We start from the raw sequence: 72089 nt of genomic DNA, 5'->3' as shown, positions 1-72089 counted from the left end.
CTCGATAAAAATTGGAATCCAGTTATTAAAATCAAGCGGTCTCAACATGCTCAGTCGATACCCAGCGATTAGATTTTCTTACTTCACCACTCAGGGCAGTACACACAACTTGGCTGCCTCGCGCATGTCACCTCCTAACGCATGCGCCGTAAACCGCCAGTACGATTCACGTGCGCGGAATTAGCTATAAACAACGTGACTGCATCAGGTCTCTTCAGTACTTTGTCTACTCACCTGAGGATGGCCGGACGTCTCTGGACCGAAATATCGTGGCAGGATGTTGATGGGATCCCGCTGCTAACCCGAAAATTACTGGAAGAAGAAGTGAAAATATTTTAAGAGTTACCAGTATAGGCTAATTCGAGCAAACCATGCCTTGTACCATGTGTTCAACTTCCATTAATTACAGATATACAGCTAGCTGCAGATATAAGTCTTCATTCTGCGATTTGGTGCTCCAGTTGCTGTCGAGTTATTTATCGATTGTCATTTTCGTGACGAATTTGATATTGTGATGTGCTTGAGTTTATGGAATTGAATTTATCAACTGTAAAATTTTAGGAAACATTATCAGCGATCTTACATTAATATGATAATTAAAAAACAGTCTTGATCGCAAATTTCTTTTAATCGCAATGACCGGTTTCTATCCTTAAGGATCATCTTCAGACTCCAGAGCGGCAGGTGAATTCCAATGGAGCAGGCCGCGCCGATCCACGACGCTAAACTGACCGCTCCACAGTATAAATTTTGACTGGAAGTTTCTACTTTTATTTAAAATCATATTCTTGATCCCGCAAAGAAATAGGAGAAGAGAAAATTTTCTTTCAGTGGGCTGGACCAGAATGTGGCCATGCAAACTGGAAACTAAGGTCAGTTTACCTTCGCTTTCTGTCTGACCACTCACCGCCCCACACACTGTTGAAAAGCAATTCGGGGGTGGCAATTGCGTCTTTAAACACGATCGAGAACCTGTTCATAATATACGGCCTATGGCGGAATGGTTACACGACAGTAACATTCCTGTAATGGAGTGGCCAGCACAGAGTCTTGACCAGAATCCTATAGAACGCCTTCGGGATGTTTTGGAACGTTGACTTCGTGCCAGGCCTCACCGACCGATATCGATACCTCTCCTCAGTGCAGCACCCCTTGAAGAATGGGCTGCCATTCCCCAAGGAACCTTCCAGCACCTGATTGAAACTATGCGTGTGAGAAGGAAGCTAAGGGTGGGTCAACACCATATTGAATTCCAGCTTAAGCGATGGAGGGCGCCATGAACTTGTAGTCACTTTCAGCCAGGTGTCCGGATACTTCTTATCACATAATGTAGATCATTTTCTTGTTCCTCTCCTCGTGCTGTAATATCTTGTCATCTGGTTTATGGTGTCCTCACCTCCCTTTGTAGAATTATAAAATAGATTTATTTTAGTGTTTTGAGTCTTCACTAATAACCCCTTCTGAGTGATAAGTCGAAAGCATCAACAGCGGTCGCTTCGCTTTCTCACGGACTAGACTCGATATGAGAGTAACTGGTGGCCTCTGTATCTGAGGGTTTGTATCTGCAAAAATGGATGAGCGTACACTGTGGTCAGTTGTAGTCTTCAGCTCTTTAGGTATGTGTCGTCTGTTCGACTGCTAGATGCCAACAACTCTAAAGTGAAAATCATTCCACAGAGTTTCAACAAGCTCCACTGAAGTGTAGTAACTATCCGTGGTAACACAGCAGTCTGATTTCTCATTGGGCTTTAGTAGTCGCTTTATAATATCCATTGGCCCATTTAGAAGCTGCGCATTTCCAGACTTTTCTGAATAGACGTCCATGCTGATCACATATATAGTTTCAGAATCAGACAGCTCTCTAATTCGAATGCCGCATTTTAAAAGATTTTTCTTTTAGAAATAACTTGAATGGGTAGCGACCATGTAACAAAAACATCTCATCCACTGTGGTGTGTAGACCTCGCACGAACTACAATGGAAATGAAGAGTTCAAACTTTAAAAAACGTGCCTCATTGGAGTAAACATGTCGGTCTGGCGACGAATTTCTATTGCATTCTTGTGATTAAAGCTCAGTTTTTTAGTCAATTGAAAGAAAATACACTTTTGGTCCTGAAGCATAATCCACAGCATTAGTCTGATTATGTTCCTAGCTAGGGACACTTGCTAGAGGCTGGAACGTGGTTTATTTCATTTTTTGACTTCAGCATATCCGCTCTCAAATCTGACTATTGCTTTCTCGCAAAGTAATTTTACGGTTTCTCAAAATTTTGTTTGGTGAAGACATCCATGGAGGTATCGAAACCTAGGTCACGGCACCAAACATTTATTTGCAATCGGTTGTCTGCATAATCCTACGTTGCAACTAATATACGTTGATATAACATGTAAATATTGAGTCAGTGGGCCAACGAAGCCCCCCCCCCCCCCCCCAGTTTCAGACCCCACTGGTAATTCTAGAGTTAATACTAACAAGTAAAAAAAAATGCAAATATGTCAAGATGTTTTGATTTAAATGTTTTGAAGCTGCTAGATAAGTCTAAAAGCTCGTTCCCTTTCTTTACATCCCTAGCTCCGTTCAACATGGTCCCTTTTTTGTGTTACGATAGGAGCATTTTTCATTCATGATACCTGTGTACGGATTTTCTTATGGAAACGTTGTTCCTGCTTTTAGAATATACGCTACATCATTTCCTAACCGCACAGTACAAGAATGAAAAGTGTCTTTTTGTGTTTTCACTAAACTGCGTGACACTTATGCAGTGACGAGCCGTCAGATTAAATCTGAACGTACAAATGAACAAATGCAGATGGAACTATATGCAGCTCATAGACCCTACTTTTTTAACAAATACAAGCAGAAATTCTGCACGCATCGGTATTCCTTATGCCCGGCTTCAGCTCTTATCATCTGCAAAGCAGTCAACAGCTTCTAGGAGGAGATGAAAGTAGACGATTTTGATGTTGACTGATCGCAAATCGCCGAGTGTTCTCATTAAAACTGTTTATTGGTGGAGCCACTTACATCGTGACGGTATCAGTGACATACGCCACTCACATCGGTAGTCGGACGAAAACCCTTGTTTCTTTGCAGAGATACATTTTCAAGAAAGATTTGCGGTAAATGTGTGGTGTGATATGATGGACAATCGGATAGCTGGGCCTCTGGTGTTACGGCATCGGCTTATGGAGTACCATAGCGTAGACTTTCTAGGAAATGAGCTTAGAACATTTTTCGAACAGGGTGGGTATATTCTTCCACCATGACGGTGCCGTTGCCCATTCTAGCCGTCAGATGACACATAATAGAAAAATGGTTCAAATGGCTCTGAGCACTGTGGGACTTAACATCTTAGGTCATCAGTCCCCTAGAACTTAGAACTACTTAAACCTAACTAACCTAAGGACATCACACACATCCATGCCCCAGGCAGGATTCGAACCTGCGACCGTAGCAGTCCCGCGGTTCCGGACTGCAGCGCCTAGAACCGCACGGCCACAGCGGCCGGCACATAATAGAAACCTCTCCGCACCCCCCGGAATATGTATCAGCAGAAACTGTCACGTTTCTTGACCACCAATGTCCCACGGCCTTACCCTTTTAGCGTTTCCCTGTAGGGACAGCTGAAAATTGAAGTCTACAAAGAAAAATGAAACTTTAAAGAAGAATTGATCTTCCAAATTACAGATAGCTCCACTCTCATAAAAGAACGCCTACATCGTAAAAGCTGCAAGTGGAATTATCAACAAAATTCAAAACTACATACATGTCGGTGGCGGGGATTATGAAAATGAACTTCGAACTTAGTCATTTGTGTTTGCTTGGCAGCTTATGTGACTATTTGGTTTGGATTAAAAATGGGACACACATAGAATATTTTATTAGAAGTAGTACATACTACAACCTGCAAAAAGATTTGCTGTTCCTCCTATAAATCCAGTACAGTTCACCTCAAAATAATACTGCTGGGATATCAGTTGTCTTGACCGAGAGAGGTAGTGCAGTTAACACACTGGACGACTTGTATTCGGGAGGGCGAAAGTTCAAATCGCCGTCGGGTCATCTAGATAAAGCATTTCGGTTATTTCCTTAAATCCTTCCAGGAAAGTATCGGAACGATTCCTTGAAAAGGGCACGGCCGATTTCCGTCTCCATCCTTTCGTAATATCTCTACGGACGCCGCTGTCGGTGGGACATTAAGTTGTAATCTTCTTTCCTTCTTCCGTCGCCTCTGGATATTTTCAGCATTTATCACTCCGATCCCACAAAAATGCACACACTCGACACGCAACCTTAACCCAAGTACTGATGCCACATGTCTCTTACAAATGCTCCACGGGGCTGTACTAAGATTTTATAGGTACTGTGCTCTGGTGTGGGGTGTACGTCAACCTAGACTCTTGCTATAGGGCTCTATTTTAGGAATGTTGAAAGTGTTATACGTGTAATGGTTTCCCTTTCCTTCTTTTTAAGGCTGCCTTTTTTAAAGCCCCTTTCCAATATCTGATTGCCGTGTGAACCATACTTAACGAATTCTTTTTAGTTCATGCATTCCATAGCTATTTGCACCACGTCATTATTGTAAGTATTATTACCAGATTTAAGGAATAAAAGTAGTCTCGGTTGCAAAATTGTTTTTATTAACGTCAGTTACGCGTATCATCCTTGTAAGGCATCATCAGATTATGTAAACTGTAGCACCAGAATCTTCATTTGCCAGTTGACACAATAGGGCATACAATAAGAACAAAAATCATCTGGATAAGGCATCCTCTCGTCAAAAGTCTTATCGGAACTGTAAAGAATCTTCCCTAAGACCAGATCATCATGGTGTACACAGCACAGAAACACGTGTGCATATATGCCGTAAGGTTCAAATGGCTCTGATCACTATGGGACTTAACATCTGAGGTCATCAGTCCCCTAGAACTTAGAACTAGTTAAAGCTAACAAATCTAAGAACATCACACACATCCATGCCCGAGGCAGGACTCGAACCTGCGAGTAGCGGTCGCGCGCTTCCAGATTGAAGCGCCTAGAACCGCTCGGCTACTCCGGTCTATGCCGTAAGGTTAAGGGCGTTTAGGTGCAGCAGGTCTGCTAAGCACTACACGAAAATGTTTTTGCCTGTTGGACACTATGAACCGGCAGTACACACGTGATAATAATCGATGGATTCACGAAAATCGACACGCTACAGTGTAAACAAGTTTCAAATTCGTTTTTAGATCAATGTTTGGTGCGGAAATATATGAAACATGTTGATACATCCAGTCATTTTGGAAGAGCGAATGACGGGATATAATTACTTGCAAATCTTTTTTGGAAAATTTGTTAGCTGAACACCTTGAGGACGTTCCTTTGGTCATGCCGGCTGCGATGTACTTTCAACGCGACGAGTCTCTCCACAATTTACCAGATATGTGACGGAATGTCTCAATCGCACTTACCCTAACTTCTGGATTGATCATGGAAGTACAATTAACTGGTCACCAAGATCACCAGACCTTACGCCATTAGATTTCTGCCTATGGCGTTTGTTGAAGTATAAGGTAGAAAAATTGAAGAGGAATTCGGAAGCTGAACTGCTTGGTCGTTTCCTGGACGATGCAGTCCTCATAAGCAACGTGCAGAGGCAATTTATACAAACAGCATTATACGTTGTCACAAGACTGTGCAAATGCATTGAAATTGGTATTGCGAGCCGGCCTGAGTGGCCGAGCGGTTCTAGGCGCTACAGTCTGGAGCCGCGCGACCGCTACGCTTGCAGGTTCGAATCCCGCCTCGGGCATGGATGAGTGTGATGTCCTTAGGTTAGTTAGGTTTAAGTAGTTCTAAGTTCTAGGGGACTGATAACCCCAGAAGTTAAGTCCCATAGTGCTCAGAGCCATTTGATACTGGCATATTTTATCATCTATTGTGAAAAGTACAGCAGCTGTGATTCGACATGTATGATAACCTTTAGAGGTTAATGTGTTTTCCCACTAAATTGATACTTCGTAAAAACCATGTTGTAATGTTTACTAACTGTTGTGCATGTATACCTACGTAAACCGAATAATGTATTCAATAACGCAGAAAAGAAATTACAATATACATTAAACATGCTCTGTCTCGGAAATCATACTTCATAGGATAGTTCATGTCGTATCCCTCAGTATTGACCATTTCTACTTGGACACCCTGTACAGCACGTTGATACTGAAATGTTCAATTTCAAATCGCCTTGTTGAACGTCAACAGTACACAGTGTCCATTATTGTAACGACCACTGTGGACATGTTCATAAATAATTTACAGAGGGTGTTGTTAATAATGCTGGAGGAACCTTCTAGGACGGTAACATTATGTACTGGTCAACATTGTAACAACCAGCCATGACTAACAGATAAACACTTTCCCTAAGCCACTCGAATTTTCTCCCATATATACTGCACGTATGCTCGCTTATTGATGCGAAAAAATCAAACAGAACAGAGCCTTTCTGAGCAGCCATCCGCGATGCACAATGAAACACTCAGAAGCGGCCGCTGCGGTTGCGGTTTGGGCAGTTGCGAGTTGAGGGCCCGTGATGGCATCTAATGAATGGCGCCGTTCACGTCGTTTAATGGGGAATTAGCGCTGACGCATGGCGCCGTAAACGGTTAGCGTGCCGCAAAGTTCCCGCATCGGCGGACCGCGACCGAACGGCGCGTCCCAAATCTGGCAGAGTGCGCTTCGCGCACATCTGAAGGGTAGCATCGGTAGCGGCGGTGCGGCCAACATCGGTGCAGTAGCGTCTCCTGAAAGCTGCGCACATCATCTTAGCGTTCGTCATTCAAAACTGTTACCATAGAAACCTATCAGGGCTGGTAGCTGAGTGGCAGCTCGTAAACGATTTTTCGAATTCTTGAAGCCATAGCCTGAGCCTAGGTTATACAGTTGTCTCTTCCTTCAACATCCAAAACTTATTTTCTTTATCGACATTTTATTAATGCTGGATCATGTTGAACTCTGCGGTTGTTAAGGATTGTTGGTAAAGATCGAAACCAGCACGGATACAATGGTAAAACTTCATTTTGCGCGATTACCGGTTCCGGGGTATAACGCCCATCCTGAGTCGTTCATCTTCTCCTGTTACAGTAATGTATTCGCCAGCGGCATGCAATCAGAGCTTGAAGTGTCTACCAATGTACAGCTTTTTTTTCTATCGCCCCTATCCTTTTTAAGACGATGCATAAAGGCGTAAGGGCCTAAGTAAACAGATAGGCCGTTCACAGAAATGGTCTGTAAGAGCTGATGGTATTGTACTGTTGAATACAGTACAGCAACTGAAAAAGTTAGACTTCTGAAGAAGGATATGATAACTATAAAACGATAATGGAATGATGCAGTGCCTTTTGAAACACGAAAAGAAAAGCCAAGGACCAATGAGGGCAATTAAAACAAGTCACGGAAAGAAGAAGACGACAACACATCGATCTAGAAGGCAAAGAGCCAACGCTGATATTCCTAAGCACACAAGATGTAGGAAGTGCTGTCTGTTTTGGGGAGCAACAGCGAGCATAAGCGTTAGTCGTCAGTGAAGCCACGCCGAGTCCACATCGCTCGATTCTCTGATTCGCAGAGGGTTACTTACAGTGCATGATGTGAGTACTGCCGGTGAACTCTTATTTCCATGGTTGACTACTGTACATAGATCATGCTCCATAATTATGCAGCCATTATAAGTTTCGTGGACAAAATGTAAAATGTTCAGTATAAGTACTCACAAATCAAGACCTCGGGAAGCTGTTCGTCACCCTACTCGCCCTTCCTCTATCGCGACACTGGTGGCGTAAACGTGAATGGTTCAAATGGCTCTGAGCACTATGGGACTCAACTGCTGAGGTCATTAGTTCCCTAGAACTTAGAACTAGTTAAACCTAACTAACCTAAGGACATCACACACATCCATGCCCGAGGCAGGATTCGAACCTGCGACCGTAGCGGTCTCGCGGTTCCAGACTGCAGCGCCAGAACCGCGCGGCCACTTCGGCCGGCCGTAAACGTGAACCTCCCCCCAAGTGCGACATCAGACTGAAAGTGGCCTGTGGCTGTTTCATATCAGTCACCCATAAGACGTTATCTAGCGTGAAAGTAAAAGAATCTCATCATTTCACTTTGTACTAAAAACATGAAACATTTGTTCCAAGAGTCACCAGTGAGAAGATGGTGGCCACAACACGAAATTTCCTTGAGCATTCAGTATTACGACTCACAACGATTATCAAAATTATCAGCTGAAGTGTTCGATACATTTCCAGTGTAGGAGTGACGTACATTTCCAAAAAATCGGTGGAATGCAGTTAGACCTGTTTCCGAAATTGTCTTGTTTCATAGTTGCTTCCAACCACTGTTCTGGTTAACTGTTTCTGTTTTATACCGGCGATTCCTCAAATCCTAAATACCTACCCTCTTGCCTCCCGTAAACGCCACGTCACTGCCCATATCCGCTCGCCATTTCATCAACCACACATAATACCAGCGATTATATTCCTAAAAAATAGATCTCCTGTTTTTGCCACTACAGAAGTGATGCATGTAATTTCACAATATTACAACGAACATTAACGAGCAAGATGACTCGGTCGTTGGAACACCGCTGTTGGGGTCCGATCATCTGGGTACAGATTTTCCGTGGTTTCCCTGAATCATTAAAAGCGTACACATGAATGGTTCCATATAAAAGGACACTAGCTTTCCAACCCTGCCACACCCCAGATTATACTCTGTCCCTAATGACGTCATCATCATGGAGACGTCAAACAGTAACACTCTTATATCCTTTCACTGTTCCAGAAGTCATAGAATCATCAGTTCAAGGTAGACAGGATGAGATGTTATCCGGGATTATGTTATTTGAAATATGCAGATGTTAATGATTGTCAGTCACAAGCGAGCTAGCAGTCAATTAACAGTTCCCATGTTTCCTGCAGCCAATAATCTGTGCAGGACTGTAGCAGTGTTGTTTATTTGTGTGTACATCTATCACTTACACAACTCACGATTGATCTGGGCCAAAGGACCAAAAGGTGTTAAACTGTCGCGGTATTTCCCACTGCCAAATGGCGTCACTTGGATGCGGTATCGTGAGCCATGTGGTCAGCACACCAATTTTACAGCTATTGTTAGCATTCCAGTATTTGCCGTAGCTACTTCGAATTCTACTGATCCAACTTCGAAAATGGTTACCACAGCTTGTTGAGATTAGAACCACATACACTCTGTGAAGAAATATCTAAGAGCAGAGCCACTGCGCAACATGAGCAAAATGCTGATAGTATTCATACCAGCTACGAGAAAAGAAAAGACCATATATATAGCATATGAAAGGAAACTATAAATAAAACTGAAATCTGAAATAAGAAATATCAGCACAATCACAAGAGATATATTAGGTGAAGGAAAATAGATTACTGTATTTAGACACTCACAGGTCAGTGTAACAGACTGACAGAGTGTTATAGAACTGCTCTACGTTCTGTTTAAGGCACTGCTATGATCACAGCCAGTCACGCGCCCCTCATTGTTGCCGGAACAAGGCACCTTTGCCGGAATGGGAAAGCATGAATCTGTTTTGCCCCGAGTGGACAGATTTTGGCCAGCTCCGGCTAATGGGAACAATAGATCGTAGACTTCGATTCTGTTCCTCCAAACGTTGTCTCACAAACACACCGATTCTTCGTTTCTCGTCGTCCGGGACAGCCCATTGTAGTAAGCAGTTTTGCAGACATTTGTGTAGTTTGATTAGATTAGAGATTAGATTAGATTAGATTAGTACTTGTTCCATAGATCTTGAATACCACACTTCGCAATGATGTGGAACGTGTCAGAATAATAAGAGGTGTCCATAAAAGATATTACATTACTATTTCCAAAAATTCATCTAATGAGTAGAAGGAGTTAGCATTAAGAAATTCTTTTAATTTCCTTTTTAATGCTATATGGCTATCTGTCAGACTTGAGATGCTATTAGGTAAGTGACCAAAGACTTTAGTGGCAGCATAATTTACCCCCTTCTGAGCCAAAGTTAGGTTTAATCTTGAGTAGTGAAGACCATCCTTTCTTCTCGTGTTGTAGCCATGTACACTGCTATTGCTTTTGAATTCGGATTGTTAATAACAAATTTAATTAGTGAATATATATATATATATATATATATATATATATATATATATATTGTGAGGCCACAGTGAAGATCTCTGGATCTTTAAATAAGTGTCTGCAGGATGATCTTGGATGAGCTACCGCAATTAGTCTGATTACACGCTTTTGTGCAATGAAAACTCTTTCCCTCAATGATGCGTTACCCCAGGATATGATGCCATAGGAAAGCAGAGAATGAAAATAGGCGCGGTAGTCTAATCTACTGAGATGCATACCGCCAAAATTTGCAATCCCCTAAATAGCATAAGTAGCTGAACTCAAACGTTTCAGCAGATCTTCAGTGGTTTTTTTTCCCAGTTCAACCCCTCATCAATGCATACACCTATAAATTTTGAATATTCTACTGTAGCCACTGATTTCTGATCGAAGTCTATATTTATTAATGGTGTCATTCTATTTCCTGAGTGGAACATTATGTACTGTGTTTTGTCAACGTTTAATGAGAGCCCATTTGCAGAGAACCACTTAATGATTTTCTGAAAAACATCGTTTACAATTTCACCAGTTAATTCTTGTCTGTTGGGTGTGATAGCTATACTTGTATAATCGGCAAAAAGTACGAGCTTTGCATCTTCGTGAATATAGAACGGCAAGTCATTAATATAAATTAAGAACAGAAGAGGACCCAAGACCGAACCTTTGGCACCCCATTCTTGATTGTTCCCCAGTTTGAGAAATCACCAGTTTCTTGCGTATTATGTGAACTGCTTATTTCACCTTTCTGCACTCTTCCAGTTAGGTATGATTTAAACCATTTGAGCGCTGTCCCATTCATGCCACAGTATTTGAGCTTATCTAGAAATATTCCATGATTTACACAGTCAAAAGCCTTTGAGAGATCACAAAAAATCCCAACGGGTGACTTCTGGTTACTCAGAGCATTTAATATTTCATTTGTGAAAGTATATGTAGCATTTTCCGTTGAAAAACCTTTCTGGAAACCCAACTGACTTTTTTTAAAACTTTATTTTTACAAAGATGTGAAGCTTCAGTACACAATTTTTTCAAGAATTTTGGGTAAGGCAGTCAGAAGAGAGATTGGGTGGTAGTTGTTGACATCAGACGTATCCCCTTTCTTATGCAGTGGTTTAACAATGGCATACTTGATTCTATCTGGGAAAATACCCTGCTTCAGAGAGCTATTACATACCGGTATGTGGCTAAGAATCCCACTTATCTCTTTGAATATGAACGCATTCGGTCAGGAAACAACAGTATTATGTTAATACAGGAGCCAGCCAGGAATTCAAGCAGAGATAATATTAGGGAAAGCCGTAGATTTTCTGATTTTCTGTGTGCAGTTATGTTGAAGTTGAAGCAGTAAGTCTTTGATTTTCTGCTGCTGCGACTAAGCGCGGACCATTTCATTCGCTACGCAGACTATGTGGAGTGCAAGAAAGATAACTGTATACCCTTTAATAGGTTCCCAGTTCACTCAATATTTATTATTGCAATAGTGCATAAGGAATACACGAAATGATTACATTTATAGATCAATAGCACAAGCGGTTCTGTGGTACCAGGCACCGACTCATGCTGAAACACCCACGTTGCGTAGCCTCCACAGACGGCAATGTAGGCACTTGCTCTGGCATTCAGTTGATCGTACAGATGGCGAACACTGTCCTGTGATACGTTAAGTCACACCCGCTCGACCCGTTCACGTAGTTCTGTAACAGCTGTTGGTTGACGAGTAGCACGAATCACTTCTCGTCCCATAACATTCCGCACGTCCTCGATTTGAGACAAGTCTGGAGAACGTCATGAGCAGGGAAATTGCTGCACGTCTTACAGAGCACATTGAGTTTCTCAGGTAATGTGTGGGCGAGCGTTATCCTGTTGGAACAACACATCATCTTCCTGTTGCAAGAACGACAAGAGAATGTGTCTAACAACATTCTGCACGTACCGAGCGCTGGTTAGCGTCCTCTCCAGAAACTCGAAAGGTGAACGAGAGTTTTAGCTTATCGCAACCCCTGGTCTTAAGTGCTGAAGTGGGGTCAGTATGTCTTGGATAAATTCACTCGACAAGACAGCGCTCACCAGCAATACGTCTACGAGCAAACCATCATCACTTAAAACTTTGAACATAGCTGCTAAGGTTCATTAGAACAAATAAGCCCTCGATCACAAATATTAAGTCAAAACTGACCAGGTTTCGACGCTACTATGAGCGTCGTCTTCAGAATTAAATTAACTGTTCTAATACATATTAGGTATATAATACATTAATAAAATTAAAGCTTGTACTGACTGGAAAGAGATGCTGTACTTACAAGTAACATTTAAAAAAAAATCTAAGCCGGAAAGGCGACGTCATGAATAGTTGTAAATAAAATGGCGAGCCGCTAAGGGCTGCTCGTACTTGAGTGAACAAGGGTTGCAACTTGTAAGTACTGCATCTCTTTCCTTTCAGTACAAACTTTAATTTTATTAATGTATTATATACCTAATGTATTTGTAAGTAGGCTGTTTATGTTTTCTCTATGTAAGTAGGCTGTTTATGTTTTCTTATTGGCAACGTTACGTAGCGCTCAATATGAAAATCACTGGCTGTGCTGTGTGCAGTCTGTGGTTGCTTTGCATTGTTGTAATACTCGCCATTGTAGTGTTAGGCAGCTGGCTGTGAACAGCGCGTAGCGTTGCGCAGTTGGAGGTGAGCCGCCAGCAGTGGTGGATGTGGGGAGAGAGATGGCGGAGATTTGTAATTTGTCATGAACTGATATATATATTATGACTTGTGATGATATTAAGGTAAATACATTGTTTGCTCTCTATTAATATCTTTCATTTGCTAACTACCCCTATCAGTAGTTAGTGCCTTCAGTAGTTTGAATCTTTTATTTAGCTGGCAGTAGTGGCGCTCGCTGTATTGCAGTAGCTTGAGTAGCGAAGATTTTTGTGAGGTAAGTGATTTGTGAAAGGTATAGTTTAATGTTAGTCAGGGCCATTGTTTTGTAGGGAATTTTGAAAGTCAGATTGCGTTGCGCTAACAAAATATTGTGTGTCAGTTTAAGCACAGTCATGTAAAATTGTTGAAAGGGGATGTTTCATATGTCGACCCTTAGCCTAGGATACCTCACTGGAATCTTCTGATTTTTTCTTGTAGTTTGTGTATTTAGTGTAGATTTTGTTTATTGCTAGCGCGTAATTATAGAGAGAATTTCCTTTGTAGTTGTAGTTTTTCATTGTTGTACAGTATAACAGTTGTGGCATGCATGTAGATTTGCAGCAAGTATTTCGCAGCTGCGCTTGCAATTAACTAGATATTATTTTCAGTGCTATGTTAATGTGTTCTCTTATTTTTGATCTTCAAATTGTGTTTTTCTGTGTTGTCGTGTGAAATACTGTGACAATAATGGCGTGTGAAAAACGTAACACTAGGCTCCAAACTAAACTGAGAAATAATAGTGATGACGAGCGTAGCTTATCAGCGCCGCCGAGTAATGAATTTACTAATGTTCAAAGTAGTAATTTGGTAACTGTGCACAGGGAAATGGAGCGGGCGTCAAACAATGGCGTGGACAGTGAAACAATTAGTGAAGAGGGAAGCATTATCGATCGACCGGTCGGCAATAGCTCGCCTCAGGAATCCGAAATGACAGGACACAATTTCGCAAATACTGTAGATTCAGGTTTTGGGTCATCACCGTTTTCTCAAATAAGTCAAGACACATTTTCTGTTTGTCAAAATGTGAATGTTGCCGGTGCAAATGCACTGCCGAAAAGCGTAGAGAAACAGATTCCAGACACTAATACATTATTATTGCAATTAATGCAACAAATGGAACAAAATCAGAGACAAACACAGCAAAAGCTTGAAAAGTTAGACACAATGGAACAAAATCAAAGACAAACACAGCAACAGCTTCAAAAGTTAGACTCATTGGAACAAACTCTTGAACAAACGCGTGAAGATTTAACTACTGAGTTACATCACATTGAATCGAAATGTCAAAAAGTCTGTAATGACGTAAAAACACAAATTTGTGAGCATTTCCAACCTATTTTTTTGCGTCATGAAAATGTATTAGAGAATCACGAAGCAGCCATAAAAGAACTGCAAATTATTGTTCATGAAAATCATGAGACCTTGCAAGCTAAAATTGACTCAGTTGCATCTACCGATTCGGTTACGCAACTTGCAAGAACTCAGGAAAACTTAAAGAACACAGTAGATACCCTGAAAATTGGTTCAGTAAGACACATGGAGGAAATAAGTACACTATTGGAGAAAGTAGCCGAACTTTCGGATCAGGTCACTAACTTATCTACAAAGGTAGATGATGATCTGAATGACACAAGACCCGTAGCCTTCACTGACACAGAAGAGTATGAACAAATCAGAAAATTCAAACAAAATCAGAATCAAATTAATACACAACACCAAAGAGAAATCCGGGAAGTACAAGATCAGCTGACACAGGTAATACAAGAATTACGTATTTCAGAAGACACTCGCGCTCCAATACGGGAAGAGGGACACAGAAATACGGAACGGCCACAAAATAATAACACAGGGCATTTCGGTAATTATGAAAGAAATTGGCAAGGTACACCGAATTTTGAGATAGAACCGCCGACACGACGTAACTATGACCGAGATGCTACTCGCCGACACGATGATTTTGACTATAAGTTGTTCATTACTACACGTAAATTCAAAACGTTTAAGAATTCTGCCAACGACATTCATCCACAAGCGTGGCTCCATCAATTCTCTCATTGTTTCCCTCCCAACTGGTCATTGGAGCACAGGTTAGAATTTATGTGTGGCTACTTAGAGAATGAACCAGGTGTAAGAATGCGATCGGTCATTCACGATTGTCACAGTGAAGGAGATTTTTATCATGCCTTCCTCTCAGCGTATTGGTCTCAAGCTACACAAGACCGTGTAAAACATAACATCATAATGATGAAACACTTCGAACAATCTGAATTTTCCAGTCTTGTGAAATATTTTGAAGACATGTTGCACAAGAATCAATACCTGTCTAACCCATACAGCCCCTCAGAACTCATCCGCATTTGCTTAATCAAATTACCTGAACATTTACGACATATTATTTTGGCAGGACGTTGCAAAGACGACATTGAAGCTTTTCACGGACTGTTACAAGAACTGGAAAGTGACACTGACAATCCCGGAACACAGGAGCACAACAATTACAGATCACATCAGTCGCAATTCCGCGATGAAAGAAATAATAACTGGACGCGACAAGGCTATTCTCACAACACAAATCGTGACCGAAATAGACACCACCCGTATTACAACCATTGGCAGAGTAGTAATAATCACAGGGAAAGATCACCTCTCCGCAATAATGACTATCACAGAGACAATCAGAGAAACAGACAATATGGGAACCAAAACAATTATTATCAAGGGAGACAGAATAACTTTAGACGCAACGGTCCAACGCGCAGTTACGATTCAGGGAGAAATTCTCCACCACTTAACCGACAAGAAAGGAACTACAGGAACTACCGACATGACGACAGACGATGTGATCGTAACGACAGACCTGAATTGCATCAGAACTGGCGGGATTCAAACAGAGCAGGGCACTTTCGACAAGGTGAATTTCTAGAAGCTAGGTCTCCTAATTCCAATAACGACGCGCGCCAACAAAGGAACAGACAATGACTCGCACCGCAGGCAGCTGCGTGCGGCCGCTGGCTCAGGGAAAAATAACAAAGACGCTAGCCTTGAGAAAAGATTTAGCATTCTTTACCGATGTAAACAACATGATAATTGCTTTGAAGCTGAAAGTCTGCGTACTAGGAAGAGTAAAGGATTGCACCACACTTCACATGTAAAACCGCTTACTGAGAGATAATCTGTTTTTTAACTTTGTCTTTGCCATAAAACTTTTCACTTCACATTTCTAGTATGCTTAAGAAACTGTTAACATACAACAATGTTTGAAGTACAATATCCAGTCTAGAACCTAGGGAAATTTTTAAACAGAAATTACGAATGCATTGTTATAGTGAAAGACGACACAGTGTTGTATTTGTACATTCTTGCTTGTTAGTTGCACGATTACGTAACGACTATCAGGCTCACATACTTAGAACATTTACCAGTACTGCTAATGAGATTTTAATGCAACATTTTGGTTACCTGAAAATACATTCTGTATTTAAAGTGCTTTCTGAGAGATACCAGATGACACAGAGGTTAGTTTATGTGACAGCTACACGATTTTTATCACGACGCTACTAATGAGTGACAATTTACAATGTTGCTTTTGCGGTGTATCTGTTTTATATCTGCACAGTTTTCTGAATTCTTCTGGAAAGTAAAACATATTTTAGTAGTAACTTTTGTGGTATAGCTACAAGGAGACAGCCTTTTCTGTAGCACAACAATACGTTACAGCACAGTACTTTCTTCATCACGGCAATAAGCGTAATAAGTATGATATCTATACGCAAAGCATTTCACTTTGTTTATCATGAGGTCAGTACATTGACTTCTGCAGAACTTAGCTTTGGGGGACGATAACTACGACACTTCCACAGAGATTATCTTACAACAATATGCACATTTAGCGCTACAGGACACGCATTTCAGTGATTAATTTTGTACTTAAAACATTTATTTTTAAAGATTTTTGAATTACAAAGAAAGTTTTCAGTGATACATTTCATTTCATTGCTGTAATCTGTAACACCTGAGGGTATAATTACATTAATCCTCAGGGGGGTACACGCTTACTTTGTGTACCATGTGTTTGGCAAGCACAAGGAGCCCTAGCTAATATGGTATTTGCTTATACAACTTTACACATCGGTACCATATTTCTCTAACACACAAATTACACAGCTATCTGATCATTTAACTGAGAGATAAACATGTTTTTTACTACATCAGTGACAGATGTTTACGCAATTACACCGTTGGATAACTTCACACTTATGAAACTGTATTTTGTCTGTACTTTGTAAACTGTTCATATTTTTTCGGAATCATTGTGATACTATGAGAGCTTTGAATGATGTATTTGGTATGAGATCATGATTTTTAAAGTACGTTTGAGGCAGCTGACACTTTTGACATGAGCGGAGAATTCTTTTAGGCTTAGAAATTATTGGAGGAAGTTACGACGATTTTGAGATTTGACTGAGGTGTTATGATGTTATTATTACGACGACGATGTGTATTATGTTGTTGAGGAATGTTTATTATGCTACGTATTTCTCATGATGAAATATTGAAGAAGTGTCGACGAATATGTATATGTATAATGAGGTAAGGAATAATGAGTAGTGTTTAGGGACTCTGATTTATGAAAAGGATGTTGGAAACCAAGAAACGTACTTTAAGAGTTATGAAATGTGTGACTGTATCACAATGCTGACGAATATTTTTTTTGGACACTTATATTTATAGGATTTTGTTTCTACAGATTTGCAACGCTAATTCTTGACCTGTGAAATATTTTTATATGAGACTGCAACGGTAGCAGAAACTGCTGTCGTAAATATTTCCGTACGAAAGTTAAGTGACCACTTGCACGTAATGCGTCGCGGGCACCCAGCTGTGTCAGACGCCTGGAGAAAAAGCCATTATTGCGAGCCCTTTTCAGCGGCACAGGTAGAACAAAAAAAAAAGGGAGGCCATTATCCTGGCCATTGCCATTCCTTTAGAGAAAGCATCGCAAATCCGACACGCTGATTACTTGGAAACATATCGTACTTTCTGATATTTACTGAAATGCCTAATAAAATGACAAGAAATATTTTTACATCTGCACACCTGATTATGACAAGCGTCTTTCTATGAGAGTTGAGAGAATTTCTACTGACTTATGAAATGTCACATGACAGCTGAATGATATTTTTATGCTTTGCTTTTCATAGTTGCTTATTTCATTTGATATCTGGTTTCCAGCTGTGTTGCAGCATTGCTTTTATAAAATGAAATGCATTTGCTAATGTGAACACTTTCTGTCAACAGATCTATTAAATAATTATTTTATAATCCACATTCTTTAAAAAAGGAGCACTTGGAAAGGAAAGAACAATAAGAAGGAACTAGTAACAGTAACACATAATTTTCTTTTCAAGTACATGGTAATATTTCTTTTACAATCAGTTGTTGTGGTGCACCACTTTAATTACATAGACATTAAGATGTGAATATACATTTCCCTTATCTGCATTGTTATCTTTAGTGTACTATTTTTTCTGCTTGGGCTATGTCATGTTTAGATATAAGCTGCTGTTTGCCAGGCATAGTGCTACTGAACTTTAATTTGTGTTACTCTGCTAAGCCAGATTTATTTTTTGTTTGCTGCATTGCCTCATATTAGTTGTAATGTTGAATTGCTTGGTAATTTAGATTTACTGTAGCTTGCTTTGCGATTTTCCATTCTTTTTATTGCCTTTTATATTAATTGTTTTATGTGCTGCTGCATTGCCTCGTCCCTTAGTTTAGCATCTGAGCTCAGTAGATTTAAGTTAGCTTAAGAGGGGGTAGCCTCTAAGAGAATGAGTTGCGATGAATTGGAAGAAATGCATTGAGAAAACAGGTTTAGGTAGGATTTTCTTGGAAATAAATGTTGAGGTAAGAAATGTATGAACATATAAATACAGAAAGCATGCTTAGATAGAATTTTTTTGGTGGAAACGAAGGATGAAATAAGAGGAAAGATATATGAAGTTTTGGGTTGGACTGCAGTACCACATGTTACACTGAAAACGAACCCTGTCCTTTCCCATTGGTGTTATCCCACTATGTGTTTGTGTACCCTTGAGTATTTGTTTTCTTCCTGTTTCTGTGTACTGTTTCATAGAATTTTTTTTTCTTCTAATACTAAGCTATATTCACTATGAGGAGGAATACTGTTATCCTCAAATATAAGTTGCATTAATAATATGTTATTTTCTTTGTAAAGTTGTTTACAATTCTGTTCTGTTTCAATGTTCATGTGTGAAATTAATGTTTCGAAAACTATTCTCATTATTTTATGTATGTACTTATGTCACTATTTTTGTAACACTGATGTATATGTTTATTTCTATTCTTTTGTAAAGCCTGTACTACAAATGTTATCTGTATTATTATGTTTTAATGATGTTTTCTGTATCTTTGTAATTGTATTCTCATGTTATAAAATTGTACTTGTCACCAGTTCATGATATTATTAACTTGTTAGTTACATTTCACTGCACACGTTTCTGTTGGTCATAGTACATGGACAATATGTGAGAAGTAGGGACTGATAGTGTTTGCACGTGTGTTAATAATTCAGCAAGGGACTGGATAACAGCATTGCTGGTTCTAAGGACAATTCCAAAAACGTTGTGAGTGCACAAGTGGTGGTTTATGGACTTGCTATATTCTCTGCAAGACTCTTCGATGGTGATTGTGCACCTGCACATTTGCAACAGATGGCTGCTGGCCGTCTCTACAAGGACTACAGTGGGTCTACATCTTTGATGGCCCACCAATACCGTAATCTCTACCAGGACTACAGTGGGTCTGCTCTGTGATGACCTACCTACCAGTATTCATCAAAACTTCGACTGACTCTGCTGTGGGTTTGCTTTGTTGTGGACCAATACTTGTCTGCATGTCGAGAGTCAGCACTGTCTTTCCGTTGGAAGGACAACAGTACTTCTTCAAGACTGCATGGAAATCCACTACTTCTGTGTGCATTTTCTTTTACTGCTCAGACTTTGAGAAAAACTCTGCATTTTTACTGTGATGAATCAGGACTGTCTTTATGGACTATGAAAAAATTTTAGCTTTTGACCAACGTTGTATCAAGAAGTGTGTGCATTTGATTTCTTTGTTATTGTAATTATGAAAAATTTTTTTCAAATCTGTATTGGCCAGTGCCCAACACCATTTGTAAAAAATTTTTGTGGGGAGCATGGGGGCTATGTAAGTAGGCTGTTTATGTTTTCTCTATGTAAGTAGGCTGTTTATGTTTTCTTATTGGCAACGTTACGTAGCGCTCAATATGAAAATCACTGGCTGTGCTGTGTGCAGTCTGTGGTTGCTTTGCATTGTTGTAATACTCGCCATTGTAGTGTTAGGCAGCTGGCTGTGAACAGCGCGTAGCGTTGCGCAGTTGGAGGTGAGCCGCCAGCAGTGGTGGATGTGGGGAGAGAGATGGCGGAGATTTGTAATTTGTCATGAACTGATATATATATTATGACTTGTGATGATATTAAGGTAAATACATTGTTTGCTCTCTATTAATATCTTTCATTTGCTAACTACCCCTATCAGTAGTTAGTGCCTTCAGTAGTTTGAATCTTTTATTTAGCTGGCAGTAGTGGCGCTCGCTGTATTGCAGTAGCTTGAGTAGCGAAGATTTTTGTGAGGTAAGTGATTTGTGAAAGGTATAGTTTAATGTTAGTCAGGGCCATTGTTTTGTAGGGAATTTTGAAAGTCAGATTGCGTTGCGCTAACAAAATATTGTGTGTCAGTTTAAGCACAGTCATGTAAAATTGTTGAAAGGGGACGTTTCATATTTTAGAACAGTTAATTTTATTCTGAAGACGACGCTCATAGTAGCGTCGAAACCTCGTCAATTTTTACTTAATATTTGTGACCGAGGGCTTATTTGTTCTAATATACATCATCACTTGCTAGAAGAAAGAATCTGCTTCTGTCGCTAAAAACTAAGCCTCATACCATTTCATCTGATCCTCAGACGGCACCAGTCGAGCCGTGTATGTCGATGCTGTGTCGTGATAGGAAGACGGGGAAGAGGTGCGTGTGCCCATACTCTCACTGCTGATAACCGATTCGCAACTGATCGTGTTGACACTTTCGAGCTCACAGGCCCTCTTATCTGTGTTATGGTAGCTGTACGATCAGCTATTTTTTTCCTTACCGTACGAACTTCCTGGCGTGAGTTTATGCTGTGTGGACGTCCGGAATCTCGTCTGCAGGCTTGATAATGTTCACGTAACCACTGATGCAGCACGTCCAATTTGTGTGGAAATTCTCCGAAAGGACCATTCCCGCCACTCCGATGGTCACATTCTGACACCTTCCGAACTCGCTACAGATAGCAAGTGTGCCTCTCCGTTGCACAGTTGCGTACTCACTTCACAGAATTGCATCACAATGAGTCTTCTGGTGTGAGCATTCCCTATCAGACGGTAGACACAGATGGCGCCCTGGTAGCTATACCACTGCATTATGTGTTGAAACCATTATCAGTATATCTAGTATAGCACATGTGATTTACGCCGTCATCGAATCAAAATCGACGTCGTCTTTCCACGTGTACTAATTTTTCTTCGGAAGTCTACTTTTAAGTTAATAGACAGATTAGCTAATACACGATAAAGTAATGTATCCCATCCATATCGGACCTGCAAGGTGTGATTAATATCTCTTGGAGGTTGTGCTGTGTGTGGTTGTTTTGGGCATGTTTTCAGTATTCTGCAGTGTTACTTACGACTAACTTTCATTTCCGTTCGCTTTGTGTGAGCTCTGCATTTCCTATAGCAGTAAAACTGTTTGATCGCATTATCGTAGTGTCACATTTATATTCTGCCAGTAAATTTTAGAGCATAAAGTTTTTTCATCATTTTTAGTGAACACTCGCTATTACTCGGTACAGGAGGGCGGCTTAGAAGTGGAAGGTTTGAAGCTTTAGGGAACAAAAAGCTTTTGGTTGTTGCTACACGTCAGATACATTTACATATATAATGTACATAATAGGAAATTAATGTTAAGTGACAACTATAATACTTAAGTAAAAAAACACATGAAGGTACAGGAAATTTTCTAATTTAATACTTCCTTTGTTATTAACTACGGGGAAGAGGGATTTTACTCTGTCAGCAGTCAGCAGCTTTCAAGACTATTGGAGAATAATGTGTTCGTCATGATAGCAGCTGAAGGAGAGCTAACTGCCCAAAGTGCACACTAGCTGTGTCATTATGTATTCACAGAGACGCCAGTGGATGGCTTTGATCTCAACTCTGAGCTTCCACTACCTGTCTTGTTCTTTCTGGTCACGCAACGCATTTATCTCCGGAGTTTTAATTTCGCCACTAACTTCCCTTTGCTAAAAATGACGATATTATAAAGGAAAATTTCACAATGTATTAAGCTAGAGAAGAGTTTAATATCAAGTATAAGGAGGAGATACGGGTCTGTTATTAAATTTAATCCGACTCTCCTTTATCATCCCATCTTGCTCATTCTCATTCCCGAAATGTATGCGAGAGTATGCGGTTTTCTGCTTCAACTTTTTAATTTCACAGCACATTATTTCACGTGGCGTTGTACATTATCCCCGCAAAGAAGTGACCGATGTATTTCTGTCTGTGGTACGAAGATGAACAAACCTAGGTACAGCATTCGATAGCGTTGCATGATGTACGTGTAAAAAAATTATCCATATAACCCTACCACAACAAACATGTCGGATGGGTTACAGGTTGTCTCTTAAGTTCCACAGATTGTAAGCAGTAACCGATTTGCCTCATGCCATTCTTATTAGAATGTAATAGGCAGTAACGCATTCACGAGTAAGTGAGGGGGATTCTAAATGTGAACAGATAAATAACAATATGTTACACATTTTACAGAAAATTTTCCCAAGACTGAATCACCCATATATATTATTTCTTTCATATCCTTACTCCTCCTGACATCAACCACCTGAGCGAATTGTTTTAGACACAATTTTCTGCTTAACTTTGTGTGCACATTGATGAATTTCTTCTTATTTGTTGGATTAAACATACACCTCTGCCACATTGTGGACATATTTGCCATAGAAGGATATAGGGACACAAGTTTCATATTGCTTTACGGGCCTTTACCGAGGGAGGTGGCGCGGTGGTTAGCACACTGGACTCGCATTCGGGAGGACGGCGGTTCAAACCCGCGTGAGGCCATTCTGATTCAGATTTTCCACGGTTTTCCCAAATCACTTTAGGCAAATACCGGGATGGTTGCTTTGAAAGGAACGGCCCACTTCCTTCCTGATAATTCCCTAGTCCAACGGGACCAATGACTTCGCTGTTTGGTCCCTTCCCCCTAGTCAACCAACCAATCAACGGGTCTTCTTTGTTTCGAAATGTACATCAGAATTTCAAATTGTCCATATATTTCATTTTTTTCCTCCAGTTCCTAATCTAAAGCTATTTTTGACTGCCTTTCATTCAGAAGATATTCTTATATCAGTTTATTTTGGGATTTTGGCCCTTACTCTTTAATTTACTATAAATATCTTTAAGGCATAACTGATATTTTCGTCTCTTACTTCATGGCTTGCAGTGTATCCAGCAGATGTTGCATGATATTTCATTCCCGCCACTTCCGTGGCTCTCTGATCTTTTCTGTTCAGAGCACAGTCACCAAGACCATGAAACTGTCATCACATTATAAAATTTTGCATCTATTTTTAGTTTATTGGTAAGTGTAGTGATTTTGCTGAAACAGGTCACTCATATTTACTACTCTGGCCGTATGTCTTAGTCACTATTTATGGACACACTGTTCGTTTCCACTTGAATCACTTGAGTGCTACTACACTACTGGACATTAAAATTACTGCACCACGAAGATGACGTGCTACAGACGTGAAATTTAACCGAAAGGAAGAAAGATGCTGTGATATACAAATGATTAGATTTTCAGAGCATTCACACAAGGTTGGCGCCGGTGGCGACACCTACAACGTGCTGACATGATAAAAGTTTCCAACCGATTTCTCATACACAAACAGCAGTTGACCGGCGTTGCCTAGTGAAACGTTGTTGTGAGGCGTCATGTAAGGAGGAGAAATGCGTACCATCACGTTTCCGACTTCGATAAAGGTCGTATTGTAGCCTATCGCGATTGCGGTTTATCGTATCGAGACATTTCTGCTCGCGTTGGTCGGGATCCAATGACTGTTAGCAGAATATGGAGTCGCTGGGTTCAGGAGGGTAATACGGAACGCCGTGCAAGATCCCAACGGCCTCGTATCACTAACAGTCGAGATGACAGGCATCTTAGCCGCATGGCTGTAACGGATCGTGCAGCCACGTCTCGGTCCCTGAGTCCACAGATGGGGACGTTTGCAAGACCACACAACAACCATCTGCATGAACAGTTCGACAACGTTTGCAGAAGCATGGACTATCAGCTCAGAGACCATGGCTGCGGTTACCCTTGACGCTGCATCGCAGACAGGAGCGCCCGCGTTGGTGTAATCAACGCAGAACCTGGGTGCACGAATGGCAAAACGTAATTTTTTCGGATGAATCCACGTTTTGTTTACAGCAACATGATGGTCGCATCCGTATTTGGTGACATCGCGTTGAACGCACATTGGAAGCGTGTATTCGTCATCGCCATACTGGTGTATCACCCGGCGTTATGGTATGGGGTGCCATTGGTTACACGTGTCGGTCACCTCTTGCTCGCATTGACGGCACTTTGAACAGTGGACGTTACATTTCAGGTGTGTTACGACCCGTGGCACTACCCTTCATTCGATCCCTGTGAAACCCTACATTTCAGCAGGATAATGCACGACCGCATGTTGCAGGTCCTGTACGGGCTTTTCTGGATACAGAAAATGTTCGACTGCTGCCCTGGCCAGCACATTCCCCATATCTCTCACCAATTGAAAACGTCTGGTCAATGGCGGTCGAGCAACTGGCTTGTCACCAGACGCCAATCACTACTCTTGATGAACTGTGGTATCGTGTTGAAGCTGCATGGACATCTGTACCTGTACACGCCATCGAAGCTCTGTTTGAATCAATGCCCAGGCGTATAAAGCCTATTATTACGGCCAGCGGTGGTTGTTCTGGGTACTGATTTCTCAGGATCTAAGCACCCAAATTGCGTGAAAGTGTAATCACATGTCAGTTCTAGTATAATATATTTGTCCAATGAATACCTGTCTATCATCTGCATTTCTTCTTGGTGTATCAATTTTAATGGCCAGTAGTGTACTTTAGATTTCTTATAAGCTATCTCTAAGATGAGGAGGAGGAGATTAGTGTTTAACATTCCGTCGACAACGAGGTCATTAGAGACGGAGCACGAAATCGGATTAGGGAGGGATTGGGAAGGAAATCGGCCGTGCCCTGTATGAGGTAAAGGGAGAGTTGCGGCCCCCTGGAAACATTCTAAGTTCAGAGTTGGCGGCCACCACTCTGGCCGCGCGGCAGGGCCGAGCTCGTTAGCATCCGCGTGGCGCCTCGCAACGGCCGGAGCAGGTGGTACATCAAGAACGCGGCTGAAAATTCCTTGGAGACACTGTGTGCCGGGAGGACCAAAGATGACGGACTTTTTGAAACCTTAATGGCAGACATTTCACAGTTCGTATAGAAATTAATAGTAGCCAGATGAATCATGATACCTCAAAAAGAAACATGTACATTATTATTATTTGCACGACGATTCTGATGATTTTCTATATCTTTATTAGTTTAAAGTTTAGTATCTGATGGTAAATTATACAAGAAATCCCCAACAACGAATTTCCAAAATCTAAATGCTTCATTCGATTTCGTCGACAAATGTGTCTTTAGAAAGCTATACTTTTGATATACGTTTATTTAATTTGTTTATGTATCTAACAATGTGTGTTAGAGCGTGTTTATGATCCAGCCATAGCAATATTTATTTAATTTCAAGTTATTTAAATATAAATGCAACATTTGGTATGTGTTTCAATATGTTAGTGAGTGCTCGTTGGTTTGGAGACATGGAGGGAGCGCTCTAGCCAATCACAGTCCTCGTTACTAAGACGTATGGAGATTAGAGAGGAGCATCGTTTCCGGAGAGGACACAGGCGACTTGAGGAGAGAGCGGCACGAGGGACGGTCGCACAGGGCACGGGAAGTTCTGGACGCGACGGCGCGATAGATACGCGGAATCGCGGAGAGACTTGGAGCGTCAGGAGCGGTTTGCGTATGGTCGTGACAGATAGAAATGCTTCGTAGTGCCGACTTGCTAGATTTCCGTGGCTTCTACAGCGAAGATGTAGTGTGCATTTAGAAGTGAATATCTCGGGAGCTATGTGGTCGTTCATAACTAATTACGTGGAGTAGGAATCTATTGTTTCCCTGTTATTCAACATATATTTTATTTAATTGCTTGACCGTCGACACCAATAAATGTTTTGCAGAAATATAGCGCATTCTCAAAAGTATTTCTACTATCGTACTCACCTTTCAAGGTAACTGGAATTCGATAGTAGGAAAAGGGAGTGAAGGAAACGTAGTAGATGAATATGGATTGGGGGTAAGAAATGAAAGAGGAAGCCGCCTGGTAGAATTCTGCACAAAGCATAACTTAATCACAGCTAACACTTCGTTCAAGAATGATGAAAGAAGGTTGTATAAATGGAAAAATCCCGGAGATAGATTATATAATGGTAAGACCGAGATTTAGGAACCAGGTTTTCAATTGTAAGACATTCCCAGTGGCAGATGTGTACACTGACCACAATCTATTGGTTATGAACTGTAGATTAAAACTGAAGAAACTTCAAAAAGGTGGGAATTTAAGTAGATGGGACCTTAATAAACTGACTAAACCAGGGTTGTACAGAGTTTCATGGTGAGTATAAGGGAACGATTGACAGGAATTTGGGAAAGAAATACAGTAGGAGAAAAATGGGTGGATTTGAGGGATGAAATAGTGACGGCAACAGAGGATCTAGTAGGTAAAAAGACGAGGGCTAGTAGAAATCCTTGGGTAACAGAAGAAATATTGAACTTAATTGATGAAAGGAGAAAATATAAAAATGCAGTAAATGAAGCAGGCAAAAAGGAATACAAAAGTCTCAAAAATGAGATCGACAGGAAGTGCAGAATGTCTAAACAGGGATGGCTAGAGGACAAATGTAAAGATGTAGAGGCTTATCTCACTAGGGGTAAGATAGAAACTGCCTACAGGAAGATTAAAGAGACCGTTGGAGAAAAGAGAATAACTTGTATGAATATCAAGAGCTCAGATGGAAACCCAGTTGTAAGCAAAGAAGGGAAAGCAGAAAGATGGAAGGAGTATATAGAGGGTCTACACAAGGGCGATGTACTTGAGAACAATATTATGGAAATGGAAGAGGATGTAGATGAAGATGAAATGGGAGGTAAGATACTGCGTGAAGAGTTTGACAGAGCACTGAAAGACCTAAGTCGGTACAAGGCCCCTGGAGTAGACCACATTCCATTAGAACTACGGACAGCCTTGGGAGAGCCAGTCCTGACAAAACTCCGTCATCTGGTGAGCAAGATGGATGAGACACGGGAAATACCCTCAGACTTCAAGAAAATGTAGTAATTCCAATCCCAAAGAAAGCAGGAGTTGACAGATATGAAAATTAAATGGTTCAAATGGCTCCGAGCACCATGGGACTTAACTTCTGAGGTCATCAGTCCCCTAGAACTTAGAACTCCTTAAACCTAACTAACCTAAAGACATCACCCACATCCATGCCCGAGGCAGGATTCGAACCTGCGACTGTAGCAGTCGCGCGGTTCCAGACTGTAGCGCCTATAACCACTCGGCCACCCCGGCCGGTTGTGAAAATTACTGAACTATCAGTTTAATAAATCACGGCTGCAAAATACTAACGCGAGTTCTTTACAGGCGAAAGGAAAAACTGGTAGAAGCCAACCTCAGGGAAGATCAGTTTGGATTCAGTAGAAATACTGGGACACGTGAGGCAATACTGACCCTACGACTTATCTTAGAAGATATGTTAAGGAAAGGCAAACCTACGTTTCCAGCATTTGTAGACTTAGAGAAAACTTTTGACAATGTTAGCTGGAAAACTCTCTTTCAAATTCTGAAGGTGGCGGGAGCAAAATACAGGGCGCGAACGGCTATTTACAATTTGTACAGAAACCAGATGGCAGTTATGAGTCGAGGGGTATGAAAGGGAAGCAGTGGTTGGGAAGGGAGTGAGGCAGGGTTGTAACCTCTCCAGGATGTTATTCCATCTGTATATTGTGGAAGCAGTAAAGGGAGCGAAAGGCTATTTACAATTTGTACAGAAACCAGATGGCAGTTATAAGAGTCGAGGGGCATGAAAGGGAAGCAGTGGTTGGGAAGGGAGTGAGGCATGGTTGTAACGTCTCCCCGATGTTATTCAATCTGTATATTGTGCAAGCAGTAAAGGAAACAAAAGAAAAATTCGGAGTAGGTATTAAAATCCATGGAGAAGAAATATAAACATTGAGGGTCGCCGATGACATTGTAATTCTGTCAGATACAGCAAAGGACCTGGAAGAGCAGCTGAACGGAATGGACAGTGTCTTAAAAGGAGGATATAAGGAGAACATCAACAAAAGCAAAACGAGGATAATGGAATGTAGTCAATGAAGTCGGGTGATGCTGAGGGAATTAGATCAGGAAATGAGAGGCTTGAAGTAGTAAACGAGTTTTGCTATTTGGGAAGCAAAATAACTGATGATGGTCGAAGTAGAGAGGATATAAAATGTAGACTGGCAATGGCAAGGAAAGCGTTTCTGAATAAGAGAAATTTGTTAACATCGAGTATAGATTTAAGTGTCAGGAAGTCGTTTCTGAAAGTATTTGTATGGAGTGAAGCCATGTATGGATGTGAAACATGGACGATGAACAGTTTGGACAAGAAGAGAAGAGAAGCTTTCGAAATGTGGTGCTACAGAAGATTACTGAAGATAAGATGGTTAGTTCACATAACTAATGAGGAGGTATTGAACAGAATGGGGGGAAGAGGAGTTTGTGGCACAACTTGACTGGAAGAACGTGTAAGTAGGCTGTTTATGTTTTCTCTATGTAAGTAGGCTGTTTATGTTTTCTTATTGGCAACATTACGTAGCGCTCAATATGAAAATCACTGGCTGTGCTATGTGCAGTCTGTGGCTGCTTTGCATTGTTGTAATATTCGCCATTGTAGTGTTAGGCAGCTGGCTGTGAACAGCGCGTAGCGTTGCGCAGTTGGAGGTGAGCCGCCAGCAGTGGTGGATGTGGGGAGAGAGATGGCGGAGTTTTGAAATTTGTCATGAACTGCTATATTTATATATGATGATATCAAGGTAAATACATTCTTTGTTCTCTATTAATATCTTTGATTTGCTAACTATCCCTATCAGTAGTTAGTGCTTTCCATAGTTTGAACCTTTTATTTAGCTGGCAGTAGTGGCGCTCGCTGTATTGCAGTAGATTGAGCAGCGAAGATTTTTGTGAGGTAAGTGATTTGTGAAAGGTATAGTTTAATGTTAGTCAGGGCCATTCTTTTGTAGGGAATTTTAAAAGTCAGATTGCGTTGCGCTAACAAAATATTGTGTGTCAGTTTAAGCACAGTCATGTATAATTGTTCAAAGGGGACGTTTCAAAGGGACCGGTTGGTAAGACATGTTCTGAGGCATCAAGGGATCACCAATTTAGTATTGGAAGGCAGCGTGGAGTTTAAAAATCGTAGAGGGAGACCAAGAGATGAAAACACTAAGCAGATTCAGAAAGATGTGAGTTCCTGTAGGTACTGGTAGAAGAAGAAGCTTGCACAGGATAGAGTAGCATGGAGAGGTGCATCGAACTATCCTCAGGACTGAAGACCACAACAACAAGTACCTGCAGATTTTATTTAATTGCAATCTTTCATTCATAAGTTTATATATTACATTCATAAATCACAATTGCCGAGTGATAGAAACCTTCGAGCATTCGATTCATGTGTGTATTCTTATCGTATACTGTAGACTCAGCAGTATTTGGCCTGTAATGCGGCAACTACGTATCCCAGCCCCTAGACAACGAAAACAGGCAAAACTTTTAATATTGCAACGTTGAGTCAGAGAGTGCCTAGTTGAGGGCCACCACATCATCTAAAATTTTCTGTTGGGAAAGCCTGCACCTGGAAAAGGAATCATCCCGACATTTGCCTGAAACGATGTAGGGAAGTCACGGAAAACCTAAATCAGGATGGCAGGAGATGGGTTTGAACTGTCGCCCTCCCGAGTGCGAGTTCGGTGTGCTAACAACTACGCCACCTCGCTTGGTATCTCTAAGACTACAACGATATTTAAAAAGGTGATAACTATTCGACATACAACGAAACGATGCGATAAGACATGTTGTACGACTTCATATACTGATGGACAAGGATCGCCGAGTAGAGGGGTTGAAATGTTCGTGAAGGGTGTTTTACTCAGGCGACATTCAATGTGTGGTCCGCGCTGAAAGTCAATGAGCTCCTCTGTTTGATCAGTTCTGCTTTTACTTTCTCTCTACTGAAACCACAATACTCCCCGCTCTTACAAATGAAAGGAAACAATTTCAGAGACGTTACTGGTCTCATACGGATATGATTGTATGTGTGTAGGCCGAAATGGTGAGTGAAAATTCTGTTCGAATGTAAGGGGGAATTTAAAGTAGACAGGGGTGGCACTGAAAATTTGGATAGAGAAGGGACACGTGCTAGGTTAAATCAAGCAGCTGTGTAAAACGCTGTGACAAGGTGGCTTAGTGTCTAATGCCCCTGCCTAATAAGCAGGAGACGCGGGTCGATCTAAGCCCTAGGTAAAAATTTTTACTCGCCACTTCAGTCTATATACACGAAACTCCCCGCTTTCTATTTTAGTAAGAACTTTACAAAGGTAACTGCTTACAGCTGTCAGTTATTTGAAGCAAAACGTCCTGAGCCTATATCTGTACACGAACAACCTTATTTCTCACCGCGTTCCACTTACTATAAGCATGATCACTGCAAGACTGGAGGTAAAACACAACGAATCATATATGTACTACGCACAGTGAAATAAAAAAATAGAAATACTGTATGCATGAAGAGAGAATCACCTACAGCACCCACAAAGCTGTACACCGAAAAATCAAAACGATATTAACATGAAATATGCCATGGTCACACGATACATATACATAAATGTCATGCTGAAGTGCATAAAAACAATGACACTGACTTCCATGCGATTCATACAGGTAGTGTAATGAAAACAAGATATCAAACAGTGCACGAGTATATTGTCAGTACAACATTAAAGATGATACACTGAATTAATATCAACAATAAAATAACGTCCATCATCGCAGGCAACGTTTCTATTATCAGGTCGAAGGTTGGCAGAAGTTGAAAATAACAACTTTTCACAGCGGCGGGTTCGCTTCTCGTGTCATATAGTCCTGAACTCCGCATTACAGAGGTGTCCCCGAATACTATTCATCAATGTACCTATTCAAAAAAAGCAGATAAATATTCACTTGACGCCTTCCTGAGAGACAATCTCCATTCCTTCCAAATTAATCATATAAGAGTAGACCAGATGTGGCTTGAATTCAAAGAAATAGTGTCTGCAACAATTGAGAGATTTATGCCAAATTAATTATCAAACGACGGAGCAGATCCTCCTTGGTACACAAAAAGGGTCAGAGCACTGTTGCAAAAACAACGAAGCAAACATGCCAAATTTAAACAGACGATAATCCCTAAGATTGACGATCTTTTACAGAAGCTCGAAATTTAGTGCTGACTGCATACCAATTATATTTCTTTCAGAGTAGGCTGATGCATTAGCTCCATACTTAACAAACATATACAACCGTTCGCTCAACGAAAGATCCGTACCCAAATACAGGAAAGTTGCACAGGTCACACCAATATTCAAGAAAGATAGTAGGAGTAATCCACTTAATTACAGGCCCATATCATTAACGTCGATATGCAGGAGGATTTTGGAACATATATCGTGTTCGAATATGTTACCTCGAAGAAAACGGTCTACTGACACACAGTCAACAAAGGTTAAGAAAACTTCGTTCTTGCGAAATACAACTAGCTCTTTATTCGCATGAAGTGTTGAGTGTTATTGATAAGGGATTTCAGATCGATTCCGTATTTCTGGAAAACAGAAGTGATTTCTGGTGATCCCCAAGGTAGTGTTATAGGCCCTTTGCTGTTCCTTAACTATATTATGGATATGGGAGACAATCTGAGCAGCCGTCTTAGATTGTTTTGGGAGTTGACCCTAAATAACGAAAAGTGTGAGATCATCCACATGAGATGTAAAAGGAATTCTTTAAACTTTGGTTACACGATAAATCAGTCAAACCTAAAGGCAATTCAACTAAAGACCTAGGTATTCCAATTACGAGCAACTTAAATTGGAATGAATACATAGAAAATGTTGTGATGAAGACTAACCTAAGACTACGTGTTATTGGCAGGACACTTAGAAAATGTGACACATCTACCAAGGAGACTGCCTACACTACCCTTGCCCGTCCCCTTTTAGAATACTGCTACCCGGAGTGCGATCCTTACCAGACAGGACTGACGGGGTACATAGAAAACGTTCAAAGAAGGACAGCACGTTTTGTATTATCGCGACGAAGGGAGGGAGTGTCACTGAAATCATACAGGATTTGAGCTGGACATCGTTAAGAGAAAGACGTTTTTCGTTGCGACGGAATCTTCTCACGAAATTCCAATCACCAACTTTCTCCTCCGAGTACGAAAATATTTTATTGACACCGACCTACATAGGGAGAAACGATCACCACGGAAAAAGAAGGGAAATCAGAGCTCTTGCGGAGAGATATAGGTGTTCGTTCTTTTCTCGCGATATAGGAGATTGGAATAATAGAGAATTGTGAAGATGGTTTGATGAATCCTCTGCTAGGCACTTAAATGTGATTTGCGGAGTACCCATGTAGATGTAGATGTAAAACTATAGAGTGTAGTTCTTCAGCAGTTATCTTTGGAGACAACGGAGAAGCTTGGAATATACATACCAGGAACATAACAGTAACACGTAATTCTTGTTACACCAGTCATCGCTAACATTTGTATCACTTTTACCAAAATAAACCAATTGGAACATAAAACATCTATTCCATACACAAACTTACACCCACCGTATAATGTATTTCAAGACATTATATAAAACTGTGATACGGTCTACTTACCTCTGCGGATACAAAAGGGAAAAGGCAGTCGTCGTTAATGTATTAAGCCACACTTGTCCAGAAGCTTAAAATCAACGTTTTTCTTATATCAAAGAGAAATTAAAGTGACGGTTATATGCATTTGTTAATTATGAGAACATGTGTATGTGACATAGAAGATGATAACTCAACCGTTCGAAAACTAATAAGGAGATCAGTCTATTTCAGTTATGACTAAAATTCCGTAAAACAAGGTTTTCAAGAATAAAAGAAGATCGGTAATGAACCCACTTCCGGTTGACGATAAGCTAGCTAGAGTCGGAACACCAATTCGCAAAAATGTATTAGGAAATTAGTGAGATGTTTTCGAAGAAACTATATCATTATTCATATCATTAGGTATAGTTAAACCATAGGAGGAAAAAAAGTTGATGACTGGGTTGAGAGTCGAACTTGGCTCTTTGCAAATGTAGGTCAAGTGTAGAACAATTGTTATGCCTCACTCGGTGGAATAAATGGATTGAAGACTTACGTCACATTCCTCACATTAATCGCACATTAGCTGTCCACAATATTCCTATGATACGAATTAAGATGAATAGTTACTTGTGTAATACATATACTTACCAAGAAAACTACTCCCAAGGAACATTTCATTATAGTGACGAGATTTTGTCAGTTGCGCCCTCATAATCAGAGAAACATCTATCTTTCACAACAGAACACTTTTAACTAGATTATTTACTTAAGACAGAAAATTATTACAAGAGTTGAGGGACATGAAAAGAAATCAGTATTGCTAACGGGTGTGAGATAGGATCGTAGCTAGTTCATATTTTTATTCAGTCTCTACACTGAACAAGAAGTAACGTAAACGAACGAGAAATGTAGAAGGGGAATTGAGGTTCAGATGGAAGAAATAAAAACTTTGGGGTTTGGCGACGGCGCTGCACTTTTGCTACATATGGAAAAGTTCTTGGATAGTGTATTGAGAAGAGGCTGTAAGAATGATATAGAAAAGAAAAAAGCTGAAACGGGTTAATGGAATGTGTCGAATCAAACAGGCTGAAGGTGAAGGAATAAGTTTATAAAACGAAACATTAAAGGTAATAGATGAGTTTTGCTTGTTGAGCAGCAAAATGATTAGCCATGGCCGAAGTAGACAGGATAATTATAAAATCGAGGCTGGGAATTGCAGGAAAATAGTTTCTGAAAAAGAGAAGTATTAGTAGGTGCCAACATGTCTTATCTGAACACTTTTATAAAGAGTGTAGTTTTGTACGGAAATGAAGTGAGGACAGTAAACTTTACCGACAGGAAGAAAATATAGGATTATGAAACGTTTCGCTACAGAAGAATGTTAAAATTTTTTTGGATAAATCGGGAAAAGGAGAAATCAAGAAATCGACAGTTTTAATGGGGGGAAATATTGAGGATAACCTTGAGACGAAAACCGAAGCTTCAGTCATGTTGAAACGTCCCCTTTGAACAATTATACATGACTGTGCTTAACCTGACACACAATATTTTTTAGCGCAACGCAATCTGACTTTCAAAATTCCCTACAAAAGAATGGCCCTGACTAACATTAAACTATACCTTTCACAAATCACTTACCTCACAAAAATCTTCGCTGCTCAAGCTACTGCAATACAGCGAGTGCCACTACTGCCAGCTAAATAAAAGATTCAAACTACGGAAGGCACTAACTACTGATAGGGATAGTTAGCAAATGAAAGATATTAATAGAGAACAAACAATGTATTTACCTTGATATCATCATATATAAATATAGCAGTTCATGACAAATTTCAAAACTCCGCCATCTCTCTCCCCACATCCATCACTGCTGGCGGCTCACCTCCAACTGCGCAACGCTACGCGCTGTTCACATCCAGCTGCCGCTGCCCAACACTACAATGGCAGACAACACTGCAAACTACCCACAGACTGCACACAGCACAGCCAGTGATTTTTCATACAGAGGTGGCGTTACTAATAAAAAAAACCTAAACAACCTACTTACAATGTAATCAGATTTAAATGGATGTAACTGACAGATGTTGTGTAGACCCGAAGGAGGATTCAATTGGATGGACTGGCGCGGCGATCAGAATCAAACCACTTTCCGTATTGATGATCAAAACCACAATAAGACAGTGTGTAACACCGAAAAATCAGATAAAACGTGTCATTAGGTGTTCGCGGTCACGGTCATTTATATTGCAATCCAATGGACCGGTTACGAGAGAGGAGGTCACAAGTGCACCACGAATAGCGTCCTCAGCATACAGAACTAAGCTTAAAGTGACCGCAAACTTCAGTAGGTAGAGAAGCTTCCATTTCTTGGATTTTGCCTAACAGAAATGACTTGTAATGAAATTTCGTATGAGGAGAATATACTTAGTATGATTGAAGACAATATGCGTAAATAGCATATCAAAAGTTGGTTTTGGAACTTCAATCAACATTGAACATTCGAAATAGGTTTGTAGCCTTTCACTACACTAGTTAAACTGAATAATTTGAAATGGGAGAAACTGGTTTCGTGAGGTGATCATCTTCCTTGCGAACCCGTTGATATTTGGTACGTAAAGGTTGTGAAAATATTAACTAACAAGTTACGTTGGTACCTGATTTTTTTCCAGTGAATTACAGACGAGGCTTTTTTCATTTTTTTCCCATGTGCAACGCAGAAAGGAGTTGGTGCAAAGGCAATCTTCGGGCTTCCAGTCAGCTATTACCACCACTGCACTATAGTGAATAGTAAATTTGCTTTGTATGAATTCAGTCTGGAGGAGTCTCTATCACCCACTGGAACTCTACAGTCGGAGTACACGGATACCATAATCATTTGCTGAATGACATTACGATGAAGTTACAAAACAAGTATTTGTACAAGAAGCGCAAATAAACTATTATGAAGTGTTTTAAAATTTATGTAAATATCCTGATCTGCAGTTTTTGAAAGTGTGTGGACTGAAAACCTCTCTCAATTTTCTGAAAGAGCGTAATTAATTTCAAGCATCGACATTTGAATGAAAAATCAAGTGTAACTTGAAGCTTAACTTCTGGGAAGTAAGGTGGTATCGTGCACTAATTTAAATAACTTGAGGAGAGTAACAGAAGTCTGAAGCAGATTTTAATATACTGTATAAGGTACAACATTGTGACTAAGATACCGATCAACTACAGGATCTCTGGTGAATTCTTGATACCTGAAGTTACTGACACACCTAGAATAAAATACTGCATATAGATCTTAGGTTCAAAACTCAGATTAGCAACTACAAATTAAAAGACGGAGTGACTTATTTCTTCGGTTGCATCTAGAGATAATTTGAGACTAACTCAAGATACGAAAAGTATCAAGTTTTTTCCGAATGTAGTGTATTAAAATATGGACGTTAAAAGTGATCTCTGACAGTGGTGGCAACAAGGATGAACAATAGTACTACGATAGTGAACTGAACTAAAACTGAACACTCATTTGTCTTTCTGGCCCCCATATGCGACTGTTCCACAATTAAACTTCGAAGCACCAAGAATTCCCTTGCATTAATATCTTCGAATCCAAGTGGACTGCGATTTCTGTGAGTATATCGAGCGTACATCACGAGAGGTTGCTACGCTACATGAATCCGTACTGCTGAACTCTCAACACAGTTATCCTAACGAGGAAGGTGTTGTCACTGGAATTTGTTGTATTCTCTTTATTTTACTAAACGCAATGTAATAGTATACCTACCTGCAAAGTGATGTCTACATCAACATGACTACTCAGCAACTCACATTTACGTGCTTGGCAGAGGGTTCATCGAACCACAACCATACTATCTCTCTAGCATTCCACTCCCGAACAGCGCGCGGGAAAAACGAACACCTAAACCTTTCTGTTCGAGCTCTGATTTCTCTTATTTTATTTTGATGATCATTCCTACCTATCTAGGTTGGGCTCAACAAAATATTTTCGCATTCGGAAGAGAAAGTTGGTGACTGAAATTTCGTAAATAGATCTCGCCGCGACGAAAAACGTCTTTGCTTTAATGACTTCCACTCCACTCACGTATCATATCTGCCACACTCTCTCCCCTATTACGTGATAATACCAAACGAGCTGCCCTTTTTTGGACCCTTTCGATGTCATCCGTCAATCCCACCTGGTAAGGATCCTACACCGCGCAGCAATATTCTAACAGAGGACGAACGGTGTAGTGCAAGATGTCTCTTTAGTGGACTTGTGGCATCTTCTAGGTGTCCTGCCAATGAAACGCAACCTTTGGCTCGCCTACCCCACAATTTTATATATGTGGTCGTTCCAACTGAAGTTGTTCGTAATTTTAACACCCAGGTACTTGGTTGAATTGACAGCCTTGAGAATTGTACTATTTACCGAGTAATCGAATTCCAACGGATTTCTTTTGGAACTCATGTGGATCACCTCACACTTTTCGTTATTTAGCGTCAACTGCCACCTGCCACACCGTACAGCAATCTTTTCTAAATCGCTTTGCAACTGATACTGGTCTTCGGATGACCTTACTAGACGGTAAATTACAGCATCATCTGCGAACAACCTAAGAGAACTGCTCATTTCTATAGATCAGGAACAGCAGAGGTCCCAGGACGCTTCCCTGGGGAACACCTGATATCACTTTAGTTTTAATCGATGATTTTCCGTCTATTACTAGGAACTGCGACCTTCCTGACAGGAAATAACGAATCCAGTCGCACAACTGAGACGATACCCCATAGGCCCGCTGCTTGATTAGAAGTCGCTTGTGAGGAACGGTGTCAAAAGCTTTCCGGAAATCTAGAAATACGGAATCAACTTGAGATCCCCTGTCGATAGCGGCCATTACTTCGTGCGAATAGAGAGCTAGCTGCGTTGCACAAGAACGATGATTTCTGAAACCATGCTGATTACGTATCAACAGATCGTTCCCTTCGAGGTCATTCAAAATGTTTGAATACAGTATATGCTCCAAAACCCAACTGCAAACCGACGTCAGTGATATAGGTCTGTAGTTCGATAGATTACTCCTACTACCCTTCTTAAACACTGGTGCGACCTGCGCAATTTTCCAATCTGTAGGTACAGATCTATCGGTGAGCAAGCGGTTGTATATGATTGCTATTGTAACAGCGTAATCTGAAAGGAACCTAATCGGTATACAATCTGGACCTGAAGACTTGCCCGTATCAAGCGATTTGAGTTGCTTCGCAACCCCTAAGGTATCTACTTCTAAGAAACTCATGCTAGCAGCCGTTCGTGTTTCAAATTCTGGAATATTCCATTCGTCTTCCATGGTGAAGGAATTTCGGAAAACTGCGTTCAATAACTCCGCTTTAGCGGCACAGTCGTCGGTAACAGTACCATCGGCACTGCGCAGCGAAGGTTTTGACTGCGTCTTGCCGCTTGTGTACTTTACATACGACCAGAATTTCTTCGGATTTTCTACCAAATTTCGAGACAATGTTTCGTTGTGGAACCTATTAAAGGCATCTCGCATTGAAGTCCGTGCCAAATTTCGCGCGTCTATAAATTTTAGCCAATCTTCGGGATTTCGCGTTCTACTGAACTTCGCATGCTTTTTCCGTTGCCTCTGGAACAGCGTTCGGACCTGTTTTGTGTACCATGGGGGATCAGTTCCATCTCTTACCTTTTGTGTACCATGGAGGATCAGTTCCACCTCTTACGTTTTGTGTACCATGGGGGATCAGTTCCATCTCTTACCAATTTATGGGGTATGAATCTCTCAGTTGCTGTTGCTACTATATCTTTGAATTTGAGCCACACCTCGTTTACATTTGCATAGTCAGTTCGGAAGGAATGGAGATTGTCTCTTAGGAAGGCTTCTAGTGACACTTTATCCGCTTTTTTAAAATAAAATTATTTTGCGTTTGTTTCTGGTGGATTTGGAAGAAACGGTATTGAGCCTAGCTACAACGACCTTTTGATCACTAACCCCTGTATCAGTCATGATGCTCTCTATTAGCTCTGGATTGTTTGTGGCTAAGAGGTAAAGTGTGTTTTCGCAACCACTTACAATTCGCGTGGGTTCGTGGACTAACTGCTCGAAGTAATTTTTGGAGAACGCATTTAGGACAATCTCGGAAGATGTTTTCTGCCTACCACCGGTTTTGAACAAGTATTTTTGCCAACATATCGAGGGGAGGTTGAAGTCCCCACTAACTATAACCGTATGAGTGGGGTATTTATTTGTTACGAGACTCAAATTTTCTCTGAACTGTTCAGCAACTATATCATCGGAGTCTGGGGGTCGGTAGAAGGAGCCAATTATTAACTTAGTTCGACTGTTAAGTATAACCTCCGTCCACCACCAATTCTGCCTAATCTATCTTTCCTGAACACCGTCTGAGACTTCGTAAAAATTTCTGCAGAACTTATTTCAAGCTTTAGCCAGCTTTCTGTACCTATAACGATTTCAGCTTCTGTGCTTTCTATTAGCGCTTGAAGCTCAGGGACTTTCCCAGCACAATTACAAGAATTTACAACTACAATTCCGACTGTTCCTTGATCCAAGCACGTCCTATATTTGCCATGCACCCTTTGAGATTGCAGCCCACCACGTACTTTCCCGAGGCCTTCTAACCTAAGAAACCGCCCAGTCCACGCCACACAACCTGCGCTACCCGTGTAGCCGCCAGCTGAGTGTAGTGAAGTCCTGACCTATGCAGCGGAACCCGAAACCCCACCACCCTATAGCGCAAGTCAAGGAATCTGCAGCCAATCTGATGTGAGTGTTAGACACAACACGTTAAATTAACAAGTGATCTTAGCAATAGTGACAGATATTTTTCCATAAATTTTGCTTGGAAACCTATTCTCTCCCTGGTCACACAATAGATGGGGACCGATATTGGGTCTTGCTCATCCGCTGCTAATTAATGTTCACACTAAATTACGTGTGACATTGGTCATTTTTGGTTGTGATTGCAGTTTAAAGTGCACGTTTTACCTTTCCGAATATGCCGTATTATTGTTATTGTATGGCATAGCTCCGCATGCCAGGTGCTTGAGGTTCTTGCGCGGTGCTCTCTCGCTGCATTTGCCGTCGAAATATCGAGAGCTGTCGAAGATCGGTTGCATTCATATCAATAGTTGCTTGTACTTCGACGCTGAACTGCTAAAATTTAGTTGTGATCATTTAAGCTCTTGTAAATACTCTTGTTTTTCTGCACGCATTCTCTTATGTATAAAGGCAATCAATGTACTAACAATAATATATGCCCCTTTTTAGGGAATTCGTTTCTATGTAAACCTTATACGATTTTAAACTTAGAGCACTTTTTGTTTACAGATATAGTAAAACACCTTTATATACAAAAAGTATAGTTTTCTGTTTTGAAAGTGCAACATCTAACCGACCACAACAGGCTTGCTGTAGGAATTTATTTCAATAAGTAAACGCAATGCAAAATTTTGTTTATACAAGGAGTTGAGTGTTAGAATACTTTTCTGGCCGAGTATGAAGAAACATCTGCAACAAACAAACATCAAAATGAATATTGTTGCGATGGACCACCACAGTGTCACACACGGTCAAAGGCAAAAGATGCCGCATTATGTTAATGTAACTATTGGCTGGTACGTGTCCATGGCAGCAACCATCAGTCTCTCAGTGACCAGGAACATTGCTGAAGTCACCTTGATGCAGGGGCCTAAGAGGGCGATTCTGCGGTGCTCACCATTGTGCGCTAATCCGCCTATTGTGTTTCCCGAGGAGGTCTCAGTCTACGGGCAGAGCAACATTAACAAGCAGAACGAGAAAGCTTCATTGTTCTCCGTGTGCCAGGTAATTAAATTTACCCTTTCACCCTAAAGCGGACCTTCCGTAATTCTGCTGCTGCTGCTAAGATGGAAGAGAAATTAGCTACTCGAATTCAACGTCGAGGGAGCGAGGGAATTGTACGCAGAGTCTGCGTCCGTTGTAAGGCAAACAACAAGAGTCCTTGGCAATGTCTGCAAGCATGCTGAAGTAATACAAAATGGGTACTTCGTCCTACCTTTCATAGTTACTTAGTCTACACTATTAACAGAATGACGTCCATGACACCAGTACTTTACTGTACTTCCAATATCGGTCATTAAATCCGTCTTCGGAAAAACACAGTGTATTTCATTTCCTGTTTAAGTAAAATATGTTTCAAAACGTACATTTATTTTCTATTTGCGTATTAGTTTTTAGACTCAAAATACGAAAACAACCGTGAACAGCCAGGATACTACGTAACGCCAAGCCACTACAGGAAGATCAATTACCTCATGGATCCTACTACTTACAAAAAGTTGAAAAAGGATCATACAATGGAAGTGTTTATAGCTAACAATCGATTAACAAAAAAGTCGTCCATTCCTGCAGATGAGGAAAAAGATCTTTGGAAGCTTACCCACCTAGATTATTCGGGCTATCTAAGCTTCACGAGTCTAATGTCCCACTGAGACCGATAGTAAGTGCTATTGGACACCTACTCATTAGTTTGCTACACATCTGGCCTCCTTTTTGCAACAGTATATCGGAAAAACGGATCACAATATTAAAAATTCTATGTTGGCCAATTTGCGGACTCATATTCAGTACACCTTCCTGCCATATCAGGCCTTTCTACCTACATTAATCCGTGAATTATGGTTTCTTCGAATGTTAACAGACTTCTGAGTCATCCTTTAATTCCTATCAGTACAATGCCGTCAGATAGTTCTTGGTACTGGAATTTTAGCCTACCAGCAAACACACCTCTTACAAAACGTCACAAGCTACCATGAAACAACAGTGTGTAAACAATAGGAAACTAGAATTCCCTAGCGCGAACAGACAATATAGTACACTTTGTACAAATTTAATAAGCCGATTGCAAATCAGCCACGTGCCGTACCACAAGGCTAAATTTTTAAAAGACTTATCGAACACCTATAGAACAACATTAAAATATCCGTCTGATTCATATGCGGTATAAATAACCATGCAACTCTCTATCATGAGAATTCTATTGGCGTATAGAACAAGCAGACAAAATGTAGAATTAAATCACTTCGTCGGTGCACAGTCTTTAAATGGTAGTTAGAAAAAGTCGATACGCTCACGTCAAGACGTGTCTAGTACCTGTTTCAATCACTAGCATACCTAGATTTATTCCGTGCTTCATACTAAAGTAATTGCTGTAGGTTCAGATTGTAAAGTCCGTAATCACACAGTGTTTGTGCCCTGTCCATAAGCAAACCTCATTAACGGCTCGCTGAGAAGCTATTCCTTAGTGTACAACACAACCGCCTTTCCCCTCGTGGCCTCAACGAGAAATCAGCTGACACACTTTCAGCACAGGATCAGGAAGTATAGCCAATCTGGTTTGGCTAACAACAACACTGGCAATAGTGCCGCACACGCACGTTATCTAAGTATCGTAATTAATTTATCGGAGACGAATTAATGGACTAAAGGACTGAAGAATTTTTTTAACAAAATATTATTTATTTTTAATACAATATCAGAATTAAACAAAGGATTTGTAGATTATCGAATTATTTTTACTGATTAAAAAGCTTTAATTTCGTGACAGGATCTGAAATTCCATAATTTTTAAAGCATTCCAAACGTCAAGGAAGGCCAAAATTCCAACAAGAATCTTCGGCCCAAGAAATATTTCTTTTGCAGGAAACATTTTGTTCAGTCAATATCTCAGTTCGGTTATAGGTTCTCTCTTTCATTTGGGCTGTTCCGAAAAGAGCGAATATTTAGAGAGGAAAATTGTACAACCCCCAAATCTTCCATTTGCGAGTCGCTAATCGGCACACAGTTTTCATGTGCCAAGTATATCTAAACAGCGCACGTTCTTCTGCAGAGCGAAGTCTGAAAACCTACTTGAGATATTTCGTCTGCCAGCAATAGGAACCATAGCTTTAATTTAGTTATAAATTTTACTAAAAATAATAAAACTACCAAAATTTAGTTTATTTCGTACCAGTACTGTAGCTATACAGAGTTCGTGGTATCGCAGTCCATGCGATGAAAACGTCCCAAGAAAAAAAAAAAAAAAGGCAGGAGTAGGCATTTCCTTCTGCCGAAAATCGTCATATCGTCATGCCGTTAAAAAGAAATGTTGTCACAAACGGCCGGTTACATTATTTCTCTCTAAAACTACTTGTGCTATCATCTTTCATGTAATTCACAGCCATCACAAATACATAAATTTCAATGAAAATGGTGCTTAACTTAGGAACGAGGAGCAGGAATTATCAGAAACAGGGCACTCCTCCTCAGTTGTTCACTGCTAATATACACTGGCTGGTTTGTGTTAAGTGTACTTGAATATTCATTTTAGAGCTCTGTTCAATAATCATTTGAAATAAACTCTTACGGGAAATGACGATAACCTACTTGATAAATTTTGACTTAACATCATAAGCAGTTGTGAAACCTCTAACAAGCAAAACAGTAAAAAGCATATAGTTTGGTAAATGAATGAGCCGTATATGAAAAGTAGCCAACGCATGTTTAACCAGATTATTGGCTTGCTGATGGTAGCACCTACAGAGGCTGCGAGTAGCACATTCCAATGGTGGAAATGAATATAAAATTGCTTTTTCATTTTTGGTACAAAAATTGTCTTGTAATTCCTGGTGTTTCTGAAAACTGAAAAAAGCAAAAATTCGATCTTAAGCTTCTCCGTTGACTGTTTTGAAAAAAATACGGAGGTGGAATTGTGACGTCATGTTGCGTCACTGACCATTGAAATGAAATGAAATGAAATGGTGGGGTGGCATTAATGGCCGAGAGGCCTCATCCGGCGAAGTTCAGCCGCCGGGAATCGAACCCGGCCGGGGCGAGATTTTCTCCGCTTGTGGACTAGGTGTTGTGTTATCCTCATCATCAACGACACGCAAGTCGCTCAGGGTGGCGTCACTTGAAATAAGACTTGCAACCCGAAGGCCTAATTTCCCGAATGGGGCCTCCCGGCCGTCACTGCCACATGATCATTTCATTTCATTGGTCAGTGACTCAACATGACGTCACTGTTGTTCCACCGGTTTGGCACGTAGACTATATCAGGGCCGCTTATTTATTAAAATACGGTCCTATTGAAGACTATTTGCATACAACTACCCCTTATTTGATTATCATACGGTCTAAGGTGCTGCCGTCATGGACTGTGCGACTGGTCCCGGCGGAGGTTCGAGACCTCCATCGGGCATGGGTGTGTGTGTTTGTCCTTAGGATAATTTAGGTTAAGTAGTGTGTAAGCTTAGGGACTGATGACCTTAGCAGTTATGTCCCATAAGATTTCAAACATATTTTTCATCATCACAATATGATAAGGTCACATAAAAGAACAGTTATGCTGAGTTTTCTAAATTAATATTGTACCCTGTATACACTCCTGGAAATGGAAAAAAGAACACATTGACACCGGTGTGTCAGACCCACCATACTTGCTCCGGACACTGCGAGAGGGCTGTACAAGCAATGATCACACGCACGGCACAGCGGACACACCAGGAACCGCGGTGTTGGCCGTCGAATGGCGCTAGCTGCGCAGCATTTGTGCACTGCCGCCGTCAGTGTCAGCCAGTTTGCCGTGGCATACGGAGCTCCATCGCAGTCTTTAACACTGGTAGCATGCCGCGACAGCGTGGACGTGAACCGTATGTGCAGTTGACGGACTTTGAGCGAGGGCGTATAGTGGGCATGCGGGAGTCCGGGTGGACGTACCGCCGAATTGCTCAACACGTGGGGCGTGAGGTCTCCACAGGGCATCGATGTTGTCGCCAGTGGTCGGCGGAAGGTGCACGTGCCCGTCGACCTGGGACCGGACCGCAGCGACGCACGGATGCACGCCAAGACCGTAGGATCCTACGCAGTGCCGTAGGGCACCGCACCGCCACTTCCCAGCAAATTAGGGACACTGTTGCTCCTGGGGTATCGGCGAGGACCATTCGCAACCGTCTCCATGAAGCTGGGCTACGGTCCCGCACACCGTTAGGCCGTCTTCCGCTCACGCCCCAACATCGTGCAGCCCGCCTCTAGTGGTGTCGCGACAGGCGTGAATGGAGGGACGAATGGAGACGTGTCGTCTTCAGCGATGAGAGTCGCTTCTGCCTTGGTGCCAATGATGGTCGTATGCGTGTTTGGCGCCGTGCAGGTGAGCGCCACAATCAGGACTGCATACGACCGAGGCACACAGGGCCAACACCCGGCATCATGGTGTGGGGAGCGATCTCCTACACTGGCCGTACACCACTGGTGATCGTCGAGGGGACACTGAATAGTGCACGGTACATCCAAACCGTCATCGAACCCATCGTTCTACCATTCCTAGACCGGCAAGGGAACTTGCTGTTCCAACAGGACAATGCACGTCCGCATGTACCCCGTGCCACCCAACGTGCTCTAGAAGGTGTAAGTCAACTACCCTGGCCAGCAAGATCTCCGGATCTGTCCCCCACTGAGCATGTTTGGGACTGGATGAAGCGTCGTCTCACGCGGTCTGCACGTCCAGCACGAACGCTGGTCCAACTGAGGCGCCAGGTGGAAATGGCATGGCAAGCCATTCCACAGGACTACATCCAGCATCTCTACGATCGTCTCCATGGGAGAATAGCAGCCTGCATTGCTGCGAAAGGTGGATATACACTGTACTAGTGCCGACATTGTGCATGCTCTGTTGCCTGTTCTATGTGCCTGTGGTTCTGTCAGTGTGATCATGTGATGTATCTGACCCCAGGAGTGTGTGAATAAAGTTTCCCCTTCCTGGGACAATGAATTCACGGTGTTCTTATTTCAATTTCCAGGAGTGTATATGAATACTTACGTGATGATCACAATTTTCTTAGGAATTATTCCTTGGGCATAGTGTGTTAGGAATAAAATCAAGAACGCAGTGAACAGTCAGATCTGTTGATTGAATCAGTAAAACACCAGCAGTTGTGGACCATAAATAACGGAGAATAATAGACTTTATTCAAAAGATAGTGGTGTAATTCTCCTTAAGAGGTTCCATTGTGAGTATATGCACCTCTTTTTAACACGTGTGGAATTTACCATTACATGAAGCCGCATGGTTCATCTGTGACTGTATTAATTTCATAGGGCACACACTGTTGCACTGACTTACAGCTGATAAGAGGAAACTAAGCATCGGTATACCATATATTGTATACTGTGTGTAGATCCTTCACATATCTTCAGACCCCCTCCCCCCCGCTCTAACCCTTTTATTTTCTCTTCATATTAATCAGACATATTTTCTGATTCGATGTGCAAAACGTACACGAATGTCATCGAGATGGTTTACAGTGGCTTGGAAAACTTGCGGACGAAAGTAACTTTCGCGGGATCCGTCACTGCCAGGAAACCTAGCTCGGTGAAACTACGACAATTAACAGATGGAACTGTTCCAGTGTAGTACCACAAGAAATCCTTACCAAACCTGTGGCCAACATGGAAGCACTTGGCAGAGAATGTATTGCCGTCCGTTGTCATGACATACCTCGTCAAGAGCCACGTCTCGCGTTTTGTAATGGTCTGGTGACCATCACGAATCGCGGTGACCTCAGTGTAATTACTGTCTTAGAATAAAGAGTCATTTTAGTTTGTCTCATTGCGTATTTCTTTCAGTTACGTTTTGTAGCAGCTCTTTCTGCGCTTAGTCCTAGTGTCATCGAGCTATATTACTTGCCAGAGGTAGAACATGCGAAAGTTACTATGTTTCGAACACTGGAGTATTTATTTCTCGCTCGTATTCCTTCTCTGCTTGAAAATGATTATGCGTGGTCGAGAGCTGAACATTTTCCACCAGTCTGGTAAACGGCGCCGTGCGTGAGACATTCTTTGCGTGTATGTCGTTACTACCAAGCGTTTCACCGTGGGATTGAGTCTATTGGTTCAGAAATCTAAGACTTCTCAAATATTAACGGACGGCTATTGAAATTAGACTCTGAAGAGTATTTGGGGCCTGAACTTAGGACTAGCACTGAGTAGTGAATGACCAGTACCATTGCAGTCCGAGACGATTTTCGTATTAATCTATTCCATAGGCCATTCTCGACAGAGTTCAGTGGAACAAGCTGATGGACATTTTGAATAGAAAAGGAGTAGAATGGAAAGAGAGACGACTGATACAGAATCTATATTTACACCAGAATTAAGTATATGAATCTGAAATGAAATGTCAGAAGGAAGCAGCATTGGACGAGGTGTTAGACAAGGTTGTTGCCTTTTCCCACTGTTGTTTAACGCATACCTTGAAGAGATTATTGCGAAAGGCTTACATTGTTGCGAAGAGAATAGAATGTATAAGATTTGCTGATTGACATGGCATTAGTGGCAGAAAGTGAGCGGACAGTGAATGACATGCTGAAATATCTGAATGAATATTTTGTGGAATATGGGATGCAAATAAACACAGCAAAAACAAAGATTATGGTCATCAATACAAGACGCAGACTGTCAGATATTAAAATACGACAACTTACCATTAACCAACGAAGAGCATTTAAATATCTTGGAAGCACAATAACTGAAGAGATGTCATCAGGAGGTGAAAACTCCCATAGCGAAGGAGGCATTCAACAGAAAGAGGAGTGTGGCACTATATGGGGCAGAAACATGGACGCTTGACGAGAGGATGAAAAAAGGTTACAAGCATTTGAGATGTGTATGTGGTTGAGAATGGAGAGAATAAGCTGGATGGAAATAGTGAGTAACGAAAGAGTGTTGGAAAGGGTTGGTGAGAAAAGAAGTCTGCTGAAGAGTATAAGACAAAGGAAAAACGACTGGTTGGGACATTCATTTAGAAGGGAGTGCTTGCTAGCAGATGCTTCGGAAGGACTGGTTTGTGGGAGAAGACTGAGAGGAAGAAGGAGATATAAGATGATAGACGATATAAACGGAAGAGGAAATTATGCGGACCTGAAGAGGATGGCAGAAGACCGGACCGCCGGGAGAACTACCATGTGAAAACCTGCCTTTTGGCAGAACACTAATGATGATGATTCTTGACATTCACGGGAAAAATCTGGCCCTTAAACCATGCCCTGATGACAATGCCACACGTAGCACATCTGGTACGGATTCGAGATGGTTCTGAATGCAGACTTGTGTTGAGAATGGTGAAACCAAGTGGAGCCGCATACAGTGGCATAGAGAACACCATTACGCTGTGTGATGTCCTTCATGGCGATACAGGATACACAACGGCTCCAGATAGTTGTGATACAGGCTACCTGGAGTGGCTTATCGTAACGAAACCCATTTCTGGACGACCACTCACATCGGGAAATTCTCGCTGCGTTCCAAATGGCGAGTACTCCAGGAAGTTGTCTGTGTTGAGTGGGTACGTGCCTGCGAACCTAGGTATCCTCGTTATAGACCAGTGAGCGCTGTTAGACCTCTGTGACCGGAAGCTCTGCACATGCCTCAACGACCCTGTTGCGCTGCGGTGGAACACAGTGCACGACAGGGAGTGAAGATATTAACAAAACGGGTGACGACGATACAACGAATCTTTTAAAAACGCTCTCACTCTATGAGATGTATGGCTGTTGAAGCGGGACAGTAGTTAGCCGGCAATTATTGTGACACCTGCTATACTGGTTTTCAAGATTTTTCCAGCAAGCAGAACCCTTTCTGGGAGGACACGTGTTTCCCTACTGGTTAAAGGGACTTCGGTGGTGCCTCGAAGTCATATTTAAGCCACTTCTAGCTAATCTGAAGGGCCACTATTTTGCACTTATAGAGGACCCTGCTACAGAATCTTGAGTTCAGCTCTTTAGAACTCAATTATTACAGGCATAACGGAATACGGCTCATGTGAAGAAAAGTATTTTTAATTAGAAAGAAACTTTGGGGAAGTTTCGAAAAACTTTTGGATTCGGAGAGGGATTTTCGGAGTGACCGGACCTGAAACCAGTGATATGCGAGGAATATCGGTGCTAATTCGCCGCATTTTAATTGAAGGCTTTTTTGTGTTCTGAACAGGGAGCCAGTCCTTATTTACCTGCCTACGGTACTGGTATATAGTTTTGTGTTTCGTGCTGGCCACCTTCCAGCAGTGCTACAGAGTAACATTATTACTGCTCGTAAGTGGTACACACCTATTGTAATCTGATCCTACAAGTGTTTCGTAATTACTTTTATCAACATTAATACTGAGATATTTTACCTGTGTTTCGTGTTACACGCTATTTGGATCAGTATTTTTATTTTCCGGCCGAAGTGGCCGTGCGGTTAAAGGCGCTGCAGTCTGGAACCGCAAGACCGCTACGGTCGCAGGTTCGAATCCTGCCTCGGGCATGGATATTTGTGACGTCCTTAGGATAGTTAGGTTTAACTATTTTTAAGTTCTAGGGGGCTAAAGACCTCAGAAGTTGAGTCCCATAGTGCTCAGAGCCATTTGAACCATTATTTTTATTCCTAGCAGTATATCTTCATTTGTTCATTGTTTCTTTTAACTTACCTATGTTCATCCTGAATTAGGATTTTCAGCGAATTTCTCTTTGTGAACTACGGCTCTAAATTCTTTCTACCTTCAAAGATTTCCACATGAATGCAAATTTCATCTAGGTATTCATTTTCTTCTGTCTTTTCTTTGTGAGTCGGTTGCTGCTCATAGTACATAGGTCACCGTACAATGGTAATCATAGTTTCCCGATGGTGTCTCTGTAAGTTGGTACATCATTTGTTGTTCACTTCTAATCAAAATTCCGTTTCAGTATTTTAGGTTTAAGAATTTTCTTTTCTTTTTTTTAGATGATTTTTATTTACTATCTCCCAAGAATTATCATGGTTTCAGATGCTTAAGGAACCTATTTTCTCTTTTTGAAATAATTATTTTTTGTTGTATCCGTTTCAGGGGAGTTGCTGATCTCTTTGTAGTTTTACCATTCAATCTGTTTCAGCTACCCAATCCATCCCCCACCCAATGAATAGTTTGTCATAGATATCTGAATTTGTTTACTTCGAAGAATTGTCCGAATGTCGTGATTAAAAGTTGATTGGTGAATGTTAATGTGCTCCCTATCATATAGTGAGTCTTCTTTTATGAAATATGGAGTCTAGTTTTTGCTGTCATTTTATGCAGTGTAACTATCGCCTGGATTGGTTGTGGTCTGTTATTGGGAAGGATTTCAGGGTCGGCAGCAAATTCTAGACAATAATTCTATTTTGGTGACTTGTGCCAATATTTATATCTTTAGTTTCATGTTGGCATTTTCCTAGCACTTTGCGATTACAAAATGAAACAGTAATGGCGATGATATATCCTCTTGTCTGATCCATGACCGCTTGCGAAAGGTCCAGAATGTTCTCCGAAAAATGTAGCTTTTCACGTCATCCCTCGTTACATTTTCTTCATCAGTGTGCAATTACTCTAGTACGGAGTCATGTACCTGTCTGAAACTAACTTCATTGATTTAGAGATTTTTATACAGTTTTAGAGGATTTTAACCATACTAATTTCTGATTATTTCATGTAAGTAGGTGGAAGATCTTGCAGCATATCACTCAACAGTCATAACCATTATTTTAATTCTCAACAAGCGCCCACTTTTCAGATGGAGTTAGGGCTGCAGTACTTCAGCCTAGACAGTCGTACGTATGGTCAACCGAATTTAATGAGTCAAGCGAGCGAGCTTGCCACTCTAGACGCAGATGGTACCAATATCGATTTACACAACGAAAAAACCATTCTGATCTCTAGAGAATGTTTGGTCTCCTCGCACAAACCAATGGCTGCTTTATATTTCGGAGTCAGTACTCAAACATCGCCAAGTAAGTGAATTTCAACAATTCTGGAAGGGTTACACTGAATCACAGTGGCGCACGAAGTGACCAGACTGCCATAACTCACCTCCAGACTAAACCGCAGCTCACCTTTGCCATGACATGGTGTAACAGACTGTGGTTCCATCTGGTATAAATGGAATGCGACTGCGAGTAGTCAGAGACTTGAAGGACATAAATACCACCAGCCGAAATTCTATTAATTATTTTATTTGAGTATTAATTTTGGCGCTTCGTTGCCACCATCTTCAGGCCACTAAGTCATCTAAACGCCAACGCTTGTATAGGATTCACTAATTTCCGTAGATTTCAGAAACTTCACTGACTTCCCTCACCCCTGATGAAAACTTGTCTTTAGAGGTATGAAGAGTCCAATCACAGAGAAGTTTGAGAAATTCTCGGAAGCCAGTTAAAATTAGGGATCCCTATAATAGCATGGACGATTGGATGACTTATCTAGCTACGTGTATAGAGCTAGAAGACGGAGCGAATGAGTCACCAAAACTGCTAGAGCAAAAAAAATTTATAAAATTACTACTGTCGGTATTTATTTTTCTTCAAGTGGTGTCAGGTCAGGCAAGAGCCGGTTGATGCAGATTCTGGCGTTGGCCCTATAGCTGGAAATGTGCTGTACTGGTTGTGCGTCGTCAGGCCATTAAGGCATAGTAAAGGATACGGCGCTGTATTGTATCATTTGCTCGACCTTGTCGGTATTGTCATTACACTTCTTCCCTCTTGGAATCTCATCGACAGTGACTGCTGTCCAATCTCCCAGTGATTCTGGTCCTTATAATCTCATCCAAAAACACATATGCTGCTCAGTCCTGCTTCTCTACGACTCTAACGCTGAGTACAAAACGCACTTACCGTACAATATGAGCTAGTGTCCAGATGATCGCCACGCACTGATTTGTAGCATTAACTGAGCAAACGCGTAGAGGGAATTTTGGGGGGCTAGTTTCTTCAGACGAAAGGCTAAAATCTCCTTTGCTTGAGAAAGAGTAAACATATGAAAGAAATGATTGACATCAGTAAGTGGATGATAACAGATATAGAAATAACGGGCACTCTGCTTTGGGTCTGGTCAGAGATGGATCACCTGAGTAAATTACTCTGCTGCGGTATGAATGACCACTAGAAAAAGAGGGGGGGGGGGGCGTCAGTGTTTGAGGCTAGTTAGGTGCAGACGATTTTCTAGTATTTTCCGTAATCAGTTGGTTTAAACAGTGTATTATGTCATTTTTAGATGTTTAGTGATTTTTAATTCTTTAATTTAGTCGACGTGTCTATCTGTTTCAATCAACTTTTAGCTAGGTGAACTTTTCTGAGGCCCTGTATATTGAGGCTCTTATAATGTTTCGATGTATTTGCATACGTGATGTTTGTACGGCATTTCCTGTAGTTTCCGAACCTAATTATCACATTCAAGCTAACCTCTCTTTGTCAGTCAATCGAACGTGGCGCTAAAAAGTATTTCACGAGTCTCATGGAATTAAACGAATCATACAATGTTTCTTCGTAAATACAGTGTTTTCTAACATTTCTGATGATTAGTGTACGTAATTTTTCGCAATTAAGCACCATTTTCTTGTGATCACTTGCATGCATTGCCAAATGGTTTCCACGTGGCTCATGATATTAAACAGTGTTCTCCTCTCAATTAAGATTAATTTAATTCCGAACTAATTAGTTTCCGCTCAGTTTCTCAACCTCTGACGAGTTTTTCTTTGTCAGTCGATACACGTGCTACGAGGTACGTCTTTGAATGTTGCGTGGCTCTTGTGCAGAGCCCTACTGTGCTACCTTTTATTTTTCTGTTTTGTTTTAACAGCGCTACAAGATTCATTCGCGGCCATTTGTAAACTAAGTTGATGCGCTTTGGGAGTCCAGCTATTTGCGGCGTGTATGCAGGCTGCCAGGGGAATTAATGTATGAAATGTACCGTTGTTTCTGCTTCACCCAATCGTTAACTATGCCTTATAATCAGAACAATGGCTTCTTTGCAAATATTCTAGGTGTCTGACTCATCCTATAGCTATCTGTGACCTCTAGTCCCACAAGTGAATAGTTGAAGTATTGAAACTTTCTGGCAGATTAAAACTGTGTGCCGGACCGAGACTCAAACTCGGGACCTTTGCCTTTCGCGGGCAAGTGCTCTACCAACTGAGCTACCCAAGCATGACTCACGCCCCGTCCTCACAGCTTTACCTCCGCCTTCAGTAAAGTTTGGAAGGTAGGAGACGAGGTTCGAGTCTTGCTACAGTTCCATGTGTAATTTTTGAATCGCTCTCGTGTTCTGCTTTAAGAAGCCAAACGAGAAACACGTTTGGCCACACCGTCTATGGCGGGCCACTTGAATTTGAGCGCGTAACTGCGTGATTGGCTAGCGTTAATGCTAATTAACTCGAAAAAGGCGAACGTATCTAATTTTTTCCTTAACAACAATTTTTCAGCACAACCAAACCCACAACAACGGCGTATGCCAACGATGAATTCTTCTCAGGTTATCAGCCGAACGGTGGCGTCGTACTGAAACGTTGCGGCAAGACGACGCCACCGTTCGGCTGATAACCTGAGACGAATTCATCGTTGGAATACGCCCAGAAAGACTGCAATCGCATAAACATCACTGTTGTTTTCAGTTAGATTACAAAGTCAGAAGACTGTAAACAGGAAGACCTGCGGAGAATCGACGGTAGGTGCAGGGACAGCAGTGGGGTAGTCGAATGACAATATAAAACTGTTTGTGGAAAAAGTAGCTGTGAGACTCATCTTCGCTGCACACATCCGTCTGTTGTCTTTGTTGTTGTTGTCGTCTTCAGTCTGGAGACTAGATTGTTGGAGATTCAAAATGGTTCAAATGGCTCTGAGCACTATGGGATTTAACATCTGAGGTCATCAGTCCTCTAGAACTTAAGAACTACTTAAACCTAACTAACCTAAGGACATCACAGACATCCATGCCCGAGGCAGAATTCGGACCTTCGACCCTAGCGGTCGCCTGGTTCCGGACTGTAGCGCCTAGAACTGCTCGGCCACCGCGGCCGGCTTGTTGGAGGTCTCCTCGGGAAATAACGGTGTAATGGCTGTAGTTTTCCCTTGCTTTCAGTTATCTGCAATACCAACGCAACTATGTGACTAGGCCATATCACTCAATCACCGAGATTGATAACCCTGCTAAAATTGAAAGGCTGTTGTGCATCCTCAGGCACTCTCTGTTTATATGACTTCCACTGCCTCTTCCTGATGTTCTTAATGTCCCATCTGACAGAAACTCGGATTCCCAGCAGGCTCGAATATCGATAAGGAGAAACTGTCAGAGACTGTCGGGCTTCATAACACAGCTGCAGTTTGCTCCCACGGAGAGCACCGCTGCTACAGTGGCTATGTCATGCGGGCTCGTAAAGTGACTTATATATATACAGGTGGTCCAAAAGTTCGGACACACCCTGATAAAATTCCAACATGGCGGCCATCTTCAAAGCCGTCAATCGTTGTTATTTTAAACATGGCTTTATCCACACTCGGGTTATAGCCAGTTACATGTGGCAGCTGTGGGACGCTCGGCAGCATGTGTGTTATGTGCCGAAGAGACATTACGCCGATGTTACACAGTCCCGAGAGACCACCAACAGTCATAGAAATGGCTCGATATGTTGTCAATTATATTGGATTGTTAAAGCTATCCTCCCAACCCAGTCCTGACGAACTTTGACCAACGCATCTGGCTGAATTTGACCACAAGCATCAACAATGCGCTGCTTTAGATGATGCAAATCCCGTATTTTCAGCCGGCCGGAGTGGCCGAGCGGTTCTAGGCGCTACAGTCTGGAACCGCGCCATCGCTACGGTCGCAGGTTCGAATCCTACCTCGGGCACGGATGTGTGTGATGTCCTTAGGTTAGTTAGGTTTAAGTAATTCTAAGTTCTAGGGGAGTGATGACCACAGCAGTTAAGTCCCACAGTGCTCAGAGCCATTTGAACCATTTTTTGAACCGTATTTTCACAGAATAAACCAGTGCTTTGACATGACCCCAAAGATAAAAATCCAAAGGAGTCAAATTTAGTGAACGAGGTGGCCACTCCACAGCACCCTTATGACCATTCAACTTTTGAGGGAACTGCACATCCAGGTATGCTCGCACATTGTGCCCATAATGTGGTGGGGCGCCATCATGCTGGAAGAATTCCGGAAGTGTCCCGTCCTCCGTTAACAACGAGGGAAACACTTCTTCATCCAGTAACCTCAGATAATTGTTCGCTGTTAACGTACCATCAATAAAAAAGGTCCAACGACTTTGGTACCCCACACACCACACGCGACCATCACTTTTTGTGAGTCGACCGTTTTGGAAGCATCAATCCAGTGAGGATTTGTGTCGGACCAGTATCTGTGATTCTGCTTGTTCACTTCACCATTGATAAATAAATTGGCTTCATCACTGAACAGCACCTGATAGGGGAAACGTGCGTTTACCAGCAGCTGCTGTGTCACCCATTCTACGAATTGTACCCAACGGTCTGGGTGATCCTCGTTCAGGTGTTGGAGCAGCTGAATTTCGTACGGGTGCCATTTGTGCTGCGATAAAATTCGCAGTATGGAGGTACGGCTAACCCCACATTCTTGTGACAGGCGACGAGTACTCCATTGCGAACTCTTGCTAAATGATGCCAACACGCTCACTGTTGTTGCTTCATCGGTGGCGGATTTTGATCTTCCAGCCGTAGGTTTACCTGCTACAGAACCGGTTGCTCGGAATTTGGCCAAAAGTTTGGCAACTGCGCTGTGAGTGATGGGCTGTCTGTTTGGGTGACGACTGTTGAAATCCCCAGCAATGACCCGTGTGCTACTTTCTCCTGATATCAAGATGATTTCAATGCGTTCTTTATGTGTTAAGGACATTTTGTAACCTGTAAATAAGGGATCAATAATTAGAACGTTAGCATGAGTTAATTATACCTAACAGTTAAACACACGTAACATATCAGGCATCGGATAGTCACTTTGCACCGTATCAGACTCCATTTTATGACTTCTCGGTACGTAATACTCACGCTGCCGAGTGTCCCACTGCTGCCGCAAGTAATTGGCTACAACCTGAGAATGAATAAAGCTATGTTTAAAATAACAACGGCATTGTTTTTCTGGTGAAATTCTCTATCTGTTTCATATGTCACATGACCACATTCCCAATTGAAATTTTGGAGTTGAACCCAAGATGGCGGCTTTCAAGATGACCGCCATGTTGTTGGAATAGGCTATAAAGTTTCCCCCTTCCCGTTCCTAGTGTGTAGGGACTCTGTTTCCTTGTTTGCTACTCCATTTGGATTTTATCAGGGTGCACTACGAAGGTCGTTCAGTAAGTAATGCCCCACACTTTTTTAAAAAGCTATTAATATACACAGACAAACGTCCTTGTTGGTGCTTCACATTTGATATTTGTTCTGTGCGCCGGTGAAGTTTCTAACCCTTCTGGCAGATGGCAGAGCCGTCGTACAGCGTCAGAATAGTGTCTACGTGCGGCTCATGTTACAAGCAGAGTGCTGTTGTTGGATTCTTGTGTGCAGAAAAAGAAACAGTGGTGAACATCGATAAGCGTTTGTGTACAGGGTATGGCTATGCTGCATTTGATAGGACTACAGTTGGGAAAAGAAAGCTAGAGCCTCAGGAAATGCAGAAACAGAGCTCCACGATCAGCCTTGTTCGGAACGTCCTGCCACAGCCATGCTCCAGACATCCTGAATCGTGCGGATGCGACAACTCGTGCGTGGAAACGCAGATATTAACTTCTTGCAAGCACACAATATTAACCGATATAACTCTTTTAATAATATGAAACAGTTTCTACTAGATGAATGTAATACTATATGTCGCTCATGAGTGGAATGCTGGAGCTTAAGATTTTGTCTTTAATCTGCAGCCAGATACAATGTTACGAGGACTGTTCATTAAAGAATGATTATAATTTTATTTTGACAAAATACCTTTACTCATCCTCATAATTTTGACGGTCCTTCTCAAACTAGTCTCCCATGAATGCGATGCACTTGTCCCAGCGTTTCTGCCAGTCTTCAAACACATGTTGGAAACTATTTCTTGAGAGGTCCTTCAAAATCGCCTCCGCAGCCTTCACCACTGCTTCTAATGATTGATAATGCTTCCCACGAAGGCATTTCTTCATGTTAGGGAATAGAAAAAAGTCACAAGGGGCTAAATCCGGACTATAGGGAGGGTGAGGGATGCACTTCACGTTGATTTTTGCAAGATATTCAGCAACAACAGTGGCAATATGCGGCAGCGCATTATCGTTGTGCAGCATCCAGCCTACTTCACGGAAATGTGGTCTTTTGCACCTGATATGGACTTGTAATGTTTTCAGGACATCCCTGCGGTATTGTCCAGCTATTGATGTGTGTAGGTACAATATTCTGATAAAACATTCAACGAATATCAAAGAATGAGCTGACCGTAACTTTCCCAGCCGAAGCAACCACTTTTGCTTTTTTTGGCGGTTGGCGATTAAGGAGATTTCCAACTGAGCTTTGCTGTTTGCTGTCAGGATCAAAATGATGTAGCCACGTTTGATCAGCAGTGATTACATTTGAAAGAAACTCCGGATCCTCCTCTAACATTAACTTTAATTGCATGCAGACCTGCACGCGAATGTCCATTTGTAAGGGAATTAACAGTCTTGGAACACATCGAGCACAAACACGTGTCATGTATAATTTCTCTGTCACCAACGTGTGGGTGGCACCCAATGAAATGTCCAACGTTTCAGAAAGTGATTTTAAGGTAATTCGTCGATCCTCTCTGACAATGACAGTAGCAGTGTTGATGTTTCCTTCCGTAAGAGCAGTAACTGGAGCACCGAGTCCACCTGCCTATAGTGACACCGTCCACACCTAATTTTCTACATCCTTATATAGCACCACATCTCTATTTCTTTTTCATTTTTCCCACGGTTTATGAAACACTACCATAAAAACAGTGATATAGTCGAAACGTACCGCTATTTCTTTCTCAAATTAAGGATGACGATCGGCAGTAGCCGACTTCTCTTAGCCCGTAATGCCCTTTCCGCTTGTGATATCTGCTTCGGAAAAATGTTCTAGAGATACCAATGACGTATGATTGCGAAAACGGTCGCCAGTCAGCCTAACCGCTCATGCATCCAAGCTACTGGCAAGAATAATATACAGCAAAAGAAAATTAAGAATCAGTTAGGTGACAATCATTTTGTCTTTAAGAGAGTTTAAGGCACCAGAGAGCCCTACTCAGGTTGAGCTTGGTAATGGAAACAAGGCTGAAGCAAAATCAAGACACGCTCAAAGCATTCGTCGACCTAGAGAAATCGTACGGCAATGTTAAATGGGGGAAGATGTTCGAAATTCCGAGAAAAATAGAAGTAAGCAATAGGCAGAGACGGATAATATGTACGAGAACCAAGAAGGAGTAATAAGACTCGTAGACAAAGAACGAAATGCTCGAATTGAAAAGGTTGTAAGGCAAGGATGCAGTCTTCCACCCTGCTGTTCAATCCATGCGTCGAAGAAGCAATAACGGAACTTAAAGAGTGGGACTCAAATTCATAGTTAAAGCATACCAGTCACAATATTAACTGATGACATTGCTATTCTCAATAACGGTGAAAAAGGCTTACAGCATCAGTCTGATGGAGTGAACAACCTAACGTGCGCAAAATATCGATTGAGAGTAAACGGCAAAAAGATGAATGTACTGAGGTATAGCAGAAGTTAAGGAATTTCGTTACCTTCGAAGTATAATTACCCATGACTGCTGAAGCAAGGAGCATTTTAAAGGCAGACTAGCACAAGCAAAGAGGACATTCTTGGCCAAGAGATGTGTACAGATATCAAATATTGGCCTCAGTTTGACGAAGAAACATGTGAAAATGTTCTTTTGGTGCACAGTATTGTATGGTAGTGACTCATGAGCAGTGGGAAGACGAGAACAGAAAAGAACTGAAGCGTGCTACACATTAATGTTAATAATCAGGTGGAAGGATAAAGTAAGAAATGACGAGATTCCTGCCGAATTGCCGTAAGTAGGAAGATATAAAAAAACTCTGACAAGAAGAAGAAACAGAATGATAAGACATGTGGTAAGGCATCAGGGCATAACATTAATGCTAAGTTGTAGAGGGAACTGGAGGGGAACAAAGGGACTTCCATACATAACACAAATAACTGAAGCCGTTGGGTGGAAATGCTACTTTGAGATGGTTAGTTCAGGAAAGTAATTCCTGGCGGGCCGCACTAACCAGACAGAAGAAAAAATAATATTCCTTACGTTCTGCTTCCTTCGTCCGTCGTTCGTTATTTCGATTGCAAGGTAGCTGAATTCGTTAACGTAGTTTACATCGTTGTTCCCGGTTCTTATGATAAACTTATCGGTAGCCTCATTTCTGCTAATCCTCATTACTTTTGTCTTTTTACGATTCACCATCAGTTCATAGTCTGTACTCATTAAGGTGATATTTCATTCAGCGTATCTTAAATTGATTCCTTTCAGTCTGAATTTTAATGTTACTCGTCAAACTGTCGTATTTTCGTCACTGTTTCTTCGATCTATAGACTGAACAGCATGGGGGTAACACTGTGCCCTTCTAACACTGTCCCCCCCCCCCCCATACCCTATTTAACCCGAGAAATTCGTTTTTGGTCTTCCGTTCTTATTGTTGCCTCTTACTTCGTGTACATACTGTGCAGAGTAATTCCGCGATGATGTTACAAACTTTCAGGGATGATGGATATGCGTAAAAGTATCTATTTGAGGTAAGAAACCCTGGTCTGGAACGACAAAGTCGAAAACTATAAGCAAAATATATTCTGACACCTCTGGCACATCTTCTGCTTTGGGCTGTTTGATTTCGATGTTTTGGGAAGCGGTAATATGGACCAAAACAGGATTTAAATGCCCGGTAAGGAACTAAGAAGATTTGTATCATAATTTACAATACCAAGCTCCATTTTACCTACGGAACGCTTTTTCCAGGTCGACAAAGCCAATGTACGAATCTTGATTTAGCTTAAGTCTTACTTCCTTCATCAGTCATCAGAAATGATACCCTCGTGCCCTTACCTTTCCGAAAGCCTTAATGATCGTCGCATAACAGATCCTAGTTTCCTTTTCTTCTCTATATTATTCAAAGCAAAACTTGGATGGACGAGCCACTAAGACGACTGCACGACAGATATCGCAATATATCTGTCATTACTATATTCTGGACTGTGTGGGTCTGATAATATATCTTCCGGCTCACAAATTGTACTCGTCAGTACCTTAAATTACGTGAAAACGAATAATGCTGCTAAACTGCAGCGACGAAGACAGCGTTTTGTGAATTCTCTGGGTATGATGCAAAATGTAGAAGATAATTTCCAACTAAGGGCTCCATTAAAATTGTGTTATTATTGTTTAAACAAAAACAAGTTAAAATTTGGAATGAGAAATAGATTTTATCTCGTTCTCAGTCGTGGAAATGTTTGATCCTGTGTGTAAGTAAATGTATAACTATATCTGCGCCAAGGCCAGTAGATGTGCTGTTTACTCGTATTGCTGTGATAGCAACTTGTGTTAATTTAATCTGTATTTATAGACATTGCAATGGGCAAAGTTTCAAATTCAACATGTGACGCAGAGTGTAATTAAGTTAGACCAGAAATATAGCCATATGTCCTCCACTGCGGGTTGTACTTTGAGAAATGTGGCCCCGTGTAATGAATCGTCTCTCCTGGCACGCGATTCGGAGAGATTCACGCTCCTAAGGCTCTGTGGTTTCGGAGGTGCGGGCGTCCGGCCAGTAAATCGGCGCGTAGCCAGCGATCTGGAGCGTCTAAATCACTGAGCGGACTCCTGTACACCAGATAAGCCTGCCGCTCGTCTCGGAGGCAATTACTTAGCTGTTCCCGGCGACACATGTTTCCCTGGCGCACTAGTAGAGGCTTGCAGCACCATTAACAATTCAGAAGTAAATACAACTGAATTATGGGGAGTATCGCGCATCCATAATCGAACACAGAATAGCGACTACAGTTCAATGAATCCTAATTTTAATGAAATGTACTGTCCTGTAAACAACTAAAGAAACGAGAATGTACAACAATGTTCAAGAAACGACGGTAATATACTTCATTTACGACTTATTTTTAATTTTTTTATGGCAATGTACTGTTACACAGCATCACCGGTTCAGATCCGGTCCTACTGTCTCGGTGGGAAAGTGAGAGGAAGCTGAGAGCAGCGGCAGAAGAGCAGCCACGCTTAACACTTCGGAAGTGGGACGGTGGAGCTGTACGATCCGTGCCACCCTCCGGCGCTGATTGGTGCACCAATGCGCCAAATCTTCGCTAAAGGAAGGGAGTAACGGACAGTAACACGTGGTCATTTTGGGCGCTTATAAATGGAGTAGGTAGTAAATGTAGTCAAGGAAAAACGCCTGCGGGAGATATGTGGAGAGATCAAAACAAAAATGATCATCTGAAGGACTGATGCGGCATATAGAAAAGTCTAGTCAACATATGACAAAGTTGAAAGCAAACGTGTGAAATCTTAAGATGCAGGAGGATTTCAGATTCTAAGCATAGAGTAGAGAGCGGTTAAGTGGAAAGAAAATTTTCAAGACCTATACAAGACAAAGGAATTATCTACTGTCGTGACAGTGGGATAAATGGAAGTCGATTTGGAATAAATAAGGCATCAAATATTACAGTAAGAATTTGACAAAACATCGGTGGACTTGCCATCAAGTAAGGCAGATGAAGTAGGTGATATACCTTCGGAATTTCTGAAATCAGTGAAGGAAATGGCAAAGAAAAGATTATTCAACTTGTGATCTGAAGGCTATGAGCATATAGACATATCATCAGACTTTCGGAGAAATATCATCCATACAATTCCGAAGACAGCAAAGGCAGATAAGTGCGACTATCATCACAGCCCATGCTTTCAAATAGCTGACAAGAATAATATACAGAAGAGTATAAAATAAAATTGGCGATCTGTTAGACTACTATCAATTTGGCTGTAGGCAAGGAGTTTCTGATCTTGCGTTGAAAAATGGAAAACTTAAGAGAAAGATCATACAATTAGTCAACGTAGAAAAAGCGATCGATAACGTAAAATGGTGCCAGATATTCTAAATTTTGAAAAAAAGGGTGTACGTTATAAGGGTGAATATCAAAACGTACAAGAACCAAGAAGAAACCATAACAAAGGGAGACCAATAAGAACTTCTCTTAAGAAAATGTGTTCAAATGTGTGAATTCCTGAAGGACCAAACTGCTGAGGTCATCGGTTCCTAGACTTACCCACTACTTAAACTAACTTATGCTAAGAAATACACACACACCCATGCCCGACGGAGGACTCTACCCTGCGGCGGGAAGGGCAGACCAATCAGTGAAATAGTGCAACAAACCGCGCGGCTCTACTCTTTAGTCTTGGATGCAGTCTTTCTCCCCTAATCGTCAATTGCACATCAGAGAGCATTGACGCAAATAACCTTTTATAACCGAAAGTGTAATAGGATAACTAGCGTAGTTGAAATTTTATTGCTTGAATAACATATTTTGTACATATTGTCACGTAAATAATTTTCCGAAGTCATTATCCAAGTATTATCCATCATGCCCCTTTGTGTGAACCAAGATAATCAGAAAATGAAGTGAAAATTAATTTTTTAGATTATCAAAACTTATTTTTTCCCACTTAAGGACAATTCCGTAATAATGAAATCTATGGCTGTAGTATGAATAACGCCATAAATAGAATGACGCAAACGCCAGTACTAATTCATATACTAAAAGCAAAGTAACTTTAATAATAACAAATTGGCAGTAAAACTTTACGTACGTTGGACACAGAATTTCAATGTCAAAGCACGGTTCTAATTTATAGGTTGTGGCATAATCTATAAATTCCATTACAAAGAAATATCAGATGAACCGCTAGGTAAATGACAGTCCTTACCAATTAGTAAATTCAAACAATCGTTTTGCTTGCTACAGTTACGACCGTCGGTATTAGGGTGAGTAGCATAGCACAACGTTTCTATCCACAGCCAGTAAACAAAAAAAAAAAAAAAAAAAAAAATGGTTCAAATGGCTCGGAGCACTATGGGACTTAACATCTGTGGTCATCAGACCCCTAGAACTTAGAACTACTTAAACCTAACTAACCTAAGGACATCACACACATCCATGCCCGAGGCAGGATTCGAACCTGCGACCGTAGCAGTCGCGCGGTTCCGGACTGCGCGCCTAGAACCGCTAGACCACCGTGGCCGGCTAGCCAGTAAACAATCTTACTTTAATTGATCTTTGAAAATTAATATAATATATTGTATGTGTTTGCTGTTGGATTATTATTTGACTGCTGTGATATTTGTGGTGTGAAGCACTTGAAAGTGTGCGTTAGGTACTGTTCCTACGTCATGGCTCCAATAACTATTCTTACGTAAGATTGCTTATGAGTATAAAGTTTAGTTTCAATTTAATTATTCTTGTTTCCGTGACGAAGTGGCAACCGTTGGTTCTGTTCATTAATGAAAACTTTGGAAACCCTTTTTTTTTTCAAATTTTCCACTAACTACCGTTAAGTAAAAACTAGTTTACGTAATAAAAATGTTTAAAGTTAATCGAACTTTGGTTCTAATTGTCATTGCTAAAATACTTAGCAGTGGCGATTCGGTTATAACTTCATCTATTTCTCTCGGTTGCGCATTATTCTTCGGAGTAGATGTCTTTTCCCCACAAGTTAGGGTCTTTAGATACACGGTCATACAGAAAAGCCTAATTAGCCGGAGAGGTAGGAGGGTTATACGTGGCTCCCGGCGACAGGACAGTGTATTATAATTACGACTGACGCGAGCCTTGCAAAATTATCAGTGGTTAATTTCAATGAGTAATAGTGAGAAAATTTTAGTTGCAACAATGCAGGCGGAATTGGGGTTACAAAGTAATGATACGGGCTTAGATATGTATGACAATGTTTCAGATGGAAAGGTGAAACAAGAAATATTTGATAACAGTAACGATAATTTGGAAATTAATGACACAGCATATATAGGTGATGTAAATGTAACAGAGACGAAAACGCAAACAGAGTAATACTTTGCCAGTACTAGTACGAGTGCCTTAATGCAAATGATTCAGAAATGAGTGAGCAAGTAATCGGTGAAAAACGAAATTACGATTTCAGTAAGCACTGAGATTAACTCCATGACGAAGGCCGTAAGTAGTGAGATAAGGTCTGTAAAATAGGAAATAACTACTGTGAGAGGTGAAATAGAAATTTCAAACAAAACCTTGCGAAAAGAAATAAATGACGTAGATAGTAAGTTTGGTAATGAAAGGAAAGATATGATAAACTTTTTACAGTCGAAATGTAAAGAATCAAAGACAACATGCAACAACAATTGGACGACTTAGTAGATAAAAATTGCAGACATATCGAAAATCAACTGAAACATGATATCGGTGTGAGAACGGACGAGATCAATGAAAATGCCAACAAAAAGGTAAATCACGAAATAACAACAGTCCGTTCTGACTTTAAAAATACGAAAGATTCTTTGAACGGCCAAATTGTAAATGATAAGGTGAATGTTCAGGTGTTGGAAACAGATGTTAATGATAAGTTTTCTGAAATAAAAGAGATAAATGTGGCTGAGATTAACGTGCGTATTAAATCTGGAGAACGCAAGAAATCTAACCGCCACGTACGTTGCAGGAGGGACATGTCAGAGCCAAATAAGCAGGAGATTGATAAATTTGATCCAAAAGGTGGTAGCAATACTGTCGGGTTCATGGATAAATATAAGTCGTTAGTTCCGAAATAATTGCGAGAAGAAATTCGCATCTGGACTGCCAGGACACGACTGAGTGGTGACGCAGATAGCTGGGCAGTAGGCGCCCTGAGCGGTTGCGAAACGATTGACTAACTCTTAAAATGATTTGAAGGCGAATACTAGTCCACCAGTAAGTAATTACTGAACTTACGTATGTTCTTCCGTACCGTGCCAGCAGAGACTCAAATATGAAAAGTTATTGCGAGGATATGTGGAAAAAGATCGTGCATGTAATAGGACACATAGACGAAAAATGTCTGACATACTGTGCGACAAACTGCCACGTAGTTTCCGCGGCTACATAACAGGTGACTGTAGCAAAACAGCGTTTGTGAAAAAGTAGGAGATCTAGATGTGTTACACCGTGACGACGAAAATCGCCAGTACAGTCACCACAACAGCAGCTATAATCAGAACGGAAATAGTAAGTATTACGACAGACGAGGTCTTAATTATCAAAGTCAAAACGGAAACTTAAATTCTGATTACAATGTGAGATCGACATATGTCAATAGAAAAAGACGCGGCGAAAGAGGTTTTGGACTTGGTATGGGAGTTTATAATTGGAACCATCATGGCAATGATGAGTGGAAATCGGGGGGCGGCAAAAGTGGCTCGTAGTACTGCTGCTGGTCGCTTTGTGAGACCCCGCCGGCTTCAGAGTCAGTATTGCCGCAGCAACAATGATGACGCAAAAGGGAAGCAAAACAAGGAACGAACTTAAAAAAGGTCAAGTGTACGCTGGAAACAGCGCGAATGAAACACGATGCAGAAATGTCGCGATTTGGACGCTCGTCGAACCAGATGCATTAGCAAGCGAAATCACGAATGTTGTTGGAGTGGCGATCCGCGTGAGTACAGGCAGTAACTCTGCGCCGAAAGAAATGGTTCAAATGGCTCTGATCACTGTTGGATTTAACATCTAGAACTTATAAATACTTAAACCTGACTAACCTTAGGACATCACACACATCCATGTCCGAGGCAGGATTCGAACCTGCGACCATAGTGGTCGCGCGGTTCCAGACTGCAGCTCCTAGTACCGCACGGCCATACCGGCGGCTACACGCTGCGCCGAGTTAAGCGCAAATTCCGATAGCGAATAAGCAAGTTGTCTCGGTATATGAAGTTTAAATAATTGAGGATAAGGATTGGCTGACGCAATTAAGTAACGTGTACAATGGTTTGGAGGAATGGAAGAAAGAAAGTAAGGAATATCTTACGGAAAGTAATGAGGAAGTCATGAGTAATAATGACGAGTATTTTGTTTGTGAGACGTAAGCGGCATGTGATTTCAAAGAGGTGTTGCGTAAAGAAGATAATGTTGACGAGATATGTGAATATAATAAAGAATGTTGGGCACGTGGGGCACGTAATAACAATGTGTTTGTTGATGCCACTCCCGAAATCGACGAAGTCAGCGGATTAGAAAAGGCTGCCGGAAACTGTGTTATAGGGCAAGAGTATGTTGGCTCTGATAACTGGGTGAGATTAGTGAGGGAAACGGAAGATACCAATGTGTACCAAGTTACGGCAGTGGTATAGTGTTCAGATGAAGTAAGTCAGCTTGACGATGCAGCAGATACTGCGTAAATAAAACATGTTTTCTTTCAAACAGAAGAAGGTAGTAGTAAGAGGCCGAAAAAACCACCGGATAAAATGATTGAGCCGGGTGGTATTCTGTGGAATGATTTGGAAGTGGAGCAGGAATAATTATGGGAAGATAGAGATGATGAGTCGAGACGAAGTAAAAAGGTAATGATCCCGATAAATGTACATGGTGTGGTAACTCAGATACTAATCGATAGTGGTAGTCAGATTAGTGTGTTCCCAGTCATTTTATGTGCATATTAGGAATGAACGTGAAATAGTGGAGATGCTAGTTGAGGGCGTGAAGGTAATAGGTGCTACTGGTAGTTGTAGTAAACCAATAAAATCTCAGGTGTTGTTACAAATGGTTATTAAAAACGTGGTGGTTTAATTCGATTTATTAATGGTTCCTCAGTTAAGTACTGAAGTAATTGCATGTATGGATTGGATGACTAAGCATGAAGTATTTATTGACTGTGATAGGAAGGAAACGATATGTTCAGTGGAAGATGAGAAGATAAATGTGTATTTTGATGAAGTAGTACGAATTGGTAAAAGGAGTGAAGTTAATTTATGAATGCATTAAGTTACCGATGTGTGCAGGTCTGGGTGAAGGAGCTGAGCGTTATCATGTTAAACTTGAGTAAACTGTACCTATCTGATGACGAAACGAAAGACATAGTGAAAAGGTTTTGGGAATATCAGTAGAACAGAAAAGGGAATTGTACAACATTTTAGCCGGTGATCCCAAAGAAGTACGTTTTCAGAGAAGCCTTGTTTAGTGCGTCACTTTGCATATGAAATCGAAACTGTAGGGCGTGAATCATTTTTCGGACCAAGCTATCAAATCCCGTTACCATGGAAGGAAGCAGTACAGAGAGAAATAAATCGTATGGGGGAATGAGGAGTAACCGAAAGATCTAGGAGTCAGTACAATAGTCCACTTGTTCTGGCCAATAAGAAAGACGGGGGAGTGAGAATTTAAATAAGATAGTGAAGCGTGAGATTAACTGACCAGAATGTTTGGATGATACGCTTCAGAAGTTTTATGGTGTGATATACATGACAATTCTTGATTTGACAGCAGGTTATTGCCAAATTCCGTTAGAATCAAAATGAAGGAAACTAACAGCATTCCTTTTGCGGGAAAGCCCTATCGATATAAGGTCATTCCCTTTGGATTAAACACATCTGTATCCGTGTTTATCCGAGAATTGGAAGAGTTAGCGAGTAGAATAACAATTTATGTTGATGACTTATTTCATCGCGACATCATCATGGGAAGACCATTGTGGCTTTCTGAAAGAAATTGTTCAAGCATTGCGACGAGGTGGAATGACTTTAAAAAATCAAGAAATTTGAATTTGTAAAAAAAGGAATTAGAATTTTTAGGTCATATTGTAACAAGTATGGGAATAACGGAAGATCCGCGAAAATCAGAAACGATTAGAGATTGCCAACGACTAAAGACGAATGAAACTGCTTAAGTGATTTTTAGGCTTGTATACTTTCTTTCGCAAATATGAAAAGGGGCAAGCTTTCAATGATCCAGATTTATGTAATTTATAGAAGGAAAATAGTGCATTCGTATGGACGGAAAAGTGTAGCTTATTTTTTAACAAATTAAAACAGGCACTTATAAAGAGCCAAATTTTACACCATCCTGATTTATCATTACCGTTCCGTATGGGAACAGATGCATGCGATTATGGCAGTGTAGTTCATATTTTTCAGGAAATAGAGGTAGGAGGAAGTAAATAACGTCGTTCTATATCGTTCGCGAGTAAAACTTTGATGAGATATGAGCATTATTATACTGTATCAGAAAATGAGGCGTTATCTGTTGTTTGGGGATTTAAGAGATTTAAAGGTATTTCATGGGGACGCAAGGCGATAGTGGATACAGATCATACTGTGAGAGTGCTTTCTCTTTCGATATTGAGGTTTTAAATTTCCTTGCACAGCGCAATTTCGTTGCATTAGTGCCATAAATGTATCTCGAAATATCGGCGGTTATCGAAGAAGTCATCCAGCAGGAATCCTGTAAGCTGAACGCAGATGAAATCGTTAACATTTTTGATACTAGTGTAATCAGGAGTTAAACAGAAGTGAAGCAATCTTAAGTCAGCTTGTCAGCGAATAAATAATATTCCTCTATTCGTATGTATACAGTTGTTAGTGAAGGAATTAAATGAAACAATGATACAGGGATGTCGAATGGTCATATTAAATCCGTGTGCCATGGGCAACTTCCATTGTACGTCAAACGGATCAACAAAACGGTGATGCTAAATAATGAAAGATATGTTCTGAGCATCAGACATGCTTGTTGAAATTCTGTTCTCAAGCTTTAACAACTAAGGCTGCTAATCTTGATGTGCGAAGCTGTGTGTCACCATACATCTTAAATGGTAAACAGTGCTACAGTAGTCCTTGCTTTGGATACACCAGAAGGCTCTGCAGTGGCCATTCCAAGCACTCTGAATGTGGCAATTACCATCAATTTCAGTCGTGCCATGCTCCTTATGTCTGCAATGGCAAACATACAGTCACTTATAGTAGAAGGTAGATTATAGAAGCACAGTGGCTCAGAAGTATTACAGTTTCTCGATACAAATAAGTCTAACTAGGGCAATTATTATTCATACGGTGAGACATACTTATCTACTGCGATTGTCACGACCACTTGCTACATTCTAGATGCCGCACAGGACGGACGTAGTAAACACCAGGAAGAGGTGTGATCAGTTTCACAGCTGGAGAGGAGACCAATATAGTGTCAGGCATCCCTCCATCACAATGGCAAACCGAATTGATGTACAACCCTTACATCGACTGTCGCAAATTCCACTGTATCCGATATTCCTACAACAGTTGTGCAGTTGTTATTCACGGCTTCTTCTTTCATTTCATACTCCTGTCGGAGACATGTGTGAAGCCGAGCACCCTACCCAGTTCTGTAAGTCGTGACAGTTACGTTTATGGGAGGCAAGAGAGATGTAACTGACAGGGAGGCTGTTTGGTGGTGTGTATACGAGCAAACTGGTCTCGCAAAAGAGTGCTTACGTCTAAAGACACGTTCATTGAATTTAAAGCTGTCAATAGAAAGTATCTCAATTGTGTAATATACAATCCAACTAGAGTTAAACAGCTCTCCAGCTTTGAGTCTGCACTCTGAAGTCTTTTTACATGAATCCATAACTGAAAACGGAGAAACGAACATAATTTTCTAAACATAAGTCCTTCCACATCGAGATTCACGCGCATACTTTCCTGCTCAAACTTTACACTGGTTCCATTTGGGCCTGCTCGCCGCACAGCAGACACTCACACGTCTGATACTTTCGCAAATTTGGATGTCACTGTGCTGATTCGACCTGTTGTACTGCTATTCATGAAAAGCGTTGCATCGGGTGTTTTCCAAGAGAATAACGCTCTTCCACATATCGCTGTTGTAAACCCAACACAATTGTTAAATTTCTATTTCCAAGTTCTAACAAGCTTGGCACAGGAGAGGAAATCATGGCGGGCCGCATCACACCAGTCAGAAAAAACTAATGCAATAGGCAGGGGAATCCATCCCACAAACTGGCATCCGGCATCTGCATAATGCAGTGCATGCAAGTTTGCACGTTTGTGTTCAACATTCTAGCGGTTACACCAGTTATTGATATACCAGCATTTCGCATTTGCAGTAGCTTATCTCCCGCTTACATTTGGTTTTGACTGAGCAGCTACTTTTATGCCGTCTGTGGGCTGGATTGAGTCGATCGGTTGGGACAGAGCAGCAAGGAAGTCTCCACGGCGCCAGGTCAGGCTGGGACCACTGGCGGCGTGCACAAGCGGTCAGATTGTGAGGCGCTAGCAGCGAGAGCTACAAAGTTCGTGGCCCACTGAACCTGGACACTGAAGATGAGTGATCAGTAACCTTTTATGAAACCTCAAATTCTGTGGCATCTCTTCGTTCATACCCGTTCATACCCTAGGCCGTTCCAGCTAGCAGCAAAGTATGGTGTGTTGGAGTGAGCGAAATTTTGCAGCTGTCGTCCTGTACGGTCTTAATCTATTAAATTGGTTGTTACTTATCAGTATTTTCTGCCTTGTGGCCCTGGTCATTAGCGAAGTTTTCCGGTACTGTGTTTTTCCTTGCCGTGTTGATGCTGTGCGGCATGGTGTGTTGATCGACAGCATTATAGTTGTTTGTTCAGTGGTTTTTGTGCCTTGGCTGTTTTTTTGACGCCAATTTTGAAGACGTAGTGCTGCTTGTATCTTCGTCCTCGGCTGATATTTTCCGTCATCGTATCGTTGTTCGAGCAGAAGCGAATTGATTAGGTTGTTGGTTGGTCCTTCAGCCGTCCTTGGGTCGAGTTGCCATCTGATTATCTAACCATACTCTTGGCTGCCTGTCTTACTTCACCTTATGTTAGAGATACCTCCTCAGGCTGACCCTTTTAACACTTCTGAGCGCCACTGTTTTGTTGGTTTTAGATTGTGATTTTCATTTTAGCCTGAAGTACTGTGCGGCCTTCAGCCGCCTATTAGTTTGTTTTAATTTTATGACAAGGCCTTCAGCTGACTTAAATTAAAATTCGAAGATTGATTTGTTTAATAACTAAAATTTTGGAAGTTTGTTCTATCTGAAATGCTTGTTATCCAGGCACTAAGTCCTGAGTTGTTCAATGTCTTGTGTGTGGAATTCAGCCAAGTATTTGCGGGAAATATTTTTTTGAAGTAAGACCTCCAGCCATGTGTATTCTTTAAAGCTATTTTATAACTTGTGTTCAGGCCTTCAGCCGTTCTTCTATTTGGTGTGGTTTTGGGCCTTCAGCCCAGGAGGTATCACAAGCTTTCTTAACTAGGCGTCCTGCCGTGTTGTTTTAATTTGATCCTTTTAAGGCAATGTGTAATTAAGTGATTCTTAGGAAAATAAAAGTTCGTGTGTTTTGTGCAACTAACAGTAACTGATTACGGCCACCTCCACAACCATAACCTGACCTGCTCTGTCCTGCGAAACCAAATTTCTTTGCCCACGAACTAACTGAGGACTTTCACAGACGCGGAAAAATCAACTAGGTCTTGAAATTGGCAGACCTAAAACAACAGCTGAACCTCTAGTTTCTATTGAAGATCTAATTGTCTATTTCGCCACGTCAACATCTCTGCTTGACCAAGGACGCAAACAATCGTCTCCCTTAATGAATCAGTGGTTGGTACAAAGAAAACGTATTTCCTGCAGACAGTAAGCAATAAAATGGTGAGCAAGTCCAATGCGCGAATTCGTTCTGCAGCTGGAGAACACGATAATATAACAGTACTAATAACCAATTTTCTCGTCGATCCACTACTGCCCACAATAACTAACATTTTTAACTATTCTCTGACCTCCAATATCTTTCCAACAGTCTGGAAGCAGGGACTCATTAAATAAATACTCCAGAAGAAATCTGCCAAATAATTCTCCGAGTAAAGGTCCATTTGCTCTCTATCAGCATTACCCAAGTCTTTAGGAATAAAGAGACCACGAGAAGATTATTAATCATTTAATACCAAATAACGTTTTAGGTGAATATCACTGTGGTTTCAAGAAAAAGCACAACATGACGACGACTCTTATGAAAGTGACTGATGGAGTGAAATAAGATATGGACAAATAATAGGCAACAATTGTGCTTTTAGGATTTCAGCAAAGCTTTCGACACTCTCGACTTTGACATACAACTTCTAAACTCACATTTCGAAATTTTTCTTC

Source organism: Schistocerca piceifrons, chromosome 1 (assembly GCF_021461385.2).
Source record: "Schistocerca piceifrons isolate TAMUIC-IGC-003096 chromosome 1, iqSchPice1.1, whole genome shotgun sequence".
Taxonomy (NCBI): domain Eukaryota; kingdom Metazoa; phylum Arthropoda; class Insecta; order Orthoptera; family Acrididae; genus Schistocerca; species Schistocerca piceifrons.
The sequence above is the reverse complement of the archived record's forward strand: the minus strand, read 5'-3'. Positions refer to the sequence as shown.